This window comes from Rhineura floridana, chromosome 5 (assembly GCF_030035675.1).
Source record: "Rhineura floridana isolate rRhiFlo1 chromosome 5, rRhiFlo1.hap2, whole genome shotgun sequence".
NCBI lineage: Eukaryota > Metazoa > Chordata > Lepidosauria > Squamata > Rhineuridae > Rhineura > Rhineura floridana.
In genome coordinates this window covers 19,256,877-19,328,965 of record NC_084484.1, presented here as the reverse complement: position 1 = coordinate 19,328,965, position 72,089 = coordinate 19,256,877, and positions in this window count along the sequence as shown.

The following is a 72,089-nucleotide window of genomic DNA, read 5'->3' as shown; positions in this document are numbered from 1 at the left end:
CATAATTTTAGAAAGCTTAATTACATTTAAGAGCTGAAGAAACGTAGCTATTTTCAATGCACTGAAATATTGTCATTTGAAAAAAAAATCCACAACAAATCCTTTCTGAAGCAGATTGCACAAGCTGTAACCCACTATGGAACCTTTGAGTAAAGGGCGGGTAATTAACAAAAACAACAACAACAATAAATAAAGTGTGAACTTCCTTTTACAGGTAAGAATTCTGCCCTAACTATTACTCATGATTTGATTTGCATGCTTCTGTTTCAGTTCAAATCCACACAAATGTTTCATCCCTAACTTTCAGTGATAAGTTGGGGGGTCATATCTGCCCCCCGCAATTTAATCCAGTTAAATCTGCCAGTACCTTTTCATACCTTCCAACATTTTCCAGATGAAAATAGATAATTGTGTAGCACCTAATTCTCACACCAAGCTCCTTCCCCCATTACACATAGTTCTTGTCTACTGCTGTCTATGTATTCATTTCCCTGGTTCACTCTCGCTCTGATAAACCATGGTTTACTAGACCAAGAACCCACATTGTGCCTGTTCCTCCCCTCCCCTCCTCCCTTCTTTAATGCACCTTAATTGTATACTTCCAGGGTATGTTATACCACGTTTTCCTGTTATACTGTGTTTAAAGTTCTGATTACAACCCTGGCTTGCAAACCAGGATCAAACCTTGCTTTGCAAGCCTCGTTTGTAGTGGAACCTTTACCAGCATTTTCCCAGATTAGCCATACGACAAAAATGTGCATTAACAAACCTCAGAAATATTGCATTAAGGTATACAGGAAAAGGGGAGAGGGGCGGAAAAGAGGGAACATGCAGGAACAATGTTCATGCTTAGTCTGATAAATCAAAGTTTACTGGATCAAAATAATTATTTCTGAACTGAGCCATTTACACTACAATAGCTTTTCTGCACCGGTTTCTAAAGCAGGGCATGCCAATGGTCTCCATTTTTTAAAAAAAAAAAACTGTCAGAATGTTTCATCTGACAATGGAGCTTGTATTAAATATAAAATACTGGAAATCAAATGAATTCAGATTGGTGGCAAGGAAGTAAACTGTGTTTGTTAATGTGCATTTGCATTCCACTGCTCTAGAATCAAGGTGCAACCACCTTCCACGCATGGCCCTTGATCATAGGAAACAGCAGGAGATCTGTTAATGGTTCTCATGTGTAAAATAATAATATAAAAGCAAATGCAGCTGCAGGGATCCCCATTTCAAATTGGAGCTGCAGCATTGTGGGAGGGAGATTTTAGCACTGCTGCCATTGTTTTCCAGTCTAACGTCTCCCTCACACCTCACCAGAGCTGACAGGAGACAAATAGCACCTCTGATGAGCAATTCAGGCTGGAAAAAATGGTTCAGAAGGAAAGGGTTAAAAACAACCTCTTCAGCCACCAGGGCCCCAGTCTGAAGTAAGCAACCCCCACTCATTTACCCTTTGAAAATAACCCTGGAAAATCCATCACATTGGTTCAGGTCTGGAAGATTTAATTGCACCCCGGGCACAGTGAGGGGTAGCTTGAGAGCCAATAACAACAGGAAAAAGCATGTGGGTGAAAGATGGACACAGCGTTGTTGGCTACAGTACATTGGGGGTTGGCACAGTTTAGGGTAATGATCTGGCCATCAAGCAACCTGACTGCTGATTCGATGCTATGCCCAGCACCCATGCTAGGCACCAATATGAGTTGCTGGGGATAAGGTTCCCACTTTGTACCACCTCCAGCTACCTGGAAGCATGGCATATGGTCCTCCCCATCCCTTGAGTTGGACAGGGGGCCTTCCATGCCAACCCTAAATCCCTTATGGGGATCCCCTCATAGACTATGGATCCTGCCGAAAGCTCATTCCCATCAAGTTGTGACAAATGTATGCACACCGTTTATTTATTTATTTATTGCACTTGTATGCCACCCCATAGCCGAAGCTCTCTGGGCAGTTTACAGCATAGGAAACCTAAGCCCCTCTTTCCTGTGAGGAATGTGAAAACCTCATGATTCCAGGCCAATTTGGTTACGGATAAAATATCTTCCTGACCAACAGTTGTCCACAGCAAAGGGAAGGCAGGCGGGTGGGTCAGGGGGTGGCAGGAGCTGGATTGGTGCTGCCAAACATGGGCCTTTGTTATGTGGACCATATGAGCCCTATCCTTGTGAGTGCACCAAACCATTTGATTGGCTCCTGGGGCCATGTGAGCCCACGTGGAACTCCACCACCTCTCATGAAGCTGTCTGGCTTCCTGCTGTGCTGCACCAGGGTGCAACAATGTAATGTAATGTGGGCTGGATGGAACAACTATCAGGTGGATCCACAGTTGGCTCCAGAATCATACTCAAAGAGTGCTTATCAATGGTTCCTTCTCAAACTGGGTGGAAGTAATGAGTGGGGTATCACAGGGCTCGGTCCTGGGCCCAGTGCTCTTCAACATTTTTATTAATGACTTGGATGAGAAGGTACAGAGCATGCTTATCAAATTTGCAGATTAGAAAATTGGGGGTCACAGCTAATACCCTGGAAGACAGAAACAAAATTCAAAGAGACCTTGATAGGCGGGAGCATTGGGCTGAAAACAACAGAATGCAATTCAACAGGGATAAATGCAAAGTTCTACACATAGGAAAAATAAACCAAATGCACAGTTATAAGATACTTGGCTCAGCAATATGACATGTGAGAAGGATCTTGGAATTGTCGTTGATCACAAGCTGAATTTAAGCCAACAGTGTGATGTGGCTACAAAAAAGGCAAATGTTATATTAGGCTGCATTAACAGAAGTATAGTTTCCAAATCGCGTGAAGTATTAGTTCCCCTGTATTCAGCACTGGTTAGGCCTCATCTTGAATACTGCATTCAGTTCTGGTCTCCGCACTTCAAGAAGGATGCAGATAGACTGGAACAGGTTCAGAGGAGGGCAACAAGGATGATCAGGGGACTGGAAACAAAGCCCTATGAGGAGAGACTGAAAGAACTGGGCATGTTTAGCCTGGAGGAGAGAAGACTGAGGGGAGATATGATAGCACTCTTCAAGTACATGAAAGGTTGTCACACAGAGATCTGTTCTCGATCATCCCAGAGTGCAGGACACGGAATAATGGGCTCAAGTTGCAGGAAGCCAGATTTCGACTGAACATCAGGAAAAACTTCCTAACTGTTAGAGCCATACGACAATGGAACCAATTACCTAGAGAGGTAGTGGGCTCTCTGACACTGGAGGCATTCAAGAGGCAGCTGGACAGCCATCTATTGGGAATGCTTTGATTTGGATTCCTGCATTGAGCAGGAGGTTGGACTTGATGGCCTTATAGGCCCCTTCCAATTCTACTATTCTATGATTCTATGCCTTCTATGCTTTTCAAAGCTTTCACTATTCTCACAAACTCTCTAACGTCCCAAAGTTTTAATTATTTTAATACAATTTTGTAACAAATTTTATTTTAGAATTTTGCAATATACAGTATATACACATACACACACACATACACACATACTTGTTTTGCTTGTATACTTTATATATGTTAGTATATTGTAGTATCTATATTTCTTAAAACAAAACGATAGGGGTTTTTTAGTTGATTTGTGTGGCTCTGTTTCACTGATTGCAATTTCAATAAAATAAAATTGGTGTGTAAAAACCCAATGTCCCCTTCAAAAGGGATGGTGAAGAGGCATTTCCAGAATGGGAAAGAAAGTTAAAATCTGAAGAAATTCTACGATATGTTGTGAATAATAATACAGTTTTTAAAAGGTATCTCCCAATTGTCTCAAGAGGCAAAATAAGAATAGTGATTTATCAGAGATTGACTCTGGTACATGCATGATGTTTTTGTGCCTGAATTAGTTTTCCTTTTATATGGACACAAACAGTTTTATTTTAATAGTCCCTTTGTCAGCAAAGTAAGATTATTTGTATTTAGTCTATAAATGTATATGTTAAGGGGAATGTAAGGTGAGTGGTTAATGTGCATAATAACCAACCATCATGCATGTTTAGCAGGCTTCATGGAGAATGTGCACATAAACCTTCCATGAAGAGGGAGTTGTGCACATTTCCTGGTCAATATACATAATCTCCAACAAGCCTTGGGAAATGTGTATATGTTGCCCAAATTTTGTACTTTCTCAGTCATTATGGATAAGCTTCAACAGTGGGGAATGTGCATATATCAACTGAATTTTGTACATTCTTCAGCCATTACTTTTTTATCTCTTGGTTTTTTTTAAAAAAAGGTGTTTTTCAGATGTTTTTCTCTAAATGTATTTTCAAGATGTTTTGTTTTTAAGATTTTTTAAAGATTTTTAGTGTTTTGTCATTTGTTTGCTACTCTTGTTTGCTACATATGTGTGCACTCTGCGCCCCCCAAGCTGCTTCTGGCCTACTGCCAAATCTTACATGTTCTACAACATACCCCCCCCCCAATGATCAGCAAAGCAGCAGGAAGAGAGGAAGTCGAGATGATTAACATTTTTCTGCAGTCCAGCCCCCTTTTCATCAATCTCACCTGTTCCCCAGCTAGCTAAGCAGTACGAGGGGAGTTGCAGAGAGATGAACATTTTAAACTCTCCTCCCCCAAGTGTGATAGAAATCCCCACGCCCACTGCTAATAAACTAAGGAAAAAGCTTAATAGCATGAGGTCAAAATCATGAGAATTGCAAAGGGCAGGAAGAGTTACTTATTCTCCATGAGTTAATGTGCACATTAACTGCTCAGCTTACATTCCCCTTAACATATACATATCTAGAGGAACTGGGTAGGTTTACCCCGTACACCTTAGCCTATTTTGTTGCTCTCTGAGAGCACACAAGCACATTGCATTTCTCCACCTCTTTGCTTCTTAAAGGAACACTGTCTTTCTTTTTGTCACAAATGCCACAAAGCTACCAAGAAGTGCTGATACCTTCAGAAGATAAAGTTGCATAGCCTTAACAGATAGTCACACACCTTGAATTAGGCACTGACTATAGCTTAATCATTTTTATTCTCATAAGAGGTAAAAGTCTCTCTTTTTCCCACTGTCCCTCGGCAGGGGAAAATATTCATCTCTAGGTTATTGTGTCAGAAGATTAAAGCTTAGATCTCGACAGTGGAGTGAAACGTTTCACTTCCAATATCAGAAGCCAAAGGAAAGGTAGTAAGAGTTAGGAGTTCAGTATCAAGCATCAGGAAAGCAATAGTCAGATGTCAGATATTAAGAGCCAGTCAGGAAATAAAGCTCTTGAGACTGAAGACAGTTCTATTTGAAAAAAAATTGTTCATACAACAAAATCCTTGTAAAGAGTCCAATGGCACCTTAAAGACCAACAGATTGTTTTGTACCGTAAGTTTTTCTGAGGAGCATAATGAAATGGTCACCTAAATAGGTAGGTATATAAACCCTGAGTACAGAATAAAGTAGATGGCAGGCAGGCAGGCAGGCAGGCAGGCAGACAGACAGACAGACAGACCACCTGTAGCATCAGCTAATTAGAAGTGGCCACTCTCAGATGTAGCCAATTCATACAGATTGGACCCTGCATCATTTGGGGATGGTCTTAGCTAAGTGTATGCTTTGCAGGCGGAAGGCCCCAGATTCAATCCCCGACATTTCCACTTAAAGTAATATACAGAACTCCACTCACCAAGGTTGGGATAGTCTTTGCCACCACCTCATGAAAGACGTGGCAGTTTTTCTGCTTCTTTCACAAGTGGTATGATAATTTCTGTGAAATATTTATTGGGGGTAGTTATTATCGTAATTAAGTTACGAAGTGGCTGAAGGATCTGTATGTTCTTTCTTTTTGTGATACATTATGATATCTTCCCCTGGGCTTGTCATGAAGTGAGGGAAGCCAGGAAGTCTGTAAACCACCCAGAGAGTAACACTGGGATTGTAAAAAGAATGGAGGGTACCTTTCAACATAACAGCAATGATAGCATTAGGAGCTACCAACCTGGAAACACTCTTTACTATATGTTTCCTTTCAACTTTTGACCCAAATGTCTTGATATACAGTAATTCAGTTCAGTTCACATCAATGACACACACTACTTATACAAGCTCATACACATTTTTCTCATTTGACCAAATCATGTCTTACATGTGTAAATGAGTCACCATGGATATAGTGCCACAGATCATTGTATCAACTCAGATACATTGTTTTTCATTAGTGTAAGTTCACACATTTTCCTCCCATTGATCAGATTATACACATGCATGTCACTGGTCAAAGACATGAGATGGATGGTATCCCTGTCATATGACTTTCTTTCCCACAGGCCTGCACAACCTGTGACTCTCCAGGCCAAATGAAACGCACCAGGGGACCAATAAAGCTGAACTGAGCTGTGTGCATGTTAATAAAGTCTTGTCACATCTGGCAGGCTACGTTTAGCTTGTTGGGTCACAATTTGTTCAGGCCTGTTCATGTACTTTTTGGGGGGGAAATTGAGATTATTAGTGGCCCATTTTAGAGTGATGCTAAGGACCACTCTAGGAAGGGAGAGGGTTTTTTTTTATTTCCAAGAGATCTATATAATCATTTTTTGTGTGTTTGTGTCCATGGGCTGTTGTTGAATTCACAACTATTCCTGCGTGGATAATGAGCAGAGTCAAAGAAACAATTAGAAACAAGAAGGCTTCCTTTTGAAAAATTGAAGTCTTGCCCAAATGAGAGCAAAAAGAACATACACCTTGGTAAAATAAATGCAAGCACATTATAAGGAAAGCAGCAGGCAGGAAGTCCTGCTGACTAAGCAAGACCAGGCTCTGAGAATTATAGCAGGCCTGGACAATCTGGAGGCCTCATACTGCCTGTCAATTACAATGATTGATGTTTCAAATCATGATTCCTTTGTGTGGCTAAAAGCACATGCATCCATGATGTGTATGTTTGTGAGGAAGAGAGTGTCCTGGGTATTTCAGTAGCCTAATTTCTAACTATGATCTTCCTCGTTCAAGCTCTGGCTTCCTTATCACACACTTATGATTGCAAACACAATCTTATGTATTCACTCTAAAGACATTTACTTTGGAAGCAAATCCCAGGAAGTTTAGTAGAATTTGCATGTAGCCTTAGTGGTTTTTTTTAAAAAAAACTTATAAAGAAACAGCTGGGTAATGCAGTGTTATTGCATTGATGTTTAGAGAATAGATGCTATGGTGCATTGCAAAACAGATTGAAGTAGATGAGCAGGGCTGGCTCCAGGAATGCCGGGGCCCTTGGCCATCAGCTTGCCCTGGCCTCCAGTGTGTGTGTGTGTGTGCGTGCACATGCACGCATGCCGCCCCACATCTACCTGTCTGCTGTCTTTTACCATTGCCCTTAACGAAGATGGCGGCCGCGGTTTCACTAAGGGGATGACGCCTCCACCGCCATGTTTGTTGATGGCACACTAAGATGGCGGCAGGGGCTTCAGTACCTTAGGGAAACCGTGGCCACCATCTTCATTAAGGGCAATGGTAAAAGACAGCAGACAGGTAGGTGGGGGAGGCGTGGGGGGCAGCGGATCGTGGAAGGGAGTGGAGGGGCAGCTGAGGGGCCCCCTGTAGCTCCAGGGGCCATCGGGCCAGTGCCCCACCTGTCCGCCCTTTAGAACTGGCCCTGTAGATGAGCACTATACTGTTGAAAACTCATCCTCACTGTGTACTAATAGTGCCCCAAAGTGCTGGAAGAGCAAGCTGGATGCCAGTCAAGAGAATAACTTGATTACTCACCCACATCTTTGAGTCTCCCATTGAATAAGGTAGATGTGAAACTATCAGAAAGTCAGGAGAACTGATAGCACACTCTCCCTCCATCTGCATGCAAAACACTTGACACATGAACTGATAGAAAACAAAGACTGTTTGCCCAGACTGAGTGTTCCAGCAGGTTTTATTTCCATAGTTTATTCAGACAGCAGAATTGAGATCTAATACCTCCCAGAGAAATCAGGCCAGGCCATGATAAGAATTCAAAGGCACAAACCCAAATAAAAGATTATTAGGTACATTGCAGCAGGCAAACAGTAAAGTCTTAGTGTGATCGATACTTGACAAGAGATATGTCACAAATCTCATGTATTGGTCAGACACAGTCCAAGGGTTGTAGGTTCTTTTGGGAGGGGGAATTATTTGTGGGGGTAAAATTGACTGGTTCTGAGACAAGGCACATAAAATGTCACTTTTTATCTTTTGGTTGATATTTTGCTCCAAGAGGGAACAAAACCCTTGCTATTTGCCTGCCCGAGAGATTTGATCGAGAAGATAGTCACTCCTGATATAAGACTGAAGGCGAAAAACTGCAATCAAGTGGAAATTTTTGTCAGTTCCTTAATCTCTGATTTGTAGAAGGTTGTGCTTTGGGATATTTGGTATGTCTGAGGATTGCCACCAAAGAGCCCTTCTGTTCTTTAATGGCTGCACTAAATCTTAACAAACGTGAGCATGAAAACTATTGTGCGGCACTTCTGAAGCATATATCAAAGTTATATTTTTCCAAGCTTGGGAAAGCAGTTGAATCATGCATGTTCTTTATGGAGCTCTGATCAGGCTGATAAAGGCAGTTCAGCTTCAATAAATGCTTTTTTAAGTGAATGTTTTGGAAAGCAAAGAGGAAATTCAAAGCTCAGGCTATTGCCAAACGGCTCCCTTAGCACTTTGATCACCCCGCTACTGACATTTTGTTGAAAACGTCTTGTTTTTATTAAAATGTTGGCATCTGGGGGACAGAGAAAGTTAACCGTAGTTGCTGAGAATATAATCTATAGTAAAAACTCTGAGTGACACAACTTAAGTACTCTGTATACATTTCTTCAAAAAGAAAACTTTTCCCTGTAGGGTCAAACACAGATTTGCACTTCTCTGAATATATATATATATATATATATATATATATATATATATATATATATATATATATATATATATATATAGTTAAAAGTAAGACAAGCACAGAAGATAAATCAAACTGGGAGATCTTTGCCTAGGGCAAAGAAGCCAGTAAGTTAGAAGACTTTGTTAGCAACAAAGGGAAGAAAAGGAACCTGTTAATTTAAAAATTAATCAGAATGGAAGCCAATCATATATTGAATGGAGATCATCCCTGCATTTTTAAAAGATCATTGTCCATTTCTTCTTCTTCTTCTTTCTTGTTGAAGGACATGAGGAACATGCTGCTAAAGGAAGCCACTTTCCCTTTCCACAGAGCACAAACTGTGCACATCTAAATGATACCACGTGAATTTGCTCCTTTCTCAGTTCTGTTTGTTTAACTTTGCAGGCAATTGCCAATTTAGTGTCTGAGCCTGACTCAGATACAGAGACCTAGCCAGGTATGTGCAAGCACAGCAGGAGACTTTTTTATAAGGCAAGTGGAAAGGCACCATCCACAACTCCAAACTAATGCTGAACCTTTCTGTATTAAGCTCTTTTAAAATCCTACATATTACAAAGATCCCAGCATGAAATGGGTCGATTCCAAGAAGCAAAAGGGCAAAGTAAGAAACTATTTGAAATCAGACAAAGAAATCCAGTTGAAGTTATTTTCCTCTGTTAGAGATGTATTAACAGAACCTACTGAGTCCTTGGTTTGCCTGGCACTGATATAGACTAGATTAGCTTACTACCTTTTGCACATTTTCATTGGGAATAGATGCCTTTCTTTATTTGTGTGGAATCAATGTTCTGCCAAATCTGATTGTCACGCTGGTAGATTATAGCGTCTGCTGAACCCATGAACTAGGGATGGGTGAATTCAGTTTGCATCTAAAGCTGAATCTATCAAATTCATACTTTCCAAAACAATATTAGAACTGAAACATAGCCATCCTTCAAAATTTGCACTTATTCGAATTTTGCAAAGCAGTTTGTGAACCAAACAATATTTACAAAAATGCATATTTTAGGAGAAAGTATCCATAAAAATGAATACATGAGTGAAACTAACATACAAAAATGCATCACGTGACAAGAAATGGCTTGCAGAATGTGTACCTTAGTTATTAGAATTTTGCACTAAAATGCTGGAGAATTTTCATGAGAACTTTTTAAAAGCAAATTGGCAGAAATGTGAAGAACTGAATTTAAGATTGGAAAAATGAGAAACTGAGAGAACCAAAATTGACAGACCTTTCCATCCTTGCCATGAACAGAACTGATCTGCAACCAAAGGAAAATGCTAAATGTACACAATGTTCCTTAACATTCCAATATCATAGGGTAAATATGGAATGGCCTCTGTAACAATATTTTATGCTTTACAATTCATAATTTGTCCATACAACTTTAAAAAGGCTGCACGTGGTGCCATGATAATGGCTTAGGCCTTAATTCACACATTCCTGTAGCACTGCGGGAGCTGCATCTCTGCAGTTTGTTCCCACGTTCCTCCAATATTGTGTGCATAAGGAGTCAGACATGCCATACATTTTATTTTCACAAAAATCATACATAGCAAGTTCACCTTGTTACGCCCCTGTTTAGTGGTTTGCACGGCTCAGTGTGTGAAAGCTTTGTGTTTTAAGGTAATTATATGATTTGAAACTTCTGTCTCTACAATTAGACCAGCTTGGATTCATTCGCACATGCAAATTATGGCTGGATGTTGGGAGTTATCCAGTAAAGGAAGTGATGGCCACAAGTTCACCCAGCAACCTTCATGGTTAAGCAGAGAACTGAAATAGCTCTCACCAGTTCAAGTCTAGCATTATCCACTACACCACATTGAAAGCAGCCCATATGATATCTTTATATGATACATGTCTGTGCATGTGCGCGTGCACGCTACTCCAGAGCTTGGAAAAGTTACTTTTTTAAACTACAACTCCCATCAGCCCCAGCCAGCATGGCCACTGGATTGGGCTGATGGGAGTTGTAGTTCAAAAAAGTAACTTTTCCAAGCTCTGCGCTACTCTGCATGTGTACATTGGCCCATACACAAACTAACTGTTAGAGCAGTACGACAATGGAACCAATTACTTAGAGAGATGGTGGGCTCTCCAACACTGGAGGCATTCAGGAGGCATTCAGGAGCCATCTGCTGGGTATGCTTTAACTTGGATTTGTGCAATGAGCAGGGGAGGGGTTGGACTTGGTAGCCTTATAGGCCCCTTCCAGCTCTACTGTTCAAAATTCTGTTCTGTTCTCTGTGTGTGCATGTGTGTAACAGAGAGAGAGAGAGAGAGAGAGAATTTGTTTAATCCTTTGTATACAGGATAATTTATTCTATTAAGCAAAACAAGTAATTGTCAATTCCTGTGTAACTTTTTTTAGCTAGCAGCTTGTTCACCAAACATAATTCATGGGTCACTGAAGTATAGAAATATAAAAGTCAGTGAAGGCATCCTTATTAAAAAGATAACTTTTCTAAACCACTGCTGGCCTTTTTCTCTCTCTCTCTTCCTTTAGGAGCCTTATCATGGCCATCTATTTTCTCCTTTCACCGTTTCAGCTGAACAGTCTCTTAATCCTTGTTCACACTTTGTTTTACAGCAGCCCCCCAGAGTGTCTGTAAAAATTTATGTAAGTTCTTTCTGTTGAATTCAAGAAGTTAAATAGAAAAGCAGGCTTTCCAAACAACAACCATCCCACAACCCTCTTTTTTGGTAATTTAAATATTATTTTAGGGGGAAATGGGGTACACACACAATATTCACTTTTAACTATCAAACACACAAAAGGGGTTTCTTTTTAAATCTGAATTGTGCAAGTCAAGAGTTGGCTTGGGTGGCTACCACTGTAAGAAATAAGAGGGCAGATCTCTTGCCCCGGCTCACATTATAAAGGCAATTTCTGTATAGATATCACCAAGGGTAGTTGCTAATTTGGCAAGTTAGATGGCACTGTGGGGTTACATATGAAAGGGCAGAATCTCATTGTAAGGGCCAATGCCACAAAACGTATTTCATATTTTGTTCTGAAAGGAACTGGCATTTTTCCTTCTCCCTACCCCCTACCCCCGCACTCAGAGGTTGCTCACAGAATAATAGGTGAAATGTCAAGAATAATTAAGAAAAACGATGGCGTTATACTACAGCACACACCAAAAATACGTCTCAGCTGTGATGCTCCCTGCACATACCTGCTCTTCCACTTTTAAATGTCTTCTCAATTCTTCCATTATTTGGGATAACTCTTGGAAAAGTGAGGGATAATTTTAATGGGATATCCAGTCCTTCTCTTCATTTTGTACTAGATTCTGTGCAAGAGATCCAAAATTTTAATTACACACCTTTCTCTGGGATGGGGGGGGTCTTTTCAGTGATGATTTACCATGTGGAGGGTCATACCCGGGCATTTTGTACTTCTGGGGCCCCTGAAATAGTTGTGGGGAACAGTATAATGTATAAGCATAGAGTCAATGCCTTCAAAGCTTTTTTTAAAAAAAATGTTTTTAAAGTTGTTTTGTTTTAATGTTTGTTTTTATTATTTTTAAAGTGATTTTAGTGCTTTTGTTTGCCGCCCTGGGCTCCTGCTGGGAGGAAGGGCAGGATATGAATCAAATAATAAATAAATAAATAAATAATTTTGCCTCATGTGCACATTTTTGCAAACCATTTTCCCTAATAGAATGCATTTTTGTATATTATTTTCACAAATGTATACATTTGTATGCACGCTTCAGTATGTGCCTTTTGACAAACGTTACTCGGCTGGACAACTGCACTGCAAAATTTGGAGAAGTGCAAATTTTGAAGGGGGGCTGCGTTTTGCATCTTGTAGTCTTTTGGAAAGAGCAAATTAGGTTCACCTTTAAATGTGCACTGAATCAAATTTCTCTCCTATCCCTACTTGAGGAGGGGTGACATTCCTATTGAGGTCTGCAGAAAGCCCCTAAATGCCCCAGTGTAGTTATGGGCCTGCATGTGTGGCTGAACCAAAGTTGTTTATCATCATAAATAGATGGAACTTCTTTGTTACCCCCCTATATCACTCAAACCCGGTACACTTCCATGGAGTCAGTTCACACATTCAGCTGCAAGGTATCAAATACTGAGTCAGGCCCTGTGTTCACACTTCACATTCTTAGGTGGCTGTCTATATCTATGGCAAACAATATAGCTTGCTAGGGTCTCAGCAGCTCCATTTGCAGCCACCATCCTAGTTTTTTAAAAAATGCAATGCCCCATTATTCAGTGGTATTGCTGGTAGAATAAATGGCTGCCACTGTAGAAGCATGGTTTTCCCCACTAGAGGCCATCATATGTTTTGTGGATGTGATCACTTTTCTATTCATAATGCCATGGGACAATATAACATCTGAGTCATTGCATTTGGAGAAAATTGACTTCTGCAACTGCAGTCACTAGGGGCCCATTGGATGACACTCTGCCATCAACCCTGGAGCTAGCCCTATCCTGAAGAGAAAGGAAGTGGTCTACCTGCATGCGTGAACTAGCTCCCTGGAAGTTAGAGTGCCATTCTATGTTATGCTTCCTTTGTGACATATAAATGGTGCCGAAGAATATCCTTTCTTTTATATCTAGTAGTTGGGAAAGCAGCAGTAATTAAAAAGAAAAAACCCAAATGCTAATTTATAGTTCCGTTTTAAACAGGCACCAAAATGAATACAGCGAAGGCGCCTGCCTGATGTGAATAGGCAAGGAGTTCCAAAGAGGAGGCGCTATTACACTTAAAAGAACAATTTCTTACAAGTGCAGCATGAGTACTGTGTGGCACCTGTAACAGTGCCTGTTCTGCAGAGCAAAGTGCACATATGGGTTAAGGTGGTCTCACAAGTAAACTGGTCCCAAGCTGTTACAGGCTTTATATATTAGTGGTAACACCTTGAACTTGGCCAAGTAACAAATTGGCAACCAGTGCAGATCTCTGAGCAGGGGAGTTATATGCTGACAGTGTCTCACTTCTGTCAACCAATCTGGCTGCAGCATTCTGCACTAATTGCAATTTCTGGGTTGAGTGCAAGGGAAGCCCCACATAGAGTGCATTGCAATAATCCAGTCTTGAAGTCACCAATGCCTGAATTACTGTGACCAAGCTCTCCTGGTCCAGGAATTGTTGTAGTTGTCTCACTAGGTGCACTTCTAGCCACTGAGGCTATCTAGGCCTCAGCTGACAGAACTGGATCCAGAAGCATCTACAGATGATGGGAGAGAACGCCTAATATCCAGTCTTGAATAGAAGGGATGTTCATTGTGTATTAATCACTGCCAACAATTCATGGAAATCTACATCCAAGTTATGTTGCCTCACCTAATCAAAAGCTTTCTTTTCTCCTTGCATCAGAAAAAAATCAGATAAAAATCCTACTGTAGCTATCAACCTATGGACTGATTTACCCCAGCCACTATCTGAAGTACTAATAAATGCTAACTTGGAAAGTTTCTGATCCAGTTCATAGGACAACCTGATCCAATAAACTAACATTTTGCAATTTCTGAAAGTCACCTTTGGCAAATTTGCTTCAGTTTGTTACAGAGAGGATGGCATACCATTCTCAGGTGTTGTTTTTGAAAAGATTCAATGATTTGCAAATCCATGTTACCCCAGAGCAATGTTCCGCAGAGCAGCTGTCCCACAACTTTTGCATGAAAAAAATTATGAGCAGGCTGAATTAATTGACCTTCTTTGCCAAAATAAAATTTGACCATTCTCTTAATTGTTCAGAAAACATTTTCTCTAGTTGATTCCTCATGCACTTTGAAGGATCCGAAAATAGTGAAAGTGATCCCTAGATATTTAAATGGCTTAACCTCAGCAATTTGATTTCCATTCATAGTCCACCTATGTTGTCTCTGATCTTTCACAACAGCCACAATGTGTTTACTGTTATGTGCAAATTGGGTCTCAACGTGATTGCTAGAGTCTCCAGGGTTAGTACAGATGTTGTTAATACTGAAGTGCCTCCAGCATTTGTCTCCAAATCCAATTCTCCATCCCCTACTCCGAAAGCTATGCTACTGATTTATTATATAGCCATGAGAGTGGCTGTATACTATAGCCAGCATGGATTTTTCACATTCAGCAATGTTAAATTGAGAACACCCCCATGCCATTCTGATGCTTCCCATAAGCTCATTTCAGAACAAAACCTTAGAAAACATATAGTCCTGAACTCAGAAACACATGCTTAACAACCCTCTAAATTGTCATGGCAAAAACAAAACAGTCAGAAAGAATTGAGAGTTCGAAGTCTAGAGAGAGAGAGAGAAAACCCAGACACCTTTTGGACTTTTTTCTGTCAGAGTTCTCATAATCTGTTGAAATTAATTAAAAATCAGCCATGTTCACAGAGTACCTGTAATCCTGTTACTGATCTTGCCCCATATTCTGACCTTCATCTTCTGCAGTTTAAAAGTTTAAAAAATGCCTGGCTGATTTTTAATTAATTTAAGGAATTTTGGCTTGAACTCAAAGTTGTGCATGCTCAGTAAGAACCAACTGTCAGTGTTCTAAAAGCCAGACTCATGGGTGCCGGGCTTGCCTAATCAGCGGGCCACACCCACACCAGCATTTGATTTCACTTGAGACAGTCATGGCTTTCCTCAGAGAATCCTGGCAAGTGTAGTTTGTGAAGGGTGTCAAGAGGAGACTCCTATTCCCCTGACAGAGCTCCAGTGGCCAGACTGGTTTGATAGTCAGCTGCTCTGATTAAAGGTCTGTGAGGGGAACAGGGCATCTCCTAGCAACTCTCAGCACTCTTCACTAATTACACTTCCCAGGATTCTTTGAGAAAAGCCATGACTGTCCAAAGTGAAATAAAAGCCTGGTGTGGATGTGGCCAGGGACAGCTTTGGTTTAAATTTGGGTGGGAGGCTACATGTGCCTGCTGTAGAATAAAAAGGTGGGGGAAACCCTGAAAGCAATGATACTGTTCACAATGTTTTCCTTTTGGAAAGGAAAGGGGCTCCCCCTCTGCCCACTGCCCAACCATCCAATCTCATCCCCTCCCCCTCCTCCTATCCTCCCTGCCCCTCCCACGAGTCAGTGTTGGACTATGACCTGGGCGACCAGGGTTCGAATCCCCACACAGCCATGAAGCTCCCTGGGTGACCTTGGGCCAGTCACTGCCTCTCAGACTGAGAGAAAAGCATGGTATAACCACCTCTGAATACCGTTTACCATGAAAACCCTATTCATAGAGTCACCATAAGTCAGGATCGACTTGAAGGCAGTCCATTTTCATTTTCACAGACTGCACAGAAATAAATCCCATTGAACTCAAAAAGTATGCAACTGATCAAACCCACCCTCACTTCTCCTCCCTCCTATCCCCTCCCTCTTGCCCCTTCCATCCCCTCCCCCTCCAATGTCCTCCTTCCCCCTCCCCTCCCCTCCCCCTCCTCCTCCCCATGGTCAGTTTTACATATCTTAAGCATGATTGCATGGAAGTAAATACCACTGAACTCCATAAGCATGCAAATGATCAAACCTGCCCTCTCTTGCCCCTTCCTTTGCCCCTCCCCCTCCCATCCCTTTCTCCTTCCCTCTCCCCCTCCTTCCCCCTCCCCTCTCCCATCCCTTTCTTCTTCCCTCTCCTCTCCCCTCCCCCTGCTCCTCCCCTATGGTCAATTTTACCTATCCTAACCATGATTACATAGGAGTAAATCCCTCTGAGCTCAATAAACATGCAAATGGTCAGACCTGACTTTTCTCTCCTGCCCTCTCCTCTCCCTTCCTCCTCCTTCCCTGCCCACGCCAGTCATGCCTCACCCCCCCCTGGTCAGTTTCACCAATCCTAAGCATGATTGCATGGGAGTAAATCCCACTGAACTCAATAAATATGCAAATGATCAAACCTGTCCTCCTCCCCTCCCCCTCATTCCTGCTCCCCTCCCCCTCCTCCCCACCACCCTTCCTCCCCTCCTCCCCCTTCTGTCTGCCCTTCCTCCCCTCTCTCCTCCTCCCCCCCATCCCCTGTGGTCAGTTTCACCTATCCTAAGCATGATTGCAGGGGAGTAAATCCCACTGAACTCAATAAGCTTGCAAATAATCAATCCATACTCAGCAAGCTTGCACAGGATCCCATTTCTTACCCCCCTGATTAAAAAGCAGAGAAATTCACTAATAGGCAAAAAAAAAACCTTGCAATTTAACAATGTACCTATAGCCCACAGATATTTCTATCAAACTTTTAAAAGCAGGGAAATTGGGCAGCTATAGTGAATGCACCAGGGGAGCAGGAGACCTGACCTGCTGTCTGAGATATTGTACTGCCCTACAAATTGGTCAAAATGCAAATACAATTTGGGTTGGTCTTTCACAGTCCAATCCACTTCCTGCGTAGCTTGGAAGAATTTGGTAACATGTGCCTCTGAGCATAGGGCAAGTGGTGGCAACACCTGCAATGAGCCCAAATAATAGAAACAAGACAAGTGCTGTGTACATCTTGTTTTAGCAGGGAGGAAGCAACATTGTTAAAACAGTTGACATATTACAGATAGTCACTTTAAATATGGCTGATTTACTTTGCAATTTTAGTGAAGTTTCCTTTAGGAAATAATTGTCTTTTGCTTCTATTTCTGTGAATATGTGATGTACAGCAACACTCTGCATAATTTACAGTAAAAAAAAAACCCTCCAAAAATAATTGTGGAATAATGGCACTGCCTATTCTGCAGAACAGTCTCCAGTGGACATCAGGAGTATCTCAGTTTGCACAAGATAAAACAATGGGAGGTGAAATATATTCTAGCAAAATTCTAGGTGTGCTCTATGTTTTTAATTGACCATGCCTGTCTTGCCTTAAATGAAGTGGTTTAACATAGCAGGCTGAAAACATGCATCTTGGGCAGGCTAAATTTGTTTTTTTCAACAGCTAGAGTCATTCCTGAAGTAGCAGCATATTGTAATCCGTCTGATTTGACATCAAACTGCAGTTTCAGATTCAACTGTTAATGCACCCAAAATAGAAATAGAATATAATCTTCAATTTGAAACACAAAAGGCTGTCTGCACCATCATATGATGATCATATGATACTGACCAATAAAAAGGCATTGACATTAATAAAAAATAAATTGACACTAGTTTCTGGGATGAATAATTAGAGAAATAAAATTTTCTAGATTAGATTCTCTGTGGAAACAATAGTAACACAGAAATGAAGCAAAGTAAAAACACCAACAAACATACAAATAATGTAATTCTCTGTCTTTGGAGATGGCAGGTGTTGCCACCACTTAGCATATGCTCAGAGGCACATGTTACGAAATTGTTCCAAGCTACACAGCAAGTGGATTGGACTGTGAAAGACCAACCAAAATTGTGTTTGCATTTTGAGAAATTTGCAGGGCAGTCCAATATCTCAGAGAGAAGGTCAGGTCTCCTGCTCCCCTGGTGCATTCACTATAGCTGCCCAATTTCCCTGCTTTTTAAAGTTTGATAGAAATGTCTGTGGGCTATAGATACATTGTTAAGCCGCAATGTTTTTTGCCTATTAGTGAATATACTAGTTATGCCATATTGGCGGAAAAGGATTTAAATCTGTTAAAATTAAGGGAAGCCTCAAGAGAACTCTGGTAGTATGATGCTGTACACTACCTTTTTCAGAGCCTGAAGAGGGCTGTGGAAGCTGAGGAAAGAACACCAGTTAGCTCACTGGGCTAGGTGTTAATCTCAGATTTTGAGTTTGCTGGATCGAGTGCTAGAATCCCTGGAAGACATTACAAAGCAGCAGCCTTTGAAACAATCTAATTCTGGAAGCTCAGTTTCAGAGAAAGCTAAAGGGTTTGATAAAATAGCATTCATCAAGTGCAAAATGGCAGTATTTCCTCACATTATGTTCAACTGTGCCACTCTAGATTCACACCTGTGTAACTGTGAACCAATCTGTCACTGTGCATTTTCCTCTCACTTAACAACTTCATTATATCACATACAACTTTATTATCCTGCTCTTTGTGATTGAAGGGGGGGGAATGTAGGGCAAATATGTGCAAACTAGTGGCATCTGGAAACACAGTTGGTGACAAAGAATACATTGTAAATCACATTAATATTAGGGAAACAGAGAAATGGGATGCCTCACAATTAGTATCAAAATTAGGGTCATTCAATTTTCTCTGTGTTTTTTTTTTTTAATTATTTCCTCGTGGAATATATTACTGTATTATTTTCAGCAGTATAATGCACAGCTAAACCTTCAAGGAATGCTAGCAGCATTCTGTTAGAGAGAGCGAGCAAAACAATTTCCCTAGAAGCTACCTCCTCCAGGAGCATAAGAAAACCCTGATGGGTTAGACCAAAGCCTGTCAGGTCTAGAATTCTGTTTCCCACAAGTGGCTAGCCATGTGTGTCCTGAGCATGATTACTATAATACCAGCTTTTACAATACCCTACCATCCTGTGGATTGGAACGTGCAAATAAGTTGGTTTCCAGTCTCTGTTGCTTTTGCATATATTCACTCATAAGTCCATTCTGTCCTGCTGCCACTTTAATTTGCTTTAATTTTTTTTTTAAAAAAATCACATTTATATGCTTACTAAATTTCATATTTTAGAATGAATTTTCTCTCAAAACACTTTTTTAGAACTGTGCTGGAACATTTCGGAAGTACAGCAGTCTCAGGGATAGTCTGTTCCAACCTGCACATCAATCTGGGAGGGGCTGATGAGGTCTGTTCTTATCGAAAATCACCAACATCACATTCCTTAAGGATCCTTACTTGTAGATGGCTAAAACATGCCTGGCCATTTAGTGTGGTTTTATGAAGGTGTTTTGTTTCATCATCCAGTTCAGAGGTGAAGTGAATTTGTTTCCCTAAAAACTGACCTCTGTAAATCTTGACATCAAATATTCTCCAGATAACCTCAATGACACTAAAGGCCCAAGAATATGAGTGTACTAAGCCTCTGAATTATGAAGCAGATTGTAGCATTCTACCTAACTCAAAATTTGGGAAGAATTTGGAGGTTAGAGCTCAATGCAAAATTCCTGAGGGATATTTGCAAAAGGCCAACAAAATCTCTCAGATTTGCACATCCCTCTTAGAAAATCGTGCAGACTGAAGGCAAAATAAACATTTCTTAGTGGGTTTGAAATTATAACTGCCCCTTGTCAGCAGATGCAACACTTATTCTTATCTATTTGAAACATTAAAAAAAAAGTCTAGCAACCAGACCATAATGTTACTCCCCTCTTTCAGGTCTTTACTCATATGCTGAAATCACCTCTTCCTTTTCTGAGCTGTTATGAAAAAATACCCCTCAAAAGTAACTGTGCCATGATACTGGACAGGCATCTGTGTCTTTCATTGCTCCTCAGCAGGCACATCAAATAGTCTGGGGATGAATTATTGCTCTTGTACAGCACATTTATGTAGTTCAGATATTTCTAGCAATTCCTCCTGCTGCCTATTTTTCTCTAGCAGACTGATATGAAATCCATGTCTTCTGTCATTTCTGGAAAGAAGAGCTCATACAAGCCTTTGAATATTTCACACTCAAGAATCTAAATAAGAGAAATGGCTGAAAGGCAGGGGGCATAAACCAAATTTCTAAGGAGGGAGAAATGTAACCAGTCACACAGCTTGCAGTTGAGATAGTAACTAAAGTAATGTAGACATTCGAATAACACTAGCTAAGTCAGGGAGCACATTTTATCTGGTGACCCATAACTCATCCAGGAGAGAAAACAGGGAATTTTCTCTCTTAGTAGTTGTTGAAGGTCAAACTAGAGTCAGCTTCCAAACAAAGAAAATAAGAAAGTACCAGTGGAACTGAAAGGAGAGTTGAAAGATGCACAAAATTTGCAGGTCCTTAAATACAATTACTAATGCTAAAAATAAGCTTTAGACCTGGAGTGCAAGCATATGTGTTCGGAGGCGTGGGTTTAGTGAGATTTTCTTTGATGCTGAGCTAGATTTCCTATACAATTCTGTTTGCAATGTATTTTGTAATTAAATTCATCTCATGTTTAGAGATGCTGGGATCTGAAAAGATCAAAAGAAGAGAAAGAGAGTTCAGACGGACAGATGGAGCTGCTTCTGCTCTTAAAACTCTTGGTGGATCTAGAATAAGCTATCATAATTCTAATTTAGGCACATTAATTTCACTGGGACTACTTTGAGTAGGACTCAATTGAATACAAATCATATCCTTTAATATGGATACCCCACACGCACAAACATTCAGGATGCAAGGAAGAATAACCACACAATCACCACCACCTCTTTGTGATACGGACCAACCCAGCAGCGGTGAGTGGGGCAGGGCGGGGGTGGGGCTGCACTACTTACCTGGCTTCCCAATGCTGTGATTGCTGCTGGTTACCGAGAGGAAGAGGGGGAAGGGAGGTATGAGGCGGGAAGACCAGCACAGTGTGGGTACAGTGGCAAGCAAGTCAGATTGGCTCTGCCCCTGTGCCTGCACTACATTGCCATCCACTCCACTGCCTCGACCCTCCCCTTCCTGGTAACTGGCAGTGACCCCAGCATTGGGAAACTAGGTGAGCAGCTTGGCTCCACTCCACCCTGGACCTGCCAACCACCACTGGATCAACCAATATGTTATATACATCCTAGAGATACCAAAGACAGGGCTTTTGAAAAGCCAATCAGGGAAAATCATTTTAAGAAAAGGTTTCTATTCTCCATGCTAATGAAGGATGATTTGACTTAACCACTCTGAGTTTTGAGTCATCGAGTACTGCAGGAAGGACAAAATCTGTAACATATTACTGAGCAACGCTACTGTTTTTCAAGCTTTGCAAATAGGAAATGTGCCCGCGGTATATGACTGACAAAGTGAAAGGAAAGAAATTCATATCCAGTAATAGTGTTGCTTTTCAAGCTCTCCTGAGATGGGCCTGTACAATGGCAATATCTGTGACAAGCAAACTCAAGATCATCATGGCACGGGTGACAAGGAATATATATTAGCAAGCGTGCTTCGGCCTTGGTTCAGTTATACATGCTTAGGTTTCATTTCCAGTTGGGAGTTGGAAGTAGGTTGGAGGAAAGTTCTGGTGTTGCAATGTGAAGGTTTGTCTAAGTATTGTTCACGTTTCACATTTAAATTTTTTGGTGTTTGTAAACCACTTTCTGAACAATTAGTGGAGAGATAGAATAAAATTTTCAATACGTTTGTAAAGAAGTACTGGCATTAGGATATCCTATCAAGGAATAAATCTTTAGCCCCATACTCCAATTGCTTCTCAAACGGACCATCCGGCAAAACTGATACATTCCCTGTTCATTTTCCTCTGGGACCCCTTTCTCCAATTATGTTTTTATCACATTCTTTTTTGTGATTTTATAACGGACAGTACTGATTACACAGAGTATTCTACACTTGGCCTTATCAAGGCTATATTCAGGCAATCAAAATAGATAATCACACCTTTCCCTTCAGCCTTTAAAAAAAAGCATTATGAATCAACTATCCCTATTTATATAGCTACCAATATAGCAACTATTTTTTTAATAACAGCATCATGCTGTGATGCCTCCTTTCCTGTTAACCATCTTGCGCATTCCTGCTTTCGAACCAGCATTAGCCAATTTTGTACTCCTGCTCAGTATCATATTTCCCTAAGTGTATTATTACCTTGTATTTATCTAAATTAATTTTGGTGCTCTCAGGGCCCTTTCCATGACAGGGTGTAATCAATCAATCATGTGCCAGCTGCAGTTATCCTACACATCATGTCAGATTTCTTTCTACATTGCAGTGTCCACACTGTGAGGGAGTGCATGTGAATTTCCTCCCCCCCCTTTCACTCTGGCACCAGAGTGCCAATTTAACACTTGTTAGTCTCAATGCACAGTGACTGTGAAAATCAATTTTAAAATTTCTCTCTCTCCATTGGATAGAGAAAGCAACAACAAAACAACCGTTTTGAAAAGGTGAAGATATATTTTTTTAAAAAAATGAATACCATACTTAAACTAGCGTCTTGGGCTCTCACACGGGCCTATACAACGTAAATTCACTTATACAATAAAAAAACCACTTGAAAACAATTTAAAAACTCATCTAACACAAAGATCTTTTGTGGGCTCTCACACGGGCCTATACAACGTAAATTCACTTATACAATAAAAAAACCACTTGAAAACAATTTAAAAACTCATCTAACACAAAGATCTAAAAACAACTTCCCAAAGCAGCAGCGACCAGTTAATACCTGCCTTAAGACTCCTCCAGAGGGACCAATAGAAATTTGTCGTACTTCTTGTTTCAGGAGCTGAGGAACTGTGGAGCCTGTCAAGGTATAAGGAAGTTCCTCATGCATAAGCTGCACCTTCCATGAGCCTACCCTATATGGTGAGTTTCCTGGAAGCTCCTATGCAATGTCTAAGCTTAATCAGATTGAGGAAGTTCACCATTGCCTGCTTTACTGTAGGTGGGCTAGGCTTCCTGTGGAATCCCAGGGAAGGATCATTCCGCAGAATTCTAGGGGTTGATTTCCTACATTTGTTGTAAATTCAGAAAGTCACTGCACAGATTTAGGGAACGTGGGGGGAAGAGAGGGTGTCCGGTTTCACAAGTGATAATCACACCATACCCCCTCACAGCCACAGTCCCTTTCCCACTTTCCTTCATCTCCTTTGCTCTCCATGTTATCTCAGAGTCCACAGTCCACTATAACAGACGTCCTTAGGAGCCAATCATCATGAAAGGGAAGATTGTGTGTTAGCTACTGAGAAGAGTCTTCTCAGTGGCCAACTCACCTCCTTTCACTCTGATTGGCTCCAGTCTGCACAAAAGGACAAGGAGTCTTCCTCCTCTTTTGTACTGATTGGCTTATACATAGGGACCTGGCTGGGACCCTGCTCTCAAAAAACAACACACATCCTTCAACCCCACACAACTACAACCCTGCTTGTGAGGATAAATGGGGAGGAGAGCCATGTACACGCCTTGAATTCCGTGGAAGAAAGGTAAATGAAATAATAAATAAAATCTATGCCTTAGTGCATAGGTTTGCAGCATTCATTGGCTTATTTTTTGCATATCAGGTTGCAGCTAAACTCACAGGCACAGAGCCAGTTAAAAAAAAAATAAAGGTTAGCAATCCTGCTGCTGCCATGTGTTCTATAAAGATGCCTCAACAGATGCCTCGATACATTTGCAAGGGCGTCTGGTAACCCCCTTTTCTCCTTACAGGGCTCAATGCCTCTCAGGACCACCAACTCTGAAATATTTTTACTTCAGTGCCTAGTCCCTAGTCCTGAGTACAAAGTAATATGCCTGTGGCCTCCATTGTGAAGTAATTAATACTGTATACATGTATTTTATATTTGAGTACAGAGTAATCTCCTAACAAACGGTCCTGAGATTCCTGATAATTTGTCCCCAGTCAAAAGAGCACGTTAGAACTGCCAAGGTGTACTCTCTGTAAAGTTGTGGAGAAATCTGGGGAACTCTTCCATAGGATTGCTTCTCTTTACAATGCTTTGCTGGGCTGGTCAGTGTACAGGATCCAGCATGGAGCTCAGTTGCCCAATCCAAGATCCACCCAAAGAAATAATGCAGGTAGATGTGCTCAAAATATTAATCTGAGTAGCACCTGGTCAACTGGACTCTTCAGCTCCTCAAGAATACCCATCACTTCTCTAAAGGTCTAGGGCAAAAGTAAGTCCCTTTATTTCATGAGCTTCCATTGTTCTGACTGCTCCTGTTATAATGCCAACAACATATTAATATGTTCTTCATATTCTTATTCTTAATTAGATTTATTAGTTGCTTGTCACCCAAAGGTCTCCAAGTGACTTATGACATTGTTGAAAACAAATGTAAACACATCATACCATAAACACAAAACAATAAAACAACAGCCAGCCCCATACAGCCACAGAAAGCTTTGACAGTACCCTAATACAAACAACATTTATCTCAGTCTATCAAATGCCTAGGAAAAAAGATAAGTCATTACCTGGCATCAACATGATGTCAATGAAGGCATCAAGAGGACCTCACTGGGGAGTGCATTCCACATGTTAATAAATAAATATTAAGGTGGTAATTTTGGACAAACTTCTATGATTTCTACTGGGGCACAATCCTAGCATGTGGAAGTTTTACTCAACAACAGATTGCAATATCTTTCTTTAGAATTTAGGCAGCAATCCTATGCACAACTTTACACATACAAGTCCTATTAAAATCAATGAAGACTTCAATCCTCTATTCACTTATATTGGCATGGAGTGTGAGTATGTCTTTGTGTATGTGTGTGTGGTGCTTTTAAAATTTTATTTATGTAGTTATTTTGTAAAAAATGAGGTGCCGGTACTCATAACTTGATAAAAGTGCTGTGAGTACCAGCACAAAATGGTTGCCATAGACAGCAAAAAATGAGGTGCTGGTACTCCATACTGGCGAGTTCCATCATAAAAAAGAGAGAGTGAGAGTGAGAGTGAGTGAGTGAGTGAGAGAGAGAGAGAGAGAGAGAGAGAGAATAATTGCAATAAAAATAATATTGATGGTTACTCAATATTTATAAAACAGGGGCTATATGTGTCTACTCAAAAGTTCAATAGGACTTATTCTCAAGTAAATGTGTACAGGACTGAAGCGTTATATTATTGATTAGATCATGAGATGCAGAACCATCTTATTAATAACTTCACAATAAGTATTATAAATGAGGGACTTTTTTAAAAGAAGCTTGTGCCTCTCCACAACTTCTATAAGAGGGGCCAGCCAAACCCCAAACTAGGAGGGAGGAAAGTTGACAATGAGGGCTGATGAAAGAGCAACTTCCATAAACCACTTCCCTCCCTTGCTGCCAGTTGTGACCACAACCATGAAATAAAGAGGCATGACACAGGTGAGGTTTGGGTGAAACACTGGCTCCATTTATTTCAGATTTAAGCCAATTATCTGCAGTGTGTTTATGCAAGAAACTGATTCCTAACAACTCAGGCAAGAAACACCCTGCCCAGTGAAAAGAGAGGTATAAACCTCACCCCCTCTCCTCAGCCCCACCCCCAAGGTGTGGTATGGTAGGCCTTCCTGGTCCATCCCTTTCCGGGGTCCCTCAACTCTTGAGTTGGTGTCACAGGTTAGCCCCAAAGGTGAACCATACCCTGCCAACAGGCCCCACACACCCAGAAGGCAGGTCTTGGGTCTCCCCATTCACCTTAAAGGTGCCAAAGGGTGCTCACCAAAATCCTAACCTGACCACTTCCCGCACACACCAGCCAAATGTGACAACTATTTAACATGCCAAATAAAACAAAATTGAGAGAAATCAGTACAGAGTAGGCAAAACAACCAATCAGCTGAAAATGTGCAGATCAGCAAAAAAAATCCTACTTGGACCCTTTAAAGGCAACCTGATAAACCTATACTGTGTTCAGGGAAGGCAGGCGGGCACCGCTCAAAACTGAAGAGGCCAGAGGGAGCCGTGTGCCACCATTCAATAGCACCTGGTGGAGCCCCAACCTCAGCACCAATGTCACGTGCATTTGAACACAGCACAGTTGCTCTCACACCTCCCTTCAAGGCATGGCCATGAAGGCCCACTGCTGCCAGAGCGCATTACTGCTGGCAGCAAATGGGAAATCTCTCCAGGAAGCAGGTTAAAGGGGCAGTTTGAGGAGAGAAGGTGTTGGGGACAGAGAAAAAATATGCTTGGGGGACATACTGGTAATGATAAGCATCTTCACAGCTCCCTTCCTGCCTCAGTGTTGTCCTCTGCTCTGTTATTTTTTTAAAAAAAAATCAATAAATAGGATCTGTCGAAAGATGTCCAATAAAATGTTCCCATTTTAAAACAATCTTCTTTCATTTAATGCCATTTGTCATTTTGGCCATCCCCACATGATCCGACATCTTTCCAATCCATTCTTTTAAATTTGGTGTTTTAAGTAACTTCTGGTTCTTAGCACCGATTAATCTAGCAGTTGTTACTATGTAACTAATCAATTATCCATTTCTTCTGTATTATCTACCTGTATTATCTACCTTTTATATATGGTAGTAGACGGTGGGATGGCGTGGCAGTGCTTATCTGACCTCCCAGCAGTGGAGTCACTGCTGCTTACTGGGATGGAGAGTGGGAAGGGCAAAATGGTGTGGAGATCAGAGCTGTTCAAATGCACCAGCAGAGCCAATACGGCACTCCTGCTAGTGCATTTGCACAGAGCCAACCTCCTCACCACTCTGCCCATCCAACTCTCCGTCCCAATAAGCAGCAATGACTCCACCGTCAGGAAGTCTGGTATGGGTTGCCTGTTGGTATATGTTAAAAGAAAGAGTAGTAGGTCAAGTCTTATAGTATAAAGTTTCTCTATTAGAATTTGTATCTTTCCCTAATATTTTTTTGCACAAGGACATGGCCACCACATATGATACAAATCCCCCCAATTATTTTTTAAAAAAACATTTTCAATAATATGGGTTCTAGTTCTTATTAATTTTGCCATTCAGATCCATATTTTAAAAGAAAAGTCAGATAGCAAGTGCATTTTTGTATTTATTATTGTCTTTGGAAATACTGAAACTTTTTTCAGTTGACCACTTTGAAAAGCTCTACTATGAAAATATTCATGCGATTTTCACAAATCCAACTTTTAAAAAAATTGTTATATAAATGGCTGAGGATATGGGGGGACAGAGAGATCCATTAAAGGGGAAGAAAAGAAAGAATGAGTCACTCCAGATTTTCTGGTAGGTATCCATTCTGGTCAATGGGAATGTATTTGCTCTGCAGTACGTGAAACAATTTAGTTTTTCAGGCAGAAGAGACCATCGCTTTGTCAAAGAACCTAGTAAAATTTGGACATTTAGCTGATAGTAGAGCACTTCTGCAGAGTTTTTATTGGATACTGAATGTGCTGATTCAGTGGTGGCAAGATCTATAAACTGATTATGCCACTTCATAAACAGCTCCCTGCAAGTGCAAATTGCAGGCTGAGGAAACAGACATATCAATGCATGTGGCATACCTAAATGAGGAACTGTGGTACAAAGCTCCATGAAACCTGACTCCCTCTTTTTCTTTTTTGCAGGTGCTGCTTTTGATATTTTCAGATAAATAGCAGAAAACAAACTTCTTAAACCTATTTATTTAATTGCTCTGCCTACTGTATCCTACTCTTGTAGCTTCCCATTCAAGTAGTAATCAGGGCCACACTTGCTTAGTTTCACCAATTCTATAGCATAAGGTGATGACACACCATTCACTGGAAAATTGCTGTCTAGATTAGCCTATAATGGAAACTAGTCCGGAACAGGGCAATTAGTTGTTACAAAGATAATAGTCACTAGGCAGTGCTTATCAGGGAAGAAAGTGGTTTGTTGTTTTCCTTTAATATGGGGACCTGGCAATGTTTACCTTCATACCCTTTTCCTTTGGTCAGTGGGGAGGCCCTGTTAGCATCCTTTTGGAGCCAGACTTGGCTCAGAGGTCTCCAATTGATTTCATGTGTACTGCTGTAGAAAATATGCACTTAGAAGCACCATAGGCAGGAGTGATGAATTTCCAGGCAGTGGAATAATTCTAAACAAGTAGAAATGTTGATAGGAGCATAGAAAATACCTGTGGAAGGGGCCTGTGTGTTTTGAGATGAAATACGCTAACATTAAATTTTAATGGCTGCTATGATGGCAAAACAAATTGCTAAATTTTCAAATAAAACACCCAGAATTTAGGTAATGCATGAATTTAGGTTGGCTGTGCAATATGATTGCATGCAGCAGCACAGATTCTAATCCCATAATGTAATGTATTTTCCCCATTAGATTCTTTATTTGGTACTCAAACTCTTAAGCACTTTGCGAATCTCTTCTACAATGTGAAGAATTAAGCAAGTTAAAGTGACATTAACAGTTCCTGCTCAACTAAGTCGCTGTTCCCCTTTTTTCTACCAGGTTTATAATTGCATTAAGAAAGAGATTTAGGTCTCCGTGACATGACTTGTTGTTCAAAAACTAATAGTCATCAAGTTATTCTCTTCAGAGTGTTTCCTAATTAAGTCAACTGCCTAGTTTGTTTATCTGAGAAAATAGCACAGGGCTGAAAACTCTTGGAGAAATTAACATCTAGCTTTTTTGTTGTTTTTTAAGACTCTTCAACAACTCAGTAGTTTATCTCACTTTACAATTCATCACTGTGTAGGGTGTGAGTTTATTTTTTTCTGACTATATTTTTATTTTATGTATTTAGGTGATTAAGATCCTAGCCTTCACCACATGGTCTAAGGTTGAATTACAATAAAACCAAACTAGAAAACAATTGATTACTGTATACAAGTTTAAACATCTCAGTTAAAAATTATAGTGGGCCAATCACTTTATCTGACAACACAATAATTGTGCTGCTCAAAGGCCTGATGAAAAAGGAATGTTTTTCCCTGAAATCAGAATCCTCGCAGCATAGAAACCTGCCTAATTTCAAGGGGAGAGAGCGTTCCAGATCTCAGATGCCACTACTGAGAAGACCAGGTTGCAGCCTATCAAATCTATATTAATGGTGGCACTACCACAGGGCTTCTGTAGCAGATCTGCACTCATGAGCAGGACATTACTGGGAGAGCAGTTGGGTCCAAAGTCGTTCATGGCTTTATCTGTCAAAGTCATCACCTTGAATTGGGGCCAGCGACATATAGGCAGCCTGTACAGATGCTTTAAAAAATGATGTTATTAGTACATGGGCTGCCAATTTCCTTGGCACTTGTTCAGCTGAATTTTGCACTACCTGGAGGCTCTGAACCATCTTCAAGAATGGCTTCCTGTACAGTACATTACAGTAATCAAGCTGGGAAGTTACTAGGGCATAGATTACTGTGGAAGGATGTCAATTCATTCCAACAATATGTCAGCAGCCAATATTAGCAAAATACAAACAACAACAATAACCATACCCCCACACTTCTTGTTCACATACATGGTCTATTTCTGTGAGCAGTGTAAAAACCTGTAAACTCATGCAAGATTGCAGGTCCTCTTTAGTGATCTAGAAGATAACATAGGAATAGGGATCTGCCCCAAAGAGGTAGGAATGCAACAGGTTAAACTGTAGATAATTTGTGCATCCGTATCAGACCTTTTTTTCTCTCCAGACACCCAATCTTCTATCTTTTCTTAGAGCAAAAATGTATATTTCTATTATTGATTAGCCTTTGCTTCATCAAACCCACACTAATTCCCAATATCCCAAAGTATGCCATGGCATTGCATCATCTCACTAGTAAGTTCCTATAAATATAAAATCAAGTCTTTTGTTAAGTACTTACTTTTGGAGTTACAAGAGAGTGTACTTCTTGGATTCCATCCTAGATCCTTTACCAAGAGGGCAGACAAAAGGGCTTTTAATTTTTAACTCCATCTGTTCCTTCAACTATGATTCCATTGCTGCTGTGTAAGATATGGCTTGCCCTGGCTCTTAAAGCAAGTATTTAGAAGCAATACTATGTTCTTATTTGACTGCAATTCTATGCTCTCCATCAAGCATGAGGAACCTCTGGCCCTCCAGATATTGTTGGACTACAGCTCTCATCGTCACTGATTATCAGCCATGTTGGCTGACTCTGATTAGAGCTGGAAATCCAACAGCATCCGGAGCATCACAGCTTCCCATTCCTGTTCGACTTGTTTTTTCAACAAGCCTAAGTAAACTGAATTTGGGAGATTATAAAGAACCGTGTCTCACCTCATGGTCCTCTCAGTCCTCTGCGGAGTGTGTTAACCTTGTAGGGGAGTTGGGTGGGCAGATGCAGGAAGGGAGCCCACTTGGAACTCAGTATGCTAGGTAGAACTCTCTCCCCCGAATACAGAAGAGTACTACAGCTCTTTAATTCAGTAAGCAGTGGCAGCTATTTACTTTGTAGATCTAGTGCAGGAGTAAAAGCTGGAGTAAATAGACACCCACCTTATTTGGTTTACCAAGTGACCCATTGGGATGCCAGGGCAAGAAGAAGGGCAAAGATTCTCCAAAGGGCCTCAAGGATGTCACAGAATCTCTAGCCTTAAATCAGATGATTGGCATTGTCAGCTTTGAGGTTTGAAGGATGGTAGAAACCATCCCTCTCTGAATACATGGTTGACTCAGCAAAAGCTGACAGTAATAACCCTTTGATGTATAGGGGAGTGTTGGCAGATGGATGGGTGAGGGCTAGATATTCCTGAATAGAATTGCAAATGTAGTCTCCTGCTCTGAATTCCTATCCCTGCATCAGGAACAAAGTTCCTTGGGTCACTAACAGGTGTCAGTTCTTGCTTTTTCACAATCTTTAAAATGTATGTAGACCAAAGGTCCAGATTATATATTTATCTTGTATGAATACCATGCCACGTTTTCAGGCTAGACAGTATTTTCTACTGCTTTAATGTGTTACAACAGGTATAATTTTTAAAGTGTTTGGTTCTGATGAGTAGCTTCTCCATTTTAATTCCCCCCTCCTAAAATTACATTTAAACACATCCCCCAAATATTTTAGAATCTTTCAGAGGGAAAATACCATATAAATATATATTAACTATTTGGAGATATCTTTAATCATTTCACTGTTTCTAATTCCAGATGCTCAAGACATTTATTTAATGTTTAAGGGTAACCTGTCGTCTGAAATATTCATGAGTTAGATATTGTGGAAGCTCTGCATCAGAGATAATGCAAAATACCTTTTATGATGGGGGAGGAGAGAGAAAGAAGATTCTCTTGATAAATATTCTGCTGTGGATGTGAACAGTATCAATCAATCTAGTGTTGCAGATACCATCTTATCAGGAGGTACAATCCACATACTGGATTGCACTCTGGAATTCCCTCCCCTTCAGACAAGTGGCATCTCTGTTATCTTTTTGGCACCTACTGAAGACCTTTCTCTTTCAACAAGCCTTTTAAGTAGAGACCTTACCCAGTCTGTGTCTGTGGTGAAATTACTTTTTTAGATTCTTTAAAGTTTTTTTCTTTTAAAAAATATGTTTTAAAAGATGCTTTAATATATTTTTGAAGATGCTTTGTTTTATAGACCGGTGGCGAATGTCCCTTTTTTGGGCAAGGTTTTGGAGCGGGTGGTTGCCGGCCAGCTCCAGGTGCTTTTGGATGAAACCGATTATCTAGATCCGTTTCAATCCGGTTTTAGGTCCGGTTTTGGCACTGAAACAGCCTTGGTCGCCCTGTATGATGACCTGTGTCGGGAGAGGGACAGGGGGAGTGTGACTCTGTTGATTCTCCTTGATCTCTCAGCGGCGTTTGATACCATCGACCATGGTATCCTTCTGGGGAGGCCCGCGGAGTTGGGAGTTGGGGGCACTGCTTGGCAGTGGCTCTGCTCCTACTTAGCGGATCGTCACCAGAAGGTAGTGCTTGGGGAACATTGCTCGACACCCTGGACTCTCCATTGTGGAGTCCCTCAGGGGTCGGTTCTGTCCCCCATGCTCTTTAACATCTACATGCAGCCTCTGGGTGTGGTCATCAGGAGCTTTGGAGTGCGTTGATGACACGCAGCTCTATTTCTCCTTTTCGCCTTCTTCAGGTGAGGCTGTTGATGTGCTGAACCGTTGCCTGACCGCGATAATGGACTGGATGAGAGCTGATAAACTGAAACTCAATCCAGACAAGACTGAGACACTGTTGGTGAGCTCCTTCCCTGCCCAGATGGTGGATGTTCATCCTGTTCTAGATGGGGTTACACTCCCCTTGAAGGAACAGGTTCGTAGTTTGGGGGTCCTTTTTGACCCTTCCTTGTCGCTTGAGGCTCAAGTGGCCTCGGTGGCACGGAATGCGTTTTACCATCTTCGCTTAGTAGCCCAACTACGCCCCTATCTGGACAGTGACGATCTCGCCTCAGTTGTTCACACTCTGGTAACCTCTAGATTGGATTACTGTAATGCGCTCTACGTAGGGCTGCCCTTGAAGACAGTTCGGAAACTTCAGCTAGTGCAAAATGTGGCAGCCAGGTTATTGACGAGGACCAATCGGTCCGCGCATATAACACCTTTCCTGGCCCGCTTGCACTGGCTACCTATCTGTTTCCGAGCCAAATTCAAGGTGCTGGTTTTGACCTATAAAGCCTTACACGGTGTGGGACCGCAATACCTTGTGGAACGCCTCTCCCGCTATGAACCTACCCGTTCACTTTGTTCAGTATCTAAGGCCCTTCTCCGGGTACCAACTCATCAAGATGCCCAGAGGAGTGATATTTGATCTAGGGCCTTTTCTGTAGTGGCCCCCGAACTGTGGAACAGCTTACCTCAAGAGATACGCCTGGCGCCTACGGTACTTTCTTTCAGACTTCAGGTTAAGACCTGGCTATACTCCCAGGCATTTTAATGTTAATGTTTCATGTTTAACGTTTTAGTCTTAAATTTTGCTATTTTATTGTAATATTGTAATATTGTATTTTAACCTTGTTTTGTACACCGCCCAGAGAGCTACTAGCTATGGGCGGTTTATAAATGAAATAAAATAAATAAATAAATAAGATGTTTTTAGAGATGTTTTATTTTAATGTGTTTTAAAGTCTTTTGTTTTTAAGATGTTTTAGAGTCTTTTTGTTTGCTGCCCTGGGCTTCTTCTAGGAAGAAGGGTGGGAGATATAGATATATATAAAATCTCATAAATATCACAAAAAGAAACACGTGTAATAATACAACCACCAAAATCATTCACCTACACATTCATGCTACACAAAATTAATCTAAGCACACAACCCCCACATACACAATCACTCAACACTCACACTTGCCTTACATCCACCACATTGCTCCATCCACTCAATTCTCACTTCAATAAAAAGTTCCAATATTCAGCTAGAAAGTTCATGGGTAGAGCATGGTGAGCTAGCTATGCCCTGTTGCTGGAACACCTTCTGTAATCACAGAGGTTCCATTTGGCTTGTCACAGCTATCCACTGAGAGACCTATCGTGCACGAATCTATCATCTTTTAAACACTGGATAAATGGCAATAAACCATATCTTTAATTATCTCAATTGTGAATAAATACTTCATTTTGTCTGTTTTGAATCTTCACCTAATCAACTTCATGGGATGAACCCCAAACTAATTACTAATTTAAACTTGCATTAAATTACTGCAATCATTATTGTATTTCCAGTGGGAGTAGGATGTGCTGGGATAAGCAACTGCCTTTGATTAAGACCCCCTTCACTGAGACAAAATGAGCCATTAAAGGGTTAATGAATCTGGGCCCAGGAAGCTCCTTAAATTGTTAGTTTAGTTTCTTGCTTCTGAAACATGCTCGTTTCCTTCTTCCGCATCTTGTTGTCATTGATTTTTAGTGCAGCTTTCCTATCCTGGTAATGACTGTCTTACACACTTGCCTTCCTCTGCTGGAATTCAGCCATTCATCTATCCTTCACAAGCTCCAGTGTAAGCTCTGCTTCAGGCCTTGTTTCTAAGGCATTTATAAGGGCAGTAAATGATTCAGGCAGGCTACAAAGGAGTAAGAGTGCTACATGGTTGTCCTTTACGTCCTCCCAAATACCATGTAATTGCATCCCAACGTTGGGTTTTATGTAGTCTTCCATTTCTTTTATTTTACCAAGTCTCATTTTGTATAGTTTTCTTAGGAGAAAGAGCACTGTTCAAATTGGTTCTTTTCTGTAGTCTTTGTAATGCACCCCATATGCCCTTTGCTATGGATTCATTCCTGACGTGGATTAGCTTGAAAACCCATTGTTACTTTTGCCTGTCTGTCCGTCTTGTTGCATTCCTGGGGTTTACTTCTGGCCTGATGATGATTGTCTTCCACAAGTTATCTTGGGAAAGCAGCATTTCAGCTTTAAACTTCCATCAATGATAATCCTCATTATTCCGCTTGTACACCAAAACCTTGAATTCAAAGCTGCAGGACATGCTTGTCCTTTCCCTTTATTCTCCCCTCTATTTTTTTTTGAGGGGGGGGGCTTTGGTAATTCTGGTTTCACTTACTTGCCCTTTCTAGAAGTTTCCTTATAAACTTCATTCCTTTTTCATTAATTCATAATTATTATGGCTGTTGAGGAGTGTTGGAATAAGCAATCGCCTTTCATTAAGACCCACTGCACTGAGAAAAAAGAGTTACTAAAGGGTTGATGTATCTAGGCTCAGGAAGCTTAAATGACCTTCCTAAGTTGTGGATTTGTTTTCTCTTTCCTTTTTCTTTTTTCTTTCTTCCTTCCTCACCTTCTGTAACACGTAATGGCTGATGTTGTTAGTCTCTGCCTTCCTTTGAATAACACAAATAATGTAGTCAGCAGCAGGAAGATGGAGATCATATATGGGAAATCTTATGGCTGCGATCCAAACAGTTGCATCAGAAGTGCACCAAAGCATCTATGCACACAAAAACATCCATGGCACTAAGATTTTGCCTTTTCTTCCCTTGAGGCAGCATCTCCTCAGAATCAGCTTATGGAGTTTCTACAAGTTTCAGGAGTGTTGTGTTTCTTCATGGGTGTGGGGTGAGGATGTAAATGGGGGATAATAACTTTTCTATTGCAGCCTAAGGATTCAGTCCAATACATTCCTGGAGGTAAGCCCCAATGGGACTTACTGTACATCTGATAAAACATGTAAAATATTTTGTTGAAAGTCACTTTTGGTCATCTACACAGATTTTCCAAGGAAAATTTTGAGTTCAGTACTAGAATTCTATGATGTCCTGCATGCAGACATTCCTGGAAAATCCACAGGAATGGCAAATGTCAACATATTTTTCTACATATGAGGCAAAATGGTGATAATTTCAAAATGCACTCTTGGTTACACTAAGAACAGTAAAAGTCCTGACTCATGAAATGAATTATTTATATAAACTATTGAAATAGTGGTTCCCTATGTCAGGCTGATGCAAGATGAAAAAAACACTCCTATGATGCACAGCAAGTGTGATGCCGAGGGGCCATCCCTTTAGGAGCTGAGTTTGTTCTTTCAGGGAATAGCATGGGATACAAGGATGCCATTTATGGGACAGGTAAGTATTCCTCAGCCTATATTTCAGACACATATGATTGACAATTATTTTCTGGTTGATAATTTATGAACAATTGAGCAAAATAATGGTTTTTTTGCCATTTTCAACTTGATTATCTCCAAGAAGAGACCTTTCCTTGGTGTGAATATTTGCCCTGCCTATTGATATCTCTTTGCCCCATTTTCCCAATGAAACCAACAATGGCATCCCGAGCAGTTGGCAGTCCATGCCCCTGGCTCCCAGGACTAATCAGAGGAGCTATAATTGGGAGTCGTGGCGTCTACAATAAAAGGCAAGTCAATTGTTTTCTTTGAAATAGATTGCTGATCAGCTAGAAGCGATCCCTCAAACTCTGCTCTTACTGTGTCCAAAATCATGAATACTGTTGATGAAAGGATCAAATTTTAGGAACAGGAAATTGGTGAATATACTTTGCAGTGAGTACTTTGCACTTGAAGAGCCTCTTGCTGAAGGCCCATTCAAATGTATCACTCTTTTAAAATATTTATTTATTATTATTTCAATTTATATACCGCCCTTAGCAGAATAGCTCTCAGGGCGGTGAACAAACAAATACTAATTAGTTATGTTGATTCTATAAAAGTTGGAAGGATTTCAGGGTCAATGTGCCTTCTAAAGAAATTCAAATTTCTTTTGCTTTATTGTTGCCATCTTTAATGTATCTGAAAGCGTCAGATTGATTGAAGTTTGTTCATTCAAAAATGTTGAATACTGCACAGTTCTCAAGCATAATTTAGATTCTCAGGGTGAAGCAATTAATATCTTATTGTTGTGTTTGTTCTAGTGGATTTATTGATGTTTCAGCGTCATATAAAAAGTATCCAGCTGAAAATTACTCCCAAACTGTTGAAGATGGTATTGTGAACTGACCAGAGATGCTAGCTCTTTGTATTTATAGATATTCCCATATGTTATGATCGATGAAGTGCCCTGCAGCAAAATAATTATAAGAGCATCCTGATGAGGCAGTTGTTCTAAAATCATTTTGTTATACTGTCTACTAACTACTGCAACAAGTTACAACATCTCAGCTATTAATTTTATTTATTACATTCAGAAATCACTTATTTCATCCTGAAATTCAAAGCAAAGTACATGGGCTTCTGAGGCAGCCTTCCATCCAGACACTGATTAGACCTAGGCCTTCTTCAGCCAATCCAGTGCTCCTGCCAGTGTTTTTGCACTGACCTCCCTGTCACCTCACCCCTCCCAGTAAGGTGCAGCAACGTTAGTATGGGAGGTCAGGTAAGTGCCAGGTAAGCACCATCACCTCCCATGCAAATCACTACTGCCTGACAGCATCCCTGACACATAGCTGGTGACGTATATTTGCATTTTATGAAGTCTTGTGCTGTTTAATAAATATAGATAGTTAGATACCATCCCCATTTCCAACATTCAAAATGTACAAGCTTCTTCTCAGGTTTAGAAAAAGAATCCTTAAAATTGCCATGGAGGCAAGACAGCCAAGATAAATTCATATCATTTTATTACTTTAGCAGAGTTTAAACCTCTGACCTTTTGTCATTAGGAAACTGATTAGAGATACTACTGTCTCTGTTGAAGCCTTACCTAATATTACCTAATTTTGCAACTTACTATGTGTACTTAACATATCAAAGATTGTAGCTTAAAAAATACCTGTATCAGTCAGTAGGATTGTAGTATATACTGTTAGTGTAAAAACATGTGGCTTCCAGCTACTAGCTCCACATTGCAGATTATAGGTGTATATGTATTGTGCTTTGAAAATCAGCCAGGAGACACTACTGGACAAAGATTATGTCTAGCTGTGATGATGTCATCAAAATGGCCACTACACTATATGCTTTACCTGTAAATATTTCTGATGTGAAAAGTTTTAACACTATTTGTAGCTAAGAGTGTGAACTATAATTATTAGTCTATTATATGACTTAATGTCTCTACTTTATGTAATGTCATTTTTTCTGTTTTGCAAGACTTGTGAATAGAAATAGTTATGGCTGAACAACAGAAACGAAGTGTACAAGTGATGAAGGCCACCCTCAGCAGGCCAGTCATTATCTGGGGTAGAGGCATTCTTTGTTAAATCAGTCTCTCATAACACCAACAGATAGTGGTTATCAATCACTAAGTGACAATTTGGTCAAGTACGTGGAGTATGAATTGCTTGCATCATATCTACCATTGGACAATCTCCACCAGAACCTTATTAACAATAAAGCTAAATACCACAAAACATGTAGAACCCAATTCAACACTCAGAAGATTGACAGACTGAAGAAGAAACCATAACTGGATGAAGACAGTTCACCTAAAACTCCTGAAGCTAACAGCAGTGAGCAAAATACAAGCTCAGTACTTTCTAAAGTTGACATTAAATCAATGTGCATCTTCTGTGAAGAGAGAGAACATAAGGAAAAACTAGTGTCTGCATCAACAGTTGGTATTGGACCAAATATATATGCACATGCAGTGGGACTTCAAGATGATAAACTGGTTACAAGGCTATACTCTACAGACCTTGTTGTCTTAGAGGCAAAACACCACAAGTACTGTTACATTAACTTTTTTAACAACATGAGAAGTACAAACAGATTGCAACCAAATGCAGAGAATAATTCATCTCAAGCTAGTTGCCTATACTCAAGACATGTATGTATATAGTCCCACAGCTCCTGTCTTCCATTTAGCTAACCTTGTGAAACTTGTTCATGATCATCTCTAACAGTTGGGTTTTCCAGACAATGTCATCAACCAAATCCGTGTGAAATAACAATTTATCACATTTATACCAGGTTTTCATGAGGATAAAGTTGTTAGAGAGGTTATGATTACATTTGGAGGGGATGCCCACCACACACAATGCCTGTGAAAATAATTCCATCAGCAATGGACTGTGTCTAGACCATGTAGCAAAGATTTTTCATGACTGTGTTTGTGGAATATCTGAAGTTTCATGGGTCTTTCAAAGGCTCATTTGCTGGAGTTCATTGTGTTTCCAAAAAAAACCAGTTCTTCAGAATGCTTTTGGAGGGTGCATCTACTAGAAACACAATCACCATTGAAGAAACCACAAATGATGACCAGTGTACAACACCTTTAGCAGCATTGAGCATAGGACAGTTGGTTAGATTCAATAGCATAAAGATAATAAGAAAACCAGCAGTGTAGTTCACACATCATCCCACAGACTGAGAAACCCCTTTACTCATGCTGCACAATCACAATGGAGGGGGAAACCTGCTTAGAAAAAAGCATCACCTTGAAATAAGTGTATCACATGAAAGAGTGAAACATGTATCAGAAACAGTTACTAGTGCCATGTGTGAACACTGTGACCAACTAGGGGTAACTGATTGTCCTCCGAGACAGAATAGCCATGAAAACTGGAGTAAAGATCCCTAAGAATTTCAAACAATTCCTGGCAAAAGATAAAAATAAAGAACTTTTTAGCCTGTTAGTAAAGAATTGGAACTGGAAAACAAGTGTTATGTAGAAGGACACAGGAATAACTTCCTGTGATGAAGACAGAAGCATACAGGATCTATGTAACTGGGGATGGGAAAAAAGTGATGATTTAACATATAAACCTGACTGGATGACACTTCTGGATGTAAGCACACATTCTCAAAAATTAGTGACCAGCTAGCACAAGGAAAGATGCACTAGATGTCATTGTGTTTAGAGTGGTCTCCGCTGTACAATTCTGTGTGCCTGTGAAGGTCAATGCTCAAAAAATGATGATCACTAAACTATTTAAAAAATATTGTGACCATATGAATGCCAATGCAAAATGGCACATATCTTTGTCATTAATTATACAGCCACAGGAGTGGCTATATACTATAGCTAGCGTGAAGTTTTCACATTCTGCCATGTTAAATTGAAAATAATCCCCATACATCCCACTGAACTCAATAAACATTCAAATGATCAAACTTGTCCTTCTCCCCCCACTCCTCCTCCTCCCCTACCCATCCCTTGTGGTCAGTTTCACCTATCCTAAGCATGATTGCAGGGAAGTAAATCCCACTAAACGCAAGAAGCATGCAAATGATCAATCCATTTTCAGCAAACTTGCACAGGATCCCTTTACTTACCTCCTGGATGAAAAAGCAGAGAAATTCACAAATAGGCAAAAAAAAACCCTTGCAGTTTAAGAACGTACCTATAGCCCACAGATATTTCTATCAAACTTTAAAAAGCAAGGAAATTGGGCAGCTATAGTGAATGCACTAGGGGAGCAGGAGACCTGACCTCCTCTCTGAGATATTGTACAGCCCTACAAATTTGTCAAAATGCAAACTAATTTAACCTAAGCCACTGGAAACACCACCTTGGAAATGTCATTCCAGTTCCCTGTGCACTTCACAGTCCTGTATGGCGAAATATTAATTTGCACAGAGATTGTGAAACCTGTGAAAAGAAAACAACACCCCCACTGAGGGATATATTGAGGGCCTTCTCAGTGGCTGCACCTAGTGCAGCAGGTGCGGTGCAGTGGACCCGAGTCGCGGCGGTGCCTGTTTCATCCTCGGCGCCCTTGTCTGTGGTGGAGGGGGGAAGCTATGACATCAGTAGTGTGGCACCTTCCCACTGACCCCAACGCTGGAGCAAGATAGAAGAAGTGTCGATGCCTGCTTGTATATAGCGTGGGGGATTGTGTTGGTGTTTTGATTTTTGAATGAATGTGGGTGTGTATATGTGATTTTGTTTTGATGTGAATGCGTATTTGTATTTGTATTTAAGTTTTATTATGTGCCTGGGAAAGGGGTTTTACCATCAATCGGGGGGACCTGAGGGGGCCCCAATTGGTGTAGTGACAGGCAGAGGGAGGTATGGCGCTGTGCGAAGGACGGGCCAGGTAAGGGGAACACGGCCCAGACATGTAGTGGCTGTGCCATGTTCTGGTCCTTCTCACATCCACAGAGTTGTTGGTTGTCCTCTCAGCCAGCCCTCAGATTTCCAGTTGCTGCTTTTAAATGCCAGATCGGTACATAATAAAACCACCCTCATCCATGATTTAATTGTGGATGAGGCAGCCGATCTGGCATGTATAACCGAGACCTGGGTGGGTGAACAGGGAGGAGTTGGCCTTTCCCAGCTTTGCCCACCGGGGTACTTGGTTCAGCATCATGGTAGATCCGAGGGTCGGGGAGGTGGGGTCGCTGTGGTCTATAAGAGTTCCATCTCACTCATCAAGCACCATGTCCATGTAGTTACCGGTCTGGAGTGTCTGCACCTTGTGTTGGGTCAGAGGGACAGACTGGGAATCTTGTTGGTGTACCGCCCACCTTGCTGCCCAATGGCTTTCCTAACTGAGCTGATGGAAGTGGTCTCGGAGGTATTGCTGAGATCCCCTAGACTATTGGTACTGGGAGATGTCAACATCCATGCCGAGGCTACTTTATCTGGGGCAGCTCAGGACTTCATGGATTCCATGACAACCATGGGGCTGTCCCAATATGTTAGTGGCCCAACACATATGTCGGGGCATACTCTAGATCTTATTTTTGCTACTGGACATGGGGATGGTGATCTGGAGGTGGGGAGTTTTGCATCTCTCCCTTTGTCATGGACAGATCACCGCTTGCTGAAGTTTAGACTTTCAGTGGCTTTTCCCCTCTGCAAGGGTGGGGGACCTATTAAATTGGTCCGCCCCCAGAGACTAATGGATCCTGAAGGTTTTCAAAGGGCTCTGGGGGGTTTTCCGGCTGATAAGACTGGCGCTCCTGTCGAAGCCCTAGTCGAACTGTGGAATGCGGAGATGACCAGGGCTGTTGACACGATTGCTCCTGCGCACCCTCTCCTCTGTAGAGTTCATACAGCTCATGGTATACTCCGGAGCTGAGAGCGATGAAACAAGATAAGAGGCGGCTTGAGCGGAAGTGGAGGCGAACTCCCGATGGATGCAACTATGAGCTGGTGAGTGCTTTCATTACACTGTATTTAGGAGCGGTGAAGGTGGCAAAGAAACAACATTTTGCCACCACTATTAAGTCATCTTTTTGCCGCCCAGAGGAGCTTTTTAGAGTTGTCCGAGGGCTACTTCATTCTGGCCCTCAGGACATGATAGAGTCATCGGTGGCCCGCTGTGATGAGTTTGCTGGACACTTCCAGAACAAGATCTCATGCATCCGCGGGGACTTAGACTCCCAGTTTATAGCAGCTGATCCTAATGAGGTGTCCAGAGCACAGTCTTGTCAGGTTTTATTGGATGAGTTTCAGTTCGTTCAGCTCGAGGACGTGGACAAGGTGCTTGGACAGGTATGTGCAACTACTTCGGTACTGGATCCTTGCCCCTCTTGGCTAATAAAAACTAGCAGGGATGGAACAGCTGGTTGGGCCAGGGAAGTGATAAACACCTCTTTACGAGAGGGAGTGGTCCCTGGCCGTCTGAAAGAGGCAGCAGTGCGACCACTTCTGAAAAAACCTTTCTTGGACCCAGAAAATCTCAACAGCTATAGACCAGTAGCGAATGTTCCATTCCTGGGCAAGATCTTGGAACGAGTGGTTGCTAGCCAGCTCCAGGCGCTCTTGGATGAAACCAATTATCTAGACCCATTTCAATCGGGTTTCAGGCCTGGTTTCGGCACTGAGACAGCCTCGGTCGCCCTGTATGATGACCTATGTCGGGAGAGGGACAGAGGGAGTGTAACTCTGTTGATTCTCCTTGATCTCTCAGCGGCTTTTGATACCATCGACCATGGTATCCTTCTGGAGAGGCTCGCGGAGTTGGGAGTTGGTGGTACTGCTTGGCAGTGGTTCCGCTCCTACTTAGTGGGTCGTCTCCAGAAGGTAGTGCTTGGGGAACATTGTTCGACACCGTGGGCTCTCCAATGTGGAGTCCCGCAGGGGTCGGTTCTGTCTCCCATGCTTTTTAACATCTACATGAAGCCGTTGGGTGCGGTCATCAGGAGATTTGGAGTGCATTCCCATCAGTATGCTGATGACACACAGCTCTACTTCTCCTTTTCATCTTCCTCAGGTGAGGCTGTCAATGTGCTGAACCGTTGCCTGGCCGCGATAATGGACTGGATGAGAGCTAACAAACTGAGGCTCAATCCAGACAAGACTGAGATGCTGTTGGTGTGGGGTTTCTCTGATCAGATGGTGGATATATACCCTGTCCTGGACGGGGTTACACTTCCCCTAAAGGAGCAGGTTCATAGTCTGGGAGTTCTTTTAGATCCTTCCCTGTCACTGGAGGCTCAAGTAGCCTCGGTGGCACGGAATGCGTTCTACCATCTTTGGTTGGTAGCCCAGCTACGTCCCTATCTGAGCAGGGAGGACCTCACATCAGTTGTACATGCTCTGGTAACCTCATGACTGGATTACTGCAATGCGCTCTACGTAGGGCTGCCTCTGAAGACAGTTCGGAAGCTACAGCTTGTGCAAAACGCGGTGGCCAGACTGATAACGAGGACCAAACGGTCCGAACATATAACACCTGTTCTGGCTCGCCTGCACTGGCTTCCAATTTGCTTGCGGGCCAGATTCAAAGTGCTGATTTTGACCTATAAAGCCTTATACGGCGCAGGACCACAATATCTGTTGGAACGCCTCTCCTGATACGAACCTGCCCGTACACTGCATTCTACATCGAAGGCCCTTCTCTGAGTTCCGACCCATAGAGAAGCTCGGAGGGTGGTAACAAGAACTAGGGCCTTCTCAGTGGTGGCCCCTGAACTGTGGAACAGTCTCCCCAATGAGGTGTGCTTGGCGCCGACATCGTTATCCTTTAGGCACCAAGTTAAAACCTTCCTCTTTTCCAAGGCTTTTTAATCTAACTTAATTCAGTTTTAAAATGTATCGTAATTGTTTTTAGCTTTTTGTATTTTTTGTATTTTGTTATATGTTATTATTGGATTTTATTGTATATATTTGTACTGCTTGTTGTACACCGCCCAGAGAGCTATGCTAGTGGGGCGGTATAAAAATGCAACAAATAAATAAATAAATAAATAAATTGTGTTGGCCTTTCACAGTCCAATCCACTTCCTGTGTAGCTTGGAAGGATTTGGTAACATGCCTCTGAGTATATGGTGATTGGTGGCTGTCAAGAATAGCTAACTTTGGTCAAGCTGAAATGGGTCAACCAGAGAGAATTCTGGGAGCCCATGATTACCTAGGACTCCCTACTGGGGGGAGATCTGCAGCCATGTGTCAGACAGACAATTTGCAACCTGGGCAGGGGGATGCAACTTATCCTTAGCTGTTATCCCTTATCGGCTTCCTGGGATTAAAAGTCAGGAACAGGGGGTGTTGTAATCAGGACCTCTGGCTGATGCTGTCTAGCCCCCTTATCTTCAAAGACTTCAAAGGAGTAAATACCGGCAAAAACCAGACACCTAGCAACCCTAGAACAAATAGTTGGTGGAACGGGGGGTTAATCAGAAAAATGTCACAGAGAATTAAAAACACTCTACCTCAATTCCTATTGGGAACTGTTGTCTCACTGTGGCCCCCTCTTCAGCTGCTATTAATGAACAGCAAACACAAGAATTCCCTATTTTAGGTCTCCTGCATCAGCCTTCACCAACCTGAGGCCCTCCAGATGTTTTAGAGTGTAGCTCCCATCACAACATATTTGTACTGGCCTGCATCATCTTTAACTGTCTCCTTAGACATTTAGCTTGTAGATACTGAGGGAAGGGGAACTGAAATTAGAATAATGGCAGCTGCAGTAACTCCCAATAAGAAGGGAGTCCTTCTCTCCTCCAAAGGAAAACTAGAGGCAATGATTTAGCAGGGATGAATACCTGAAAACAGGCGTTGCCTTGGGAAATATTAGGGACAGGCAGTTTGGAAAACAGAGGAGTGATTCAGCTTTGGGGTTTAAGAACCAATTGAGCCAATCTGTGTCTTATTGTAAAAGAAGACGAGTGAGGTACCCTTCTTCGTTTCTTTCTCTCTTTTTTGATGGGGGAGGGAAATGCATTGAGAATAGCTATAAATATTGTGATAGGTGACAAATGAGGGGATTTTTTTTAAACCCCAGTGTTTATATGTATATGTGATGATGCATTCAAAAAGTCTTGAAGGTTAGCTGTGTAAATTAGCCTCCATTCCATAGCCTCTGTAGCAGTACGAAAAGAATCCTGGCGTATTGCCGACAGGCTGACAAAGCTCTCTGTGTCTTTTGGCCAAAGCCCTGAAATGGTGCAAAACAGCTAAGCTGAAATCGGTGGCACCAGTCAGGATCAGGCACTTCAACCAATGCACAGCTCTGCTTTGAATGGTGTTTGAGTATCACAGTGTGATTTAGAGTTTCCTAAGGAGCATTCCATTTCCCCCTCATCAATAATCTAGCCTCCTTGAAGATGTGAAGATCCAGACAATGTATGCTAATCCAAAGAGGGGGAAGTTGTTATTGCTGAGCTAAATGAAGCATCTCCTCCTATTACCTATTAATATAATACCAGCGTAGCCTGAGGTTTATTTTGCCTCTTCCCTCATCTCCAAATCAATTGTACCATCTCTAAAGGCTAAACATAAAATGCATTTCCATCTGCTTCCTTTATCTGCAGCTTTGACCATTGCTGACATGCTGATATCAATTGTCCTCAGACCTCAGTACATTGGTTAAAAGAGAGAAAACATATTTCATGTTCACTTAAGTCGTTCTTGGAGTCTTTGGGGGGTTAAAATGATGATGAGACAGTGAAGTGGAAAGGGGGAATAATAGATCTCTGTGGGAAGAAGGTGTGATTATGTTATCACAATCTTTTATTCATCAGAGCATACATTTATTGAAAATTAGAATAAAAGTAGGAAAAGGATTGGTGCAATGAATTGGTGCTCATAGAATAGAAAGAACAGGGTGTGCTGCTTTCATTGAAACAGGAGTCAGGACTAACTGCAATTATATGCTTTCTCATCTCTCCAGGATCTTGAAACCTATGTGCTTATAGAGTGTCTGTCTGGTTATGGTTGAAGATTTGATGTAGGTGAGCTGATTGAGGATGGATTCAGAAAGGTCTGTGGGTTATTTCACAAAATGGTTGACTGAAAATACTCTCAGTGGGAGAATTGGCCTGTATGTGCCTCTCATCCCATGGTATTGAAGACAGGAGTACATGCTTGTTGATGTGCACATCCCATGATGCAAACTTAAGAATACAGGACCTCTGGTTCATCTAGCTCTGTATTGTCCACATGAACAGTAGCTCTATAGAGCTTCAGACAGAGGTGTTTCCCAGCCCTACCTGGATTGAACCTGGGACCTTCTGCATTCCAAACCTATGCTCTGCCACTAAGTTATGTTCTCTCCACTTTACATACATGGTGCTGATGGGGAGAGTACAAAGGCCTGCTGCCTGCTGTGCCTACAGAGTTTCCAGACAGAAGGTATGTGCACTGATCCTGAGATGGCAAGTCTGGGTGACCTGAAACATGGATAGAGGCAGCTGTGCCTCATGGTAATGTTAAACAACAACCACAACCAAATTTCAGTTTCCAAGCACTTAAGATACATGCTCTTGGAATACTTAAAACAAACTTAAGTAGGCCGATATTATTTTGCCTATAAAAACATGTGGGGCTGAGGGCTAAGGAACAGTACCTTGACTCAGGGTATCTACTGAGTTCAAACCAGAAGCTTCCTGATTCATAGCAGAGGTACATCACCACTACTTTACAGCTCTAGTAATATCTGATCATCCCTCAGGCTCATCACTTTTGGAATCTCCAGTTCTGAACCGATCTTCTGATCTCTCACCCCCCACACACACACACACATGCACATACCACATGAGTTCTCTAGGGCTAGAAATCTGCATCTGATTTTGGCAGAACACCACTAGCACAGAAAGATTAGCAAGATGCTGTCTCCTGCACATAATAAAGCATTAAAAAGGACTACTGATCTGCCAGAGGCTTAATGTATAGTTTTCCTAAGAATGTGTAAATAAACAACTTGTCTCTAGAAAATTAGTCATGCCAAAAGATTGTTTTTTCTGCAAACAATTGCTGGAAGAAAAAAAAACATCATTTCTAACTAACAACGAAAAGATAATATTTATAGTATTGGTAATGTATAGTATGTAACGATTGATTCCCTACCAATTAATCAGCTCATATCATCAGTAATGAGTGTTCACTGAGACCTCTCTAAATCGATCTGTCCACCTCTAGCTATTTGTCTGTCTAGATCTTCTTAAATACCAAGGAAGTTGCCAGCAGTTCAGAACACAGGTGAACCTATCAGATTCCCCCTGCCCAAGTACACAGTATCAGAAGTTACCAGTGATTCTTTATATATCTGTTTTAATTCTCAACGTGCTCTAAATCTGTATTGTGTTTATCCTCACAACCAATCTGTGAAGTTGGCTACATTTAACAGTCTGAAAATTATAGCTGAAACATTTCTATTGGAGATGGGGTGAACTTTGCTTCAACTGGAATTTGTGAAAGATCCCCAAGCTGGATTCCAGCCTGGGCATTGTACTGTGGTGCATTCCAATCTGTTCCAGAAATAAGGCAAAGGGATTGCAACTCCTGGCCCCCTACCCTTGCCAATGCTGCTGTGTAGACTTCCACATGATCAGGAACCCTGACTATGCATGATCATATGGAGGCTTTTGTTCATACAGCAGCATTCATGTAAGCTTCCTCTTCTCAGATGTCAGTGCTGAACATCTGAACACTGGAGTTGGTGGATGGCAGGCTGTGTGACATTGAAGGCAGGGCTAGGAAGTCTCACTGCCTCTCTGCATATTAGCATCCTTGTGCAAGGCTAACACTTGGATAGGGCTATAACACGTGGAAAGAGGCTTTCTTCCATTTCAGGACATCGACAGACTATGCTAGACATCATTGTGTACATCCAAGATGGAACAGAATATGTGGGAAAGGTGCAGCAAAGTTGTTGTTGCTGCTGTTGTTGTTATCATTACACTGAAAGAGTCCTGTGACCCAGCAAGTTCTGCTGTTAAGAACCATTTTTTGCCAGCTGCTTAAGCCACAGGCTTGAAGTTGCAGAATCACCTTCTGAAACATTTTAAAACTACTGCTGTTTGGTAAGATCTATCAGAGAGATTATGCAGATACAAGTTGCTAAGCAAGGGGTTGGACTACATGACCCCTAGGGTTATTTCCAACTCTCAATCGAAAATTCTATTTTTCTATGATCAGTGGGAAGATGCACACAATTTCTCACAAGCAGCACATTGCACCATGCAAAGATTTTTCAATCAGGCCACACTTGCTGAGCAATTTCATAAAGACATTCTTTCATAACCCATAGGTGAATGCCATCTGGTCATGGTGTTTGCTCATTTTTATTCCTATTAATCTCTTGACAAGCAGTGTCACATAGACATTAATGACTTTATAATATCATTCAAGCCTAAACAGTGTTGGGTAGAATTTTGACATGCCTGTTCATTTGACTGGCTTATAGGCAAGTTATTTTCTATCAGCAAATATAGCAGAATGTGATGACCCAAGAAAGGCAAGCTTAAATGAATTTCAGACGATATAAACTATAACCATGCCATTATTGCAAGAATCATAAAAATGCATTATACTGCTGCAGGTCACTCCCATGCTAATATATCCTGCCTTAAGTATTTATGAGACTCCTTTGGGAACAGTTGGACTGAACATCTTAAAAGATGAGCTATACTGTGGGTCAACTAACTATGGGCAGATCTGTCTATTTCCAATATGTGACAATTTCTTAAGTGTTCATTCATAAGTCCATTCCATCCCATTTCTGCATTACATAGATTTTTTTAAAAAATCTGCTGTATTAGACCAACCCAATTTAGTCCGGTATTCTGTTCTCAGAATGCCAACCAGATTCTATGGAAGCATAGCATGCAACAGTACACATTTCCAAGTTACTTTATTCTAAAATGCATGTTTACAGTGTGTGTGTCTGTGTTAGTTGCAAATTGTATTGCAAAATTTAGATGAGTGCAAAATCTGAAGGATAATTATGTTCCAATCCACTCATTAGTCTAGGAGTTGTAGATGAGATCTATCTATCTATCTATCTATCTATCTATCTATCTATCTATCTATCTATCTATCTATCTATCTATCTATCTATCTATCTATCTATCTATCTATCTATCTATCTATCTATCTATCTATCTATCCATCTATCCATCTATCCATCTATCCATCTATCCATCTATCTATCTATTGACTGTACTTGCATAAAAACACAGCAAGGCAGTATTCAACATAAAAATTACAAAATCAATAAAAGCATCAATAAATATTGGTTGGTTAAAAGAAATTCACATTTCAAAGGCCTGTCTTAACACAGTTTTCAGATGATGTCTAAAAGAAGGCAGGGATGAGTCCTACTATTTCTACTGCAAGGTTGGGGAACCTCTGACTTTAGAGCCACTCATGACCCCCAGGGGAAGTGTGGCCCATAAGGCCATTTTCCCTGAACCATGCCCACCTGCCTATCAGTTGATGTCACTAGTGATGTCAGTGGATGGGCAGGAAGACAGGGTTTAATCCTGCATTGACTGAGTGATCCTGTTCCCAAGATTGGGGACTTAAAAGTTGAGGGGGAATCTTGGAAGAGTCTTTTGCAAGTCTCCCCACTCCCCCTTTAAGTACCTGATTGCAGAGACTTAAAAGGAAAGCACAAGTTATTTTGACAGTTGTGCAGCCCAGCCACCCTGTCAAATATAGCCCGCAAGGCAGATCCTGATAAGGATCTGGCACGTGGACCCAAAAAGATTCCCTACCGCTGCTCTACTGGCAGGGTGTTTCACTGGACTGGGCTTGCCACACTAAAGTCTTAGTCCCTAGTAAAGGCCAATCAAATATCAGGGACATGGGGAACCACCAGTAATGCTCCATCAGAGGATCTTAGTGACTGAGGTAGAGCAAAAGGAATCCAGCAGTCCTCAAGGTACTTTGGCCCTAAGTTGCTTAGGGCTTCATGAAGTATGAGAAGAACCTAGAACCTGGCATGATAGCAAATTGGCAACCAGTGTAGCTCTCTCAGTGGAGAGGTAATATATTGCTAGTAACCTGTTCCTGAGAGCAATCTGGCATAACATAACAGACCTTGGACAATGGTGGCTTATCTAATCACAAGAACCCTCTTTGTCCAATTGCTTGGGGTGGGCTTGTCCCATCCCTCAAATTTATCTGTCCCAGTCCCATTACATATAATATTGGTCCAGTTTAAGGTCCTTCATTCCATGCACATATCCACCTATGAAAGGGGAATAGGCATCATGAGTACCCCACCTTCAGTATTGTGAGGCCCATGTGAACATACCCAACAGCTGGAGATATTTAAATTCTGTGCATATTTATGTGAAAACTGGAGGAAAGGGTCCTTGTATGAATACCATGGATGTGCATGCACCTCTCTTGTGGCTTGGTTGGACCAACCACCCATCTTTCTGGCTCTCCACCAGCTGTCATAGGGAAACATTCTTTCAAGATCAGAGTCACTCAATAGATGGCCACCATAGCCATACACCTTAGGAGGGGTATTCCATGGTGCAGCTGTCAAGAAGGTCCATTTTTGCTTCCCCTACATACATTCTGGCCAGAAGAGAAGCAGCCAGATGAGTCCAGAGAGTAGAAGCCAAACAACAACAAGCCACACCCACTTTGGAAAGTAGGATCTATGCAGAGGGCTTCTTTCTTTCTTTAAGGTGGTACCTGGTCTGTTGAATATTTTCAGTTGCATTTTGTAGTGGCAAATCCTCTTCACTCTGGAGTGGCACTCTGGAGCTTGGCTCACCACTGGGCTTGGGGTCTCCTGCTGGCAGACACTAGGCTCACTACCAGACTGTGGAGGACTATTTTTATGAACAAATGGTGATTGCTCTGTATCCAGCTAAGGCTATGTCTTCTTGCAGCATGATGCGTGAATCCATGTCTGGAGTCCTTGGCACCTCATGGCAGTGTTGGTGGTCAGGAGTACCTGGAAGAGGCCTTTCCAACAAGGTTCCAGCAAAGGCTTACTTTTGTGTACCTTGATGCGGATCCAATCATGTGGTTGGATGACTCTGGTCTTCTGGTTCCCTGGGTAGGGCCGCCTGGATCTGTGAATGAAAGGCCTTAACACTCTTCATTAGCATGTTACAATAGTTCATAGAGCTTGGAAAAGTTACTTTTTTGAACTACAACTCCCATCAGCTCAATCCAGTGGCCATGCTGGCTGGGACTGATGGGAGTTGTAGTTCAAAAAAGTAACTTTTCCAAGCTCTGGTTCATGACTATTTCATTATTTAAATAGAGATTGCAGTGGGCAGGATTTACAGGAAGTGAAACTGGAGTTCTCATAGAGCTGACCATTGGGATCTCATGAGATGATAGTCCAGTTTTTCTATTTGTTGTTGTTCTGATGCTCATAAGGGAAGAGGAAGAGCATCTGGCCATTTAAGTCCAATTTCAGCACATATTTTGGCCATTTTATTCTTTAAAATTCCATTCTGGCATTCTACTGCACCCAAGGACGGGGGGGATGTGGGCAATGGAAATTTTGTTGAATGTCTACATCCTTACAAATATCATTGACAATTTGGCCAGTAAAATGAGTACCAGAATCAGAATTGATGGATAAGTGGATACCAAATTGAAGGATGCATTTCTCCAACAGACTTTTGCTAACTGTGATGGTGTCAGCCTTAGCATAGGGGTAGGCCTCAATCCATCCAGAATACATGCATAAAAATGCAAGAACAAATTCATAATTTATGCATCTGAATAAAATCAACTTGAATATTTACAAAGGATCCTTACAACTTTGCCTACATTGTGGGTTTGGCAAACAGGGCAGGTGTAGCGATATTGCTGGGCCACAGCTGGAAAATTTAGAGCATACCAGTCTTGCTGTACTACATGTATCATCCCCCCTCTGCTAGAGTGGGCCACACCATGGTACCCTAGCAAGATAGGGAAGAAGGACCATGGGTGCCACAAAGCAGCCATCTGGGAAGCACCACATATAGTCCGGGTGCAAAAGGCACCCTGCCAGTCTCCATTTATCTTTTTCTGAATCTGGGGCCTGATCTTGAAGGAGAGCAGCATCTTCAGTGGTTGCTATTGAAGACTGGGTCATGGTGAAGAGATGAACAGAAGTGGCCTGAGGTGCAGAAAGGGCTGCAGCTTTGGCAGCAGAGTCTGCCAAGGCGTTTCCACATGTAACTTCATCATGAGCAATTAAAAGAGCTTGGCATTTAAAAACAGCAATAGTAGCAGGTAATTGGAAAGCATCAAGTAATGAAGCAATGTAGGAACCATTCTTAACAGCAGAACCATTAGAAGTGAGAAAACCTCTCTGCTTCCAGAGCTGTCCATAGTCATGAACTACCCCAAAAGCATACTGAAAGTCAGTATAAATATTTACTGTCTTTCCAGAGGCTAAGATACAGGTTCTTCTAGTGAGGGCAAAGAGTTCAGCAACTTGAGCGGAATACACAGCAGCCAATGGATTGCTTTCTATTATTTCATGTTGAGAACAAACAGCATAACCAGCAACAAGGTCGCCATTTGCATTTATTTGACATGGGCCATCTTCAGTAATTATGACTGAGATCTCCTTCTTTATATAAGAAACCAAAGCTTTGGTGCTGGGATTTTTTCCCCAGCAATGTCTTTAGTTTTATGCAATTTTGCAGTGCTGTACTTATATCTAATTAAAATCCAAATTCAAGAGTTACAAAGGTAAAAGTGCTAAAAAGAGAAAGGAGCTCCAGAGGAAAAATGAAGCCTCTCTTTGCAAGATGCTAAGAGGGAAAAATCCATCTGTAGAAAAAGGGGAAGGACAAGCTTCCCTTAGACACCAATGATAAAACAGTTAAGTGAAATATTTTGTAGCTACTGTACATAAAAAGACAGACATAAACTTTAATAAGACATTAACACCCCATGTCAAATTCTAGTTTTCTGAAATTATGGGAACCCATAGCCTCTGTCCATGCACAGAGTGTCACACATGAAAAGTTGCTCTGGAATTCTCATATCACAGTGCCAGCAACAGGCTCACTTGTAGTCAAAGACTAGCCCAATGCAAACTTTAAAATTTATTCAGTTTGCATACCCAAATGTTTGTTAAGCCAATTAAAAATAGAAATACAGCCATGCTGTTATAAAAGTGGGCTGGAAAAGGAGGGATAACTAGTGGATGACACCCTCCCTTCTCCCAGCCTTGAAGTGTGACTTTGCAATTATTTACTGATGTCAAGCCTCCTGCAAAGAGTGGAGGAAGAGGAGGGGGTTCAGCTATTGGCATTAGCCCACTCTTTCACCATATCCCTTTAGTTAATTTGTTTGCCCACAAAACATTTCTTAACCCTTCTAAACTTTTGTTACCTGCAAAGTAAGATAAGCAGGAAAATAGTTACCTTTCATTTCAATTTCAAGTGGGGGATGCAAAAACAGTCTTCCTTTTGTACCAAATACTTTTTTTAACCAATTTTGTTTCAGACACTCAAAATACAATTTGCAATACATTTGGGGGGAGGGAAATACTACAGAACAAAGGTCAATAATATCTTCTGGGGTCTCTTCTTTAAATTCCTTGGGTTTCAATTGAGGATACGAAGGTACCTTTGGAGCAGTTGGTAGGCATGCCTGGGGTGGTACACATTTTTTTTTAAATTCCTTTAACTGAGTTCTCAATTTCTCATTGGAGTCCTTGAGATTCTGAGTTTGAGATTCTTGACATTTTTTCATACCAATAAAAAACACGTCCCATTGCATTTGTGGAGTTTTACTGCTTCGGGATTCTAGGGCTCTGCAGAGGTGAACTATTTTGTCTAAATCACAGGGTCCCACCAAGGGAAACTGTTTACTGGGGTCATCTCTGGTATACCAATTCCACTTATCAAAAAACTTACAAGTTCTACTTCCATGATGTATGTACATATTGCAGGCTGCTGGCAGGGTGGAGACGTCCTCAGACTCACCCCCCCCATTTCTCTGACTCAATTCACAGCACAGGCATGCAGACATGAATGGTTTGTTCAGGGTGTCCTCTGACCAACAGGGCACAATGGGGATCCCAATGCAATCCAACTGTGGTCAACAGGTTCATAATCTGCTGGGTCAGCAGGGGAGTAGGGTAGGATAAGTTCCACTGAGCTACAAGGTTCCCCCAAAGCCCCTTGCAATACAGAACAGCTCATCCTGGCCATCTATGGGTGGATGGACTTGACTGAAGTCTCAGGCTTGGTCAGCAGTTATTCTCAATTCACACAGGAGTGCAGAGCTCCTTTTGCTCAATTCACTCAAGGAAAGGGTCCACTGGGTCATGAGGTTCAGCCTTTAACGTTAGTCCCAGACCTGGTCAGCAGCTCATATAGAGGGAAAGGGAGACCCATTCACATCCTTTTCCATTCACACAGGTCTTTCATATAATGAAAGGTTTATTTCAGAAGTCTAGTCTGGTCATAGGATCTGCTTTTGGCATAACAACGGCCACCTAATGCCCAGAGGTAAGACTGTGTGATGGTGGCACAAAACTCACTTTCCCACAGTTAGATCTGGCTCATGAACTGGTGAGAACCCAGGAAAATGGGGAAAGGAAAAAAATCCTACCAAGTGCCCTTGCATTCAACTGGCCCGGTCACTTCTGCTCAATTCACACGGGGCTCAATTCAAACAAAAGCACAAGGTTCATTCAGCTGGTGACCAATGCTCAATTCACACTGGGATCCATTCATTTGACACCACTTTCCTGCCACTCATGCTTCCCATCAGACACCACATGTGAAGCGAAGGGGACCGGGCCCACGACGACAAGCCCATTCTCCCCTCCATGCATTCATTCTACACATGTTTGTTGTGTGACCATGCCTTCTATGTGCAAAATCCTCTTTTATTTGTTATCCATGGTAGGACGAGGAAAGCCTCTCTTGATCCATGAGATCAGAATAGACATATTCTGCACAAAGCAACAACCAAGAGAAAACAGGAAGTATGTATGTAATGTGTTGAGCCAACCATTTAGCAGCAAGCTCCACACTGTGGGAAGAGGATTTTGCATCCATGTACATATATGATCAAAGTCCCATACGTAAACCAGATAAAGAAAACAAACTGAAATGGATCATTTGACCACATAGTCATAGACAGACAGACAGACAGAGTTTTAAGTTATAAACCTTACCATTATATATTTGCTTACAAACTATGGTCTGAAATTAATTATCAAATAGCAAGCAAGTAGACAGAAAAAAAGAATCCAAAAATGCTCACATGATGGCTGTGTTTCAGTTCTCATATAATTTTGGAAAGTGCAAATTTGATAGATTTGGCTTCTAGTGCGAACTGAATTGAATTTCTCACCCATCCCTATGTGTGGATTATCTGAGGAATCTCCTTTTTAACCTTTCACTTTAGCCTGGTTGTGAGGTAATGCTAAGGCATCAGAGTGGTTTCTGAAAAAGAATTAAAATGGAAAATATTATTGTAGTGAAAACAACATACATAAATGCCTTGTACTAGGGGAAATTCTTTTGTAAAAATGTGTATATCAGTCAAATTTGGATAAAATTGTGTATGTTAGAAGAAACTTGCACTAAAATGCTGATGAATTTTCATAAGGACTTTTTTAAAAAAAAAATGCACACACTGATGTGGAAATGCAGAGAACTGAACTTAAGAACTTAGCTAGAAAAGTTAGAAACGGAAATGAATTGATATTGATGGATGTGTTCATTCCTAGTTCCAAAGCAGGTGTGGCTTTTTAGTTTTGAACAGGATGTGCAAAACACACATTTCTGAGAAATTTCAGAAGGGCAGCTGGAGGCCACGGGGAGGTCAATATGCGTGTGTTAGAGAGAGGAGCTTCCCCATGGAAGACTTCATGATCTCCATCTGTTCTGTTACCTATTTTATTACTAGGTGGTGTATATTCCAGTGTGCTCTGTTTCACATGAGCAGAGCGCTCACTTGTACCTGAGATATGTTGCTACTTGAACTCTGATTGCTTCCTTTTGAGGACGGGCTGCAGCTCAGTGGTAGAGCAACTGTTTTGCATGCAGAGAGTTCTAGCTTCAGTCCCTGGCATCTCCAGGTAGAGTTGGGAGGGACTGCTGTCTGAAGCCCCAGTTAGCAGAGACAACACTGAGCTAGAACGACCAATTGTCTAACTCGGAATAGGGATGTTTCACATCGACAGATTCACTTTGAAATTTCACTTTACATTATATTCAGTGGCAAATTTTCTTCTGACGTAATATGTTTTAATCAATACTCTTGCATAGGAATTGTTTCTAAAATTGCTTTCATGGACCATAGGGTTACACTGTAAAACTCCCTCAAACCATGCTAACACTGTAGCTAAGGCTGCAGTCCTATGCACACTTACAAAAAAAGTCTCATTGAGCTCAGTGGGGCTTACTTCAGTGCAGACATAGGTTTGCACTGTGCTTTATAATAATTGATATGCAATCTACAATAAGTGGTCCCACAAGTGTGCCTCTGTGTTACCCTTTTACCAATAAAACAATAATGACTACTTGCTCAAATTTCAGCTATCCCAATCTAGGCAAAGGGATTGAGGGAAGGCAGTTTCTATTGCATTTTGCATGGTGGTCATGATTAAGGAAGAATATGAGAAACAATTTAACCAGCACAGAGCTATGCATCGTATGTTACTGATGTGTGATGGGCATGTTTTGATAACTGTATAGAATCTGTAATGAAGAGGCTTAACCCAAGTAGTTAACCTTAGCAGAAGCCTTGTGAAGCCCAAAGCAGTACCAATTAACTGGGCTTAAAAAACCTGTTTCAGACATAAAGAGCCAAATAGAGGGTCCTCCATACTTTCCCTGTCATCTTGCTTTTTTGCATTTGCATACACAGAGAATCAATCCTACCAGTGCATTTATATTAAGGGAAATGCAGTAATTTAATATTCTGGACTATCTCTAAAATATTGATTTAAGCAAAGCATTTAGGGCTTCCTTTACGTTGTCTGATTTTATATGAGGTGACTAAGTTAACTTCTTACTGAATTTAATGTTACTCTACCCAATTTATAGATTTAGTGAAACTTTTCAGGGGTGGGAAGTGATTTTAAGATTCCTGGTCTCTTTCCAAAGCTTTGGCTCCAAAGAGTTATACATCTCTTATTTTGAGATTGAAGGAGAATAACATTCAATTTAATAAACAAAATCTTCCAGTCAGTATTAGACAAAAAGGGCATCATTAACACATTCTTTCATTCCCACTTGCAGTAAGACATCAGAAGCAAAACTCCTGGTAGATGATGTTCAATCACTATATTGTTTTTAAAGATGGGACTTTTAGCTGGATGTTTCATTGCTCTTTATTGTAGAACTGACATAGTATCACAGTGAGTTGCAAATTCTAGGATGGCTAAGACTAAATAACAACAACAACAATAATAATAAATAACAACAATAACAGAACCATTCTCAATGCAACTCACAATGGGATATAATAACTAAAGTAAAAAGTCAGGATATAAAATAAGATTTAAAACATGGCAAGAAATAAGCAAACTAGAGAAATGACAGGCGCCAAGACAAACAGAAAAGAAATGTCCCCACCTGTTAAAGCAGATGTGAGGGACCTGTGGCTCTCCAGATGTTGCCGGACTACAACTTCCAGCATCCTTGACCAAGTTGGGTGGGGTTTATGGGACTTGCAGTCCAACAATATATGGAGAGCCACAGATGGGGATAGACAGATTAATCTGTTTCCGATCTGTGTCAGTTTTGCATGTGTTCACATCCAGAGGTCTGTTCTGTCCCATTTCAGTACCAGTTTGTAACTTTTAAAAAAATCTAAATTACAATGTTTTGTATTCATTTTAACCTGAAATACACATTTTTATACTCATCTTGGTGAATTTCTTTGAGCCAAGAACTGTACTGCAATATTCAGGGAAATGCAAAAACTGAGGAATAGCTCTGTTTCTGTTCATGTCTTTAGTCCAAGAAGTGCAAATCAGAGTAATTTGCTTTAAAATGTGGATGAAATGAAATCATCAAGCAACCTTACCCCACAGGTTCCCCATCCCTCTGTTAAAGATTATTAAACTACTGGTTAAACTGATGGGTGAAGACTACAATGCTTAAATATGAATTTAACATTCCCTGCAATATGCATACATCTCAAAACAAGCAACAAAAATGTGATCCGAGTTGCTTTCAACACATAGCCACATCAGCCAAAATCTGAAAGGACACTTACTCCTCCCTGAAAGAAAGAGAATGACTTTGCTCTGTCCTCTTCTCCAGGTGCCTACTGAGTAAATAACAATGGCCGAAGATGAATTTTCTACCCACACTGAACCATCAAATAGCCTGCTCATTCATCATCCAAATGAAATGTATTCTGAGACAAGGACAACACCACAGATGCCACCCTCCACTACTTTACCCCTTTCCTCATCTACATTATCCATGGTATATAAAGCAGCAACATGATAACTCTCTTTTCTAACAGTTTCTGTAGGCTGTGATCAATTTAAATCTGGCCGCAATTCTATGCTAGGGTGAGATCTGCCAAGGTACTTTTCAGGGCAAAGCACACTTTCTATGTCAGTGCATGTAACAATACTCTAATGTTTTATCTTGTTTTGAATAAAAAGTCACCAGTCATTCTGACTGGAGGAGCAGCAGGACGGGAAGGAAGGCTGATTTCCTCATCAGCCATTTTCTCATTCAAAACCACCCCCACATTGTTTCCCTGCCCCACACAAGGTTCTTCCATATACACATGTGTAAGGTGGAATCTCATTGGGTGGTGGTGGGGAACTTGGGAAATTCTGAGCAAAAACAAAGCAGAACAGCTGTTTGGGCAATGGTTAACCATGCCTTTCCTTTTCTTGTTCTTTAACTCAAATTGCAACCTCACAAGGCTACTTTGTTGTTGTTGTTGTTAAACAAACAACATGGTGATTTTTTCCCATTCATTTGTATTACATGCATTTTGGTCTCAAGTACAAATATGTTTATTTTTATTTTTATTTTTATTTAATTAAGCTTATATACCACCCGACTAGCAACAGCTCTCTGGGCGGTGAACATTAAAAATACAATAAAAATAACATAAAACTGTACACAAAACTGTACAGTCTAAAATCAAAATATAATAATTTAGAATTAACAGGAATTAAAATGCCTCAGAGAAGAGAAAGGTTTTAACCTGGCGCCTAAAAGATGATAGTGTCGGCACCAGGCGCACCTCCTCGGGGAGACCATTCCACAGTTCGGGGGCCACCACTGAGAAGGCCCTAGATCTTGTCACCACTCTCCGGGCTTCCCTATGAGTCAGAACCCGGAGGAGGGCCTTCATAGTAGACCGTAGTGTACGGGCCGGTTTATATCGGGAGAGGCGTTCCGACAGATATCGTGGTCCCGCGCCGTATAAGGCTTTATAGGTAAGTACCAACATTTTGAATCTGGCCCGGAAGCATACTGGAAGCCAGTGCAAACGGGCTAGCACAGGTGTTATATGCTCAGACCGCTTAGTTCTTGTTAGCAGTCTGGCCGCCGCATTTTGCACTAGCTGTAGCTTCCGAATCGTCTTCAAAGGTAGCCCTACGTAAAGCGCATTGCAGTAGTCCAGACGCGAGGTTACCATAGCATGTACCACTGATGAGAGGTCCTCCTTACTCAGATAGGGACATAGCTGGGCTACCAACCGAAGTTGGTAGAACACATTCCGGGCCACCAAGGCTACATGAGCCTCAAGTGTGAGGGAAGAGTCTAAGATGACTCCCAGACTACGCACCTGTTCCTTTAGGGGGAGTGTAACCCCATCCAGGACAGGGTATATATCCACCATCCGATCAGAGAAACCATCCACCAACAGCATCTCAGTCTTGTCAGGATTGAGTCTCAGTTTGTTAGCTCTCATCCAGTCCATTGTCGCAGCCAGGCAACGGTTCAGCACGTCGACTGCCTCACCTGAAGAAGATGTAAAGGAGAAGTAGAGCTGCGTGTCATCAGCATACTGATGACAACGCACTCCAAAACTCCTGATGACCGCCCCCAGCGGCTTCATATAAATGTTAAAAAGCATGGGAGACAGAACCGAACCCTGCGGGACCCCACATTGAAGAACCCACAGTGTCGAGCAATGTTCCCCAAGCACTATCTTCTGGAGACGACCCGCTAAGAAGGAGTGGAACCACTGCCAAGCAGTGCCTCCAACTCCCAATTCCGCAAGCCTCTCCAGAAGGATACCATGGTCGATGGTATCAAAAGCCGCTGAGAGGTCAAGGAGAATCAACAGAGTTACACTCCCTCTGTCTCTCTTCCGACATAGGTCATCAAACAGGGCAACCAAGGCAGTCTCAGTGCCAAAACCAGGCCTGAACCCCGATTGAAATGGATCTAGATAATCGGTTTCATCCAATAGCGCCTGGAGCTGGTCAGCAACCACACGTTCCAGGATCTTGCCCAGGAACGGAACATTGGCTACTGGTCTGTAGCTGCTGACATCCTCTGGGTCCAAGGAAGGTTTTTTCAGGAGTGGTCTCACTGCCACCTCTTTCAGACAGCCAGGGACCACTCCCTCTCGTAAACAGGCATTAATCACTTCCTTGGCCCAGCCAACTGTTCCTTCCTTGCTAGTTTTAATTAGCCAAGAGGGGCAAGGATCCAGTACCGAAGTGGTCGCACGAACCTGTCCAAGCCCCTTGTCCATGTCCTCGAACTGAACCAACTGAAACTCATCCAACAAAACATGACAAGACTGTGCTCCGGACACCTCAGTAGGATTAACTGTTATTAAATAGGAGTCTAAGTCCTGGCGAATGCATGAGATCTTATGCTGGAAGTGTTCAGCAAATTTATTACATCGAGCTACCGATGTATCTGCCGTATCTTGTAGGCCTGGATGAAGTAGGCCACAAACCACTTTAAAAAGCTCCCGTGGGCGTGAGAGAGATGACTGAATAGTGGCGGCGAAATGTTGTTTTTTTGCCGCCCTCACCGCTCCTACATAGAGCTTAGTAGAAGCACGAACCAGCTCATAATTGCATTTGTCGGGAGTTCGTCTCCATCTCCGCTCAAGCCACCTCCTGTCTTGTTTCATTGCTCTCAGCTCCAGAGTATACCAAGGAGCTGTATGAGCTCTACATAGGAGAGGGCGCGCAGGAGCGATCGTGTCAACAGCCCGGGTCATCTCTGTATTCCACAGATCGGCCAGGGCTTTGACAGGAGCGCCAGTCTTATCAGCCGAAAAAACCCCCAGAGCCTTTTGAAAACCTTCAGAATTCATTAGTCTCCGGGGGCGGACCAATTTAATAGGTCCCCCACCCTTGCAGAGGGAAAAGGCTACTGAAAGTCTAAACTTCAGCAAGCAATGATCTGTCCATGACAACGGGAGAGATGTAAAACTCCCCACATCCAGATCACTATCCCCATGTCCAGTAGCAAAGACCAGGTAAAGAGTATGCCCTGATGTATGTGTTAGGCCACTAACATATTGAGACAGCCCCATGGTTGTCATGGCGGCCATGAAGTCCTGAGCTGCCCCAGACAAAGTAGCCTCAGCATGAAAGTTGAGATCTCCCAGTACTAATAGTCTGGGGGATCTCAACAGTATCTCCGAGACCACTTCCGTCAGCTCATTTAGGGAAGCCATTGGGCAGCAAGGTGGGCGGTACACCAAAAGGATTCCCAGTCTGTCCCTCTGGCCCAGCACAAGGTGCAAACACTCCAGACCAGTGATTACATGGACATGGTGCTTGGTGAGTGAGATAGAACTCTTATAGACCGCAGCAACCCCACCTCCCCGACCCTCAGATCTACCATGATGCTGAACCAGATACCCCGGTGGGCAGAGCTGGGAGAGACTAACTCCTCCCTGTTCACCCACCCAGATCGGCCACCTCGTCCACAATCAAATCATGGACGAGGGAGGTTTTATTATGTACCGATCTGGCATTAAAGAGCAGCAACTGGAGATCTGAGAGTTGGCTGATAGGACAACCAACAACCCTGCGGGTATGAGAAGGTCCAGAACGCGGCACAGCCACTACATGTCTGGGCCGCGTTCTCCTTACCTGGCACGTCCCTCTCATATCACCATACCTCCCTCTACCCGTCACTACGGCAATTGGGGCCTCCTCAGGTCTCCCCTCTTGATGATAAAATCTCTTCCCGAGGCACATGATAAACTATAAATACAAAAAACTCATATACATAAAAATACACATTCACTCACAACATACACTCATATAACACCCATTCATCCACTTCAAACCCACACAGAAGACACAGTCCCGTATTCTGTGCGCCCAAACACCAGCTCTAAGACCGTTCTTCTTCCCACGTATAACGCCACCTAGGGCCTGGTCCTGCAAGGTGCCCACGTGCAGAGCAGGAGCCCAAGAAGGAGAGAGCAGAGATGCCAGCCAAGCAGCAACAGCAAAGCAGGCAGATGGCTCTCCCTCCCTGGGCGGTGATGGTCCTCTTCCCTTGCAGGCACTGGATCTTATTAGTAATCTTATTATGTATTCTTATTAGTAAGAAGTTTTAAACATTTGATTCTATCCCTTTTTCAAAATCCCAGCCACAGTCTTTTATTGTTTGCCTTTGTCCATTTACCTATTCTCTCATTTGATTAATATTTCTTTAAAATAATGGTGTGATTTCACAATTTTGTCATTTGAAATGAGCCTCTCTCTCCTCCCTATATTTGCCAAACCATCAAACTTGCATGTTTGTTCTTTCCTTTCTTCTTCTGAGCAACTTAGGTATTTATCTTTCAATATGGAATGGAGGGATTTTTTATTTTGGATTTTTTTTTCTGGAATGGGGCAATTAAATTACTTGCTGCTCAAGATTTCCTGGAACTGAGGTGTTTTGCCTCACTTTATTTCTGTAATTATCATTATTAACCTTTCAACAACCATTATCTTTATGTGCAATGTTGCCTTTTAGACAAAATACACGTTAAACCCAGGAGTTAAGCACACTGCTTCTCAAAGTATAATGAACTGCTAATCTATTCCTTTTACTCATAAAGAATGGTATTATTGCCATTAGACATATGGATCAACAGCTAAAGATTTGTTGGGGGTAGGAGGCAAAATAGTCCTAATGATTTTCACTTTTGTTCTGTGTAGACAATGTGGTTTGAGTGTGGGTGGGACTAGGATTAGGGCAACAGGGTTTCAAATTACAGTTCAGCCATGAAGCTCAGTGGGTAGCGAGTCATACTCTCTGAACCCAGCCTACCTTAAAAGTTTGTTTTCCATTTCAAAGGGGAAAGACACAGCCTTGAGCTCCTTCGAAAAAAGGTAGGATATTAATATATAATATGTATATAATTACACAGCCACAAGAGTGGATTTTTTGCATTTTGCAATGTTAAATTGAAAATACCCCCCTGCCATTCTGATGCTTCTCATAAGGCTATTTCAAAACAAAACCTTACAAAATTTATAGTCCTGAACTCAGAAACGCTTGCTTAACAACCCTCTCAATTTTCATGGTGATACACAAAACAGTCAGAGAGAATCAAGAGTTCAAAGTCTAAAAGGAGAGGGGGGAAACAGACCCCTTTTGGACATTTTTCTGTCAGAGTTTTCATAATCTGTTGAAATTTATTGAAAATCAGACATTTTCACAGAGTACCTGTAATCCTATTACTGACCTTGCCCCATACTCAGACCTTCATCTTCTGCAGTTTAAAAGTTAAAAAATGCCTGGCTGATTTTTAATTTAAGAAATTTTGGCTTGAACTCAATGATAATGTTGTGCATGCTCAGTAAGAACCAACTGTCAGTGTTCTAAAAGCCAGACTCACAGCTGCTGGGCTTGTCTAATCAGGGGGCCACACCCACACCAGACTTTGATTTCACATGAGACAGTCATGACTTCCCCCAGAGAAACCTGAGAAGGGTAGTTTGTTAAGGGTGCTGAGAAGAGACTCATATTCCACTGACAGAGCTCCAGTGGCCAGACTGGTTTAACAGTCAGCTGCACTGATTGAAGCGTTGTGAGACGAACAGGACCTCTCCTAGCAACTCTCAGCACCCTTCACTAACTACACTTCCCAGGATGCTTTGGGAGATGCCATGACTGTCTTGGGTGAAATAAAGGCCTGGTGTGGATGTGGCCAGGGACAGCTTTGGTTGAAATGTGGGTGGGAGGCTACATATGCCTCCTGTAGAATAAAAAGGTGGGGAAAACCCTGAAAAAGAATGATACTGTTCACAATGTTTTATTTTTCTTTTCTAACACAAATGGTTGAGATATGAGGGGCTCTATCTATAAACTGGTGAAGACAGATAATTTTTATACTTATACCCATATTTGTATGGGTAGGTAGATACCTACACATAGGACACACATGAAATCAATTTTCCTGATATAGAAGGTGGAGGATCTTGTCTTTCTCAAAGGAAAAAAAGTCCTTTAAGTCCTCACCAGAGTTGGCTGTGGAGACCATGTCCAAGTGCCTGGACTCCGTGAGTGGATGGATGGGAAGAAACAGGCTAAAGCTGAATCCTGATAAAACGGGGGTACTGCTCGTGGGAGACAAAGGAGGGTTGGGAAATATTGACCTGGTGTTTTAATGGGGTAAAACTGCCCCTGAAGGACCAGGTCCGCAGCCTCGGGGTGATCCTTGATTCCAGGCTGACCATGGAGGCTCAGGTTTCATCGGTATGCCAGGCAGCTTGGGGTCAATTGCATCTCATCCGAAGGCTGCAACCCTACCTTCCTGTCCACCAGCTCCCACTCGTAGTGCATGCTCTGGTCACCTCTCATTTAGACTACTGCAATGCACTCTACGTGGGGTTACCCTTGAAAACAGTCCGGAAATTACAACTGGTACAAAACACGGCGGCTCGTTTACTTACGAATAGCCGCCGTTATGATCATATCACCCCAGTGTTATACAATCTTCACTGGCTTCCAGTTATTTTCTGGGCTCAATTCAAGGTGTTGGTATTAACCTTTAAATCCCTATACGGTTTCGGCCCAGTATACCTGAAGGAGCGCCTCCAACGTCATAAAGTGTGCCGCCCTACAAGATCTGCCACTCAGGGCCTTCTCTCGGTCCCACCGACTAAAGTGGCTAGGTTGGTGAGGACTCGGGAGAGGGCTTTTTCTGTGGCAGCCCCCACGATTTGGAACTCCCTCCCAATGGATCTTCGACATGCCCCTTCCCTAGATATATTTCGCCGGGGCCTGGAAACTTGGCTTTTCCATCAGGCCTTTACGACCTTTGAGACTTCCGAGGTGCACTAGTTCAATTGAACAATCTACTAAATACTGTAATTTTTGCATTGTACTGTACAGGCTATATTGTTTATTGTATTTTATCATGTTTTTATTGTACGCCGCCTAGAGTGGCCACTGGCTAGATAGGCGGCCTATAAATTAAAGTTTATTATTATTATTATTATTATTATTATTATTATTATTATTATTATTATTATTATCTCTTTCAAAACACATTATAGCCTTCCTTCAGAGTTATATGTTTGGCATGTATAAGTTGGGATAATGTGAAGTGAGCAGCTAATGTGTATAACAACAAGCCACTGTATATATCCATCACATATGTACACTTCATCTGTTCACAAAGAGGGAATTGTACATACTTCTCAAGCAATGCTGAAACATCCCAACAATCTTGGGGAACATGCATACCTTGACAACATTTTGTGAATTCTTCAGCCTATAAGCATAATCTCCAACAGACCTTCTGGAATGCACATATCTCAATTGCATTTTGTACATTCTCTGGGTAACAGCAACATTCATGTGCTCCAAGAAATATGCTCTTTGTTTCCATCTCTTGTTCAGAGATGGGCAACATGCTCATTGTCCATAGACCACATGCAACCTGTCATCTAATTGCACATATATTATGGTGCCCCTTGCCTCCCATTGTCCTGCCCAGAGTGTGAGACACGAGACGGAGGTGAGACTGGAAGTAATTCTTGTTTTATTAAAGTAACAGTTACATCAAAAGCAGTGCACTTCATAGACCTAGCTATGCTGACTCACTAATGACCCTAACTAGGCTAGCTAGACATTCTCTGCAGCGTATGGAGTAAGTTGACTCAGCACCCCAATCAGGGGGGTGCCACCTTAAATAGGGAAGGTCTTAGTCCATAATCTCTGACTCCTGCGAAGTATCACCTTCTGACCGCCCCACTTCTCATGTCGTCTCATGCAGGGCAAAGGGGGGATGAGCCTCCGTCTGCTCATCTGACAGCAAAGGCTCGCTAGGTGCCAGCTCAATCTCGGGGCAGGGTGCAGGTTGGTGGGGAAGTGTTTGAAGTGCCGGGCGGGGAATCCTGGGGAGATGGAGTTGGCATACATGCCAGATCACTTGCCAACGGCTCTGTTGGGGTGCTTGCAGTCGGAGCAGGAGCTGTGTTGATGGGAGGACTGTCTGTGGGAGCTTGTAGGTTGTCAACATCTCCCCCTTCTTCAATGTCCTCAAAAACCTCCTGCTCCTCCTCCGAGACCTCTTCCTGATCCACCTGGGGAAACTGGGGCTCAACACCCATCAACTTATCTCTCTCTCTGTCTCTCAAACACACACACACTGAATAGATGGATAGTGTTACCAAGCTCAATTCAACTCTGCATGTGCCCTGCTTATTTTGGCTTTGCTCTAAGCCAGGTGTGGGGAACCTTTGGCCCTCCAGATGTTGCTGAAATACAGTTCCCATCAGTCCTACCAAGAATAGCTAATGGTCAGGGATGGTGGGAGTTGTAGTTCAGCAACATCTGGAGGGCCAAAGGTTTCCCACTTCAGATCTAAGCAATGGCATTAGGGCTATTGTGAAGAATTAGAGAAAATAAATAGTTCATGCTAAGTATCCTCCCCTCAAAAGAAGTGCTCTGTTGCAAATGGTACACAGGCAGAGCAGTTGTGAGTTAAAAATGGCCAGTACCAAAATCACAGTCTGAACAGTAGTCCAACATTCAAACACAGGGGCAAGACAAGAAACAAGGTCAAGCCAGTCCAAAGATGGGCTGGTTCCATCCAGTAACCATCTAGCTAAACAGGCATACACACATTAGGGAACTGACACAAAGCTATCACTCCGTCATTCTATGCCTGGAACTGAAGACTTTTGAGCCTGAGCCTTCAGGGACCCACCTAGAGCACAGCTGCAGGCCTCCCATGCTGCCTGAGGATTTGGTCTATTCATGATGAGGAGCTTACTCATGAATATCCATTTCCTCCTGAGGAATCTTTGCTCCTCAGGTGAGCACTCTGGCACCTGGTGGCCACTCAGGTTCTGGCTTTGATTCCATGAAGAGGCTATAAGTGTCTTGAGGAGAGGAGAAGATTGAGTTGCAATGACCTATGAAGGCCACAGATCCTCCTGCGATGCCTCATGATCTCTTGACACAGTCTGCTCCTTCATAATGTTTGCCTCAGGAAACTACAGGTTATCCTCCAAAGAGGATTCGTCCAGCAGGGGCATTACAAGAAGTCATAATGTTTCCTGTCAAGTATCCTGTCCTTAGTAGTTACTGTGTAAGGAATTTACCCACAATAGCAGATGTGCATAATGAGCCTCTGGATAACGTAAGTGTGAAAGCCTAATTAAGTCCCTGGAACCTTCCCCATATCTAATGGAAGTAGACTCCCTTATTCAGTTATTAACTCTAGGAAATTTACAATAAAGCATTCTCCAGCAAGTATTTACATCAGTAATTGGCTTAAATTCAATTCATATTTCCTGAGAAACATCTTCACCCCTCATAACCATCCTGTCTCTTCTTACTGGAAAATTGTATTGGGATGCCCACTGACAGATTGCCACCTCTGTCCTTAGACATTTAATCCCTCTTCCATAAGGCCCCTTCCTTTATGAAATTGCCCTTGGTTTCAGAGCAGGGATGAGGAAGCTCCATTCTTCAGGCCTCCCCATTTGGCCCACGAGGCTGTTTTCCCCAAGCCATGCCCACCTGCCCCACATCTGATATCATCCCAGCAGAAAGCTGACTGAAGTCCTCAACCATTCACGGATGTGTGGGGTGTTTAATTCTGCTTGATTTGGTTGCGTGAGCAAGTTCCCAACACATGGTGCTTAGCTGATTGTCAGGGGGAAAAGAAGAGAGGAGGCTGCAGCCTGAAGAGCATGCTGGGGCAGGGGGGATTTTCATCAGGACTGAAGGAAGGAGAGAGTGGTTAAACTTCTTTGTATGTAATTCCCCTCAAGCTGCTCCACTGCTCAATGGCAAGGAATACCACAAGTTGCATTAAAATTAGACAGTGGGCTGCATGCATCTCTGAACAGGTTGGCCATCTCTGAACTAGATACAGAAACCAAAGGCATATTTCTTAGATAATACACATTCTGCCGGGAAAATATCCATATTGCCCAAAGAATGGACAAAATGCAATTGAGATATACACGTTCCCAGAGGCCTGATGGAGATTATATTAATTGTTTTTATATTGTTTTAAATTTTAAGATTGTGTTTTAAATTGTTTTTAAAATATGTGTTTTAAATTGTATATTTCTTTTAATGTTTTTGATTGCTGTAAACCGCCCAGAGAGCTTCGGCTATGGGGTGGTATACAAGTGCAATAAATAAATAAAATAAAATAAATAAATAATATATGTAATGCTCAGAGAATATAAAAAATCCTGTTAAGATATGCACATTCCCCAAGGCCTGTAGGAGATTGTACATATTGACCAGAGAACATTCAAAATGTTGAGATGTGCACACTCCCCAAAACCATTTCAAGCTATATTGCTTTTATTAAAGGTTTCTTTTTTTTAATGCTGCTGTACACCACTCTGATGTCTTGTGAAAGGGTGGTATATAAATACTTTTATACATAAATAGATAAAAACCAAAGCATGGCAAATGTCCAGTATGACTGGTTGTTATGCACACCTGTCACTCCATTAACATTACCCCTAACATATACATGCTCACTCTTAATCTGAGTAGAAGAGGAAGAAGAGAGGAGGAGGAAATGAGATGAGATGAGGTCAGCAGGGTGAGGCAAAGCAGAGGAGAAAGGGGCAGAGATTGTGCTGATTAGGATTGCTATGGGCAAGTGAGGGGCCAGTGTTGGGCCCTAACGGCCAAGAGCCGTCTGTATTTGCATAAGGATACTGCCTTGTAACACTGAACCTGGGTAGCTTCTCAGTGCGACTCCAAAAGTCCATTTGTTTCAAAGATAATCTTTATTTAGGAAAAATATTTGAGAGAGTGTTTTTTTCCTACACAGAGATTATCTCTTTGAAGGAAGAAAATAAGATATATATGAAATGAGATGAATGTACATGAATTGAGAAGCACTGGCTCCCCAAAGTCATACAAAGTCATATGTTGCACTTCATAATATATAATATAATACATATGGGTTCATCAACAAAGAAGTTATGTTTGTGCAGGAAAACACACACACACATGTAATATATGAAGTGGGCCTCAGTTATGACTTTGTAGACATGGGGCTATTAATTCATATGAGATGTTTGTCTGAGTTGGAAGATATAAAGCTGTGTTTTGCACATAACACAGAGGCAAACCAGATTTGCCACAATAGTGCCTTACAAATATTCAAAATTCATATGGGGGTATTTGAATTGCGGCCACAGGCGTTCTCTCTAACCTACTAGCGCTCATCAGAACATCTGTAGACAGCTGCCTTGAATACAAGTGTTATGTGCAGAGGGCTAATGATCAGGTGCTCGACTTTTCCATGAGGCTGGTTGCATGGAGAGCACCATATATATATGCATGCAGGACTATCTGCAGAGGTTGTAATAAACAGGGAACAAGAGAAAGAGCCTGATTCCTCTGTGCCACTCACCACATTAGAATGTTCAAAAGGGGTCTGTTTCCATCCAACAAGGAACTCCAGCCAATTTCTATGATGCATGTGTTTACAAATGTACATTAGTCACACTCACATATGCCCGTTGCATTTTCAGGCACATGCTAAAATATTTTAAATGCACACCTGAAACTCTAGCGTGCTGATTGGCCCACAAAGGTGACCCAAAGAAAAAAAATATATATTCTGATGCACAAATAGATAACTTGCATAGTTACACTGTAGCTTATCTTACAGGTGAAAAAGCATACATCTATATTACATACTTGAACAAATTACACATGATTACACCAATATTACTATTATTCATCCAGGCATGACTTAATTGCCTCTGTACAGTTTCTGTAGACATTCATCGCTCCTGTCCCACACATTCACAATAAGCCTGTCACTCAAAGGATTTATCTAAATCCATGCAACATATTCAATGAGCTTTGCAGTTTCTTTTGTTATTCATGGGAACCTTCTGATTATCATACATTGTGTGGCTGTGGCAAGTGGGAGTTAGAGGAATTAAAATAAAGAAGTAATCACTCAGACACTTACTCACACATACTTCTTTGAGCATTGCAGCTGTGCAAGCCGATACTGCTACAGCATGGATGTGAATAGCAGAACCACTTGGGCAAGGCTAGTAATGTGTGTCTTTCCTACCCAACTGTTGCCTGCATCAGGACTCAAGCCCACATGCAGTCCTGAACTGGCGACAGGTAAGGGACTCAACCTGCACAACAACACACAGCTACAATGATAGACCTGAGTGGGTCAGGTGGTACTCTCTGTCAGGTTTCTGAGTCAGATTTGCTTCCTAGTCTAAGAAACTGGAGATCTCTTCCTAGCTAGAGCTTGCTCTCTCACTGTCCTTGCCTTCCCTTGCCCTCAATTTCACGTGAATTAAGTCAGTTTCTTATGGAATTGGCCCACTCTTGCACTTACAGTATCCACATACATACTGCAATAGCATAGGAAGTGGCTCATAGCTACGTGTGTGAACAACGCCTAAAGAACTGTAAAATATATGAAGAGATGCTATTTTTGAATGACAAACACCATGAGTTCAAATCAATCCAGAGTATCATGGGCACAGTGTTGACCCATGGAGGGTTCCTCATAGGCATAACAGGTCATGGCTTCTTCTCTCTCCTTCACAGTGAATGCACAGGCAATCAATGTCCCTGGGCTGTTACTGGGGATGGGAAGCCTGTGCGAACCTCCCATATCCCAATCCAGCCCTCCTCCTGCCTATTCTGGGACTGGGGAGGGATGAATAATAATCCTAATTCAGAGGCAAGGAAAGGGATAAACAAGCGTCTCTTAACCCTGTGTGGCAGAGATGGGGAAACTTTTTCCCTTCAAAAGGGCTGCATTTGCTTTGGGGAAGTGGCTGTGGATGCATAACTCAAAGTTGGAGGAAACACAGGTGTAGTTGTCCAAAGTCTCAAGGGGTCTTAGAACCCTTACATTTGGGGAGCAAAGTCCCAGCAGGGTCCCTATGTCTCCAGAATCCTATGAACCAATCATCATGAAGGGGGAGTGTGTTAGCCACTGAGAAGGGTCTTCTACCTTGCTTCCTTGTCATTTCCTGCTGATTGGAGCCAATCAAAGGGAAAGGAGTTCCTATTAGTTCCTACTTCAAAAAGCCGTGTTGTGGAGAATTTTATAATTGCAGAAAAAGAGATGATAGTGTCCTGTCTATATCATCAAGTAGTTTGGTAGCAACAGATAGATAAATGTGTAGACACTGAATTCAGTAATTCAAGCAATATTTCTGACAATGAGAAAGGACAGTCAAATGGTGACAGTGATGGAGAAGCAGAAAGCAGTATTCAAATCTAGCCAGATTATTCTATAATCTTAGAAGGGGTGTATAATCGTAGAAGGGGTGTATAATCTTAGAAGGGGTGTTGCTGTGACTATTATCCCTGCACTTCTGAATTTGCCACTACACTACTAGCGGGGAACAAAAACACACACATATATCTCACCCAGATATACCATTCACATAGAGTCGCACACACCACTTTCACATAATCACGCACACCCTTAATACACAGACACACATAATCACACACACACTTAACACATAAACACTTCCACATAATACACACACATACACAATTAACACAGACAGACAAAAATAAACAGATAACTCCCCGTTAACCCCCTTCCCAATTGCTGACCCATGCTGATCAGCTCAAGAGAGACATTTTCATCCCCATCAAAGTGCCCTGGATCCACTCCTCATGTGCTCCTCAAGGATGAAAATCTCACCCTCCCCACTCCTCAGTGATGGGTGCAGATGAGAAGGGAGGGTGAGTTTTTAATTCCCATTGCAGAATGCCAAGACAGTTAAACCTCCTCTTCAAGAGGACTGTGGTGGGAAATAGGAAATCAGGAGAAAGGGGAAGGAAATGGAGTATCCTGGAATGGAGCATGAATGGAGTATCCTGGAATGGAGCATGAATGGCTGGTTGGAACCTTGAGTAGGGGCACTCCACA